Raw genomic sequence first — 71,675 nt, forward strand, 5'->3', positions numbered from 1 at the left:
TCAAGAGGCCTGAGTCTATGCCTGACCTATCTGCCTCCTCACCTGAGGGTGGGGGCCACCTTTCCCCCTTGCTCCTGTCCTGCACTGGCTGGGTCTGTGGGTCGCACACCACTATCCTGGGCACCCAGGTGGGACCTGACAAGGTACTGTTGGTAGAGTCTTCCTCACACTCTTCCAGTCCTGCCATCACGGTGGCCTTGAGACGGAGTAAGTCTGCTTGTGCAACCATGAGGCCTGCCTGGCTCACACGCAGCTCGTTCTAGGAGACACCGCGCCCCACCGCCCACCCCCACAGCCTCTGCTGAAGGGCAGCCTCTTCGCCCATGTTTTATACCATGTGACGCCTCCATCCCCGGCCCCAGCTGTTCGCTGGCCTGTGAGGGGCTTGGGTAAACCAGGAGTGCGGGGCCATGCAGCTCCCTGCGCTTGAGAAGTTGAACCAGGAAGCCAGGAAGCATCAGACCGTGAGCCCAGAAGAGAGGCTAAAGCCTGCACAGACACCAAGAGGCCCCGATGTCGATTCTGGGCCAGCTCGGGTCAGGATGGGATGGAAAAGAGAGGCCGGGAGGTAGAGAAAAGGCTGGGGAGAGGCTGGGGATGGGAGCAGGTGGCAGGGGGAGGGTAGCGAAGCCACAAAGACAGAACACCAGAGGGAAGGACAGTGGCCAGGCCAAGCACCCCTCTAAGAACTTACATTGTATTGTATTGACTCACTGAATCCTCACAACTACCCTATGGACGGGTGCTACTCTCCTATTTTACAGACGAGAAAACTGAGGCACAGGGGGGCTTAATTGTTTTCCCAAGCTCACATGGCCCATTAGTGGCAGAGCCAGGATCTGAATCCCAACCACAAAGCTCTGCGAGTCTGGGGTCTGGATGGAGGGTGGGACCGTCCCAGCCTCTGATCAGCCCTGGGGTTCTCCTATCTGGGAGGCTTGGCCCCACTGTTCAGATTTCCTTGGGATTCTGGTTTCCTTACTCATGATTTTGGTTGTCTTCTTAACCACACTCCCCCCCCCCCCCTCCCCCAGGCATCCTTGAGCTCTCGAAAGGCCATCTGTCCCTCGTGTAACTGGTTTATCTTTCAGGCTTAGTTCAGTTCAGCATAAACATGAACTATTTATTTAAAATTTTTTTCTCAAGTCACTGCTTTCAACTGTACTCTGTTGAATCTCCTTTTTCTGTCCCTTGACAATATCTTGGGCAGATTCTGTAACCTCTTTCTGGTTATTAAATAAATCAAGTTGAAGAATCCAAATCCTACACCTGATTGCAACTTACCTCTGCTCACTGCCTGTGGCCCTGGGGCCTGGAGTGGGGCCGGAGGGGTCTGCTTTTCACTCTTCCTCGTCGTCGTCCTCCTCCTCCCATGCAAGGGGGTAGGGATGGGACAACTTCCTTCTGGATGTTCCCTCTCCATGCTCATGGCCTCCTCCCCGCTGGAGGCTCCACATGCAGAGGGAGGACAGGGAGGGAGGGACTCGTGCCTTGTACCTAGCACTGACTAGTACTGACTAGTACTGACTAGTGCCTTGTACCTAGGCATGGAGGTCCTCTCTCTATTGAGTGGAGCTGCTTCTCTGGCTGATGCTGAGTCACCACCAATTAGTTCCCTCACGGGGGTCCCCTGGCCTGGCGGGCTGCCCTCTTGCAGGGGGAGCTGCCAGCAAGGTGATTTAAGCCATTACCTTCTGCAGTGTCCTTGACCCGTGGAAGATGGATCCGTCCCAGCCACATGCCGTGATGCTAGGGCCGGCCCCTCCGTGCGGGCCCTCACTCCACGCTGCCATCTCCAGGCTCCTTTCCCTGCCCGGCAGGTACGGGGTGGCTCAGCACGTCTGCTGCCTGGACAGATGACCTCCAGCCAGAGAGGGGCCAGGTGCTCCGCTGGCAGGCTCTCCCAACCTTCGAGTCTCTTGGAGCTGCAAGTCCGACCCCAAGCATGATGTCTGGCTGGAGAAGCTCTGCCCCCACCCAGGCTCCTTTTCTGACAGAAGAGGAACAGCCAGTTCCTTCCCCCAGGCCTAGGAGCTACACCCCTGACAGACGGACAGACGCAGGAGGAGTCGTGGGTGGCATTGGGTCCCCAGGGCAGCCCCTTCCCACACCCTGAGGAGTGGTCTGAGCCTAAGTGTTTTAGGATATGGGAGTCCCGATGCCCCCCTTTTTCCAGCTGTGGGTCCCAGTTTCCTCCTCTGGTGCAGCAGAAAATGTCCCACTCACTGTTCTATGGACCCGCAGCCCAAATACCCAAGACCACTGCCCTCAGACGGAGCAGGACAGTTGGGGCCTGGCTGGCTCCTAACGGTATGGGCCTGGCTCGCCCTCTGCCTGGACTCCCCTTTCCCTCTCCTGCTGACAAAGGGGGTCCCTGATTTCCCACCCTCCTTGGATGAGTGGAAGACTTAGGGAGGGTCCAGAGTTTCTGGAGAGCTAGATGCTACAGGTATTACCAATGTGCCCATCACTCATGCTGCCCTGGCCTGGGCTCCTTTTCCTCCCTGCTCCAGCCCCTATGCTTCTCTTCTAGATCCTTCTGCGACTTTTCTGCTAGGACCACCTCTGTCATTGTTCTCCCATGACCTTCCTTCCACCCTTCAATCCTCACACCCACTACCTACCAGGGCTCCCTGCTGTACCCCCTCTGGGCTGTCCATCTTCCCCCACTAGCCTGAGTTCCCTGGAAAGGTTGGGCTAGTCCCCTCCCCATTTCTGCTTTAGAGGCTCTGATCCGAGGGACCGAGAGTGGGGTGGGGAAGCCTGCCTGGCCCAGCTGTGGCTCGTGGCCACGGAGCACAATTCAACCCTGTCGGGGCGGTGGTCCTTCATCTGATGGACCAGAGGCACATGCCCAGCCTGGCTGCTGGCTGGCACTGGGCTCATGCACGCTCTTTCTCCCACACGAACACACACACACACACACACACGCACACACACGGCAATTCATAGGGATGTTGTAGACAGGGAAAAATTATAAGGTTCATTTATAAAGCAGTAAAGAGAGGATTTCAATTTCCTTTGAAAATCACAACACAATTCTTTCGTGGTGGCTTCTGCGGGAGAAGTGGATTCTGCTGTTGGACCCAGGGCACTGGAGTCAGAGGAGATCGTCAGGGAGGGTTGTGTGGGGCTTCACGCATTAGTGGGGGTGGCTGCGGGGTGGGTGGGCGGCTGTGTGTGGAGGGGACCTGGGGCAGCGCTGCGGGAGGGCTCGAGGGGCGGCAAGATGACAGGAGCACGCTCACACACTGTCCCACAGCCTGGACGAGGGTGAGGCGTGAGGCGCCTCGGGGACAGAACTTAAGGACGCGTGGCTCTCAGGTTTGTGCAAGTGGACTCTCATTTGCACGGGGTGCTGGCTGGGGCCTGTGGCAAGGGGGCACCGAGGACCCAGGCCCTAGCTCACGGTCCCCCAGCAGACCCCTGATACAGACAGAAGGTGGAGGGACACCGAGCAGAGGACAGGCAGCCGAGCCCTGCCACGGTGTTGAGGCTCACACGGTTGTGTCTGTCCAGGAAGGTGAGGTTGAGGAGCAGAGGACTCTTCTCTCTCTTTGGGGAGACTTCCTGGAGGAGGAGGCAGGGATGGTTTGGGGAGTTCTTCGAACTGCGGCAGAGGGGAGGGAGGGCTGCACGCCTCTGTGTTTGTGATGCTCTGGCCATGAGTGTATCACATGTGTCCGGAAGGACTACAGGGCCTGCAAGAGCCTGCAAGGTCGGGCTCAGCAGACAGGGGTCCGGGCTCATGGGAGCTGGTTCTAGAGGGACTCCTGGCCATGTTTTAAGGAACTTTCCCTCCCTTTGAGACAGGCTCCTACCTCAAATATCTGTTTGTCGGCTGATGGGATGGAGAGTTGAGTGTGTAGAACGGCGGAGGGGTTTTACCAGCCTGTAGTCAGGGGGCCTGGCTCTGATGCCCGCTAGACCTGTGACCTTGGGCAATCTGAGCCTCTTGGGGCTCCTCTCGCCCTGTGACAATAGCTTACATTCTGACTGCGCTTTAGGTGACAGTCTTTTACTTGCAGCTCACAAACTCCTGAGGGGTGGCTGTGAACGTGCCCATTTTATAGATGAAGACACCGAGGCACGGAAGGATTGTCAACATTACAGTTTGCTCCTGTACAAAATGAGAAAGGGAGGCTGGATGAGCTCTCGGGGTTCCTCCCAGATTTTACGACCCTGTGGAAATTTGTCACCAGAACAGATTCCTAACCGCTTGGCAATGTTCTTGTTTCACTTGCCGGGTTAGTTTCCTCTTGCTCCTGTGACCATGACCACAAGCAGAGCGGCTTTAAACAACGCAGATTTATTGCCTTAGAGTTCTGGAGGTCAGAGGTCCAAAATCAGTCCCGCGGGGCCCAAGTCAAGGCGTCAGCAGAGCTGCGTTCCTTCTGGAAGCTCTGGCAGGAAAACCCATTTCCTTGCTTCTTCTCTCTGCTCCAGGCCTGCCTCGTGTCCTGGTTTGTGGCTTCTCCCTCCAGCTTCCAAGCCAGCCATGTGGCATCTTCAAATGCCCCTCTCTGACCCCTGCTGGCACTGTTACACACCTGTTCCCTGTTGTAAGGACACTTCTGGTTACACTGGGCCCACCCAAGAAATCCAGGACAATCTTCCCATCTCAAGATCCTGAACTTGACCACACTGGTGAAGTCTGTCTCACTGGGTAAGTTAACAATTCCCGGGTTCTGAGAACGAGGCTATGGACATCTCTAAGGGGAGGGGGTCACTCTGTCTACCACGTAACCTTGTCTTCTCCTTTCCCTCCCCTCCCCTCCCCTCTCCCCTCCCCTCCCCTCCCCTCCCCTCTCCCCCCCCTCTCCTCTCCTCTCCTCTCCTCTCCTCTCCTCTCCTCTCCTCTCCTCTCCTCTCCTCTCCTCTCCCTTTTTCCTCCAAGTGAGCTCAACCATTACAAGTTTATCTGGAAAAGGAAAGGCAGAGGGTTGAGCCACCTTCTGTCCACTAGGAAATGAAGTTTATTATAAAGGTGGACTCTATAAAAGAGACAGGAGGTAGGTTTACATTATAAATAGAGGGGATTAATTTAGATATCGGAAAGCAGGGATCCCGAGGACTGTGTAACAGGATTGCAGGGGGGAAGTCTCAGTTGAAAGGCAAAGAATATAGCGCTGGTGGTTACCGGGACTGACTGTAAAGCCACACAGGCTTGAGTTTGAAACTCAGCCCCTGCATCCTTCTTCAGCTGTGTGACCTTGGATTTCTCTGGGCCAATTCTGTAAAATACCAATCAAAATATGAACCACATGGAGGTTTTTTCTGGGGATTGTGAGATCATGTTAGAAAGTGCTGAGATTCTCATGATGCAGAGAGTGTGGTCCTGCCCAGAGGTGGGGGTTGGAAGATATGACCTTGGAGTAACTTGGAGGCTCCTTGATGGTCTACACAGGTGGAGGTCCTGAGTATATGAGACCCATTCTAGCTGTTGGATGAATTCAGAGCCAGACGGCTCTCTCTTTGGCAGCCCCTCTTGTCCCTGGCTACGGAAGGGCAGCTGAGCAAGCTGTGGCCTGTGGAAGGGCCTTTACAGGGATGAGATAAATCACCGTGAACTCTGTCTACCCTGTGGGTCCAAGGAACCCGGTCTTGGGCCCTGGAGAGGGCAGGCCTCCTGGCTGAGCACAGGGCAGAAGAGCCCCCCCACTCCCCCACCCCCCCACCCCCACCCCCGTCTCAGGGGTGGAAAAACCCCCACCCTTTGCAGGCGCTGAGGCTGGCTCCTCTCCTTGTCAATATGCTTAATGATTTGTGACGTGATTGATACAGAAAGCGAACTTGCTGTCATCCATCTGGTGAGAAGGAAGCCTTGCCAGAGCTGCACATTTAGGGGGAACCAGGACTCAGTGTCCTGCTTGCCGCTGGGGACCTGGGCTGGGTGGGGGTGGAGGAGCAGAAGGGCGATTTCCAGCAAGCCACCTTGTCTCCAGCCTGGAGCGGTCTGGAGGGATGGAATGAAGGAAAGGCCACATACCGGGAAGGTACCAGGAGCACGGTGGAGTAGAGGGAAACTCCTCAGAGTCAGGAACCCGGAGGACTAGAAGCCCCCACTTCTCTGGGCCTGCTCCTGTGGGGCTCAGGGTAAGTGAGCTAACACAACATCTCTGCTTTTGCATCTGCTGTGGATGTGGCTGGGGCCCTGCCCAGGTCCCCTCATGTCCCTCTCATGCTTCTGTGCCCCTGCTTGTGTGCCCCGCTGCTCACAGCTCGCATGGGCAGCCTTCAGAGGATCGCTCTGGGGCTCCTGGAGCCCCCCTCACCTGGACGCACCTGGCGGGTGACCTCACCCCTCACCCTCACCCACCACCTCCAGGCAGGGGCACAGAAGCCTGGTACTTTTGCCTCAACTTGGGGGGAAAAAAACTCTACAGTGGCATTTACATTCCAGGCTTTCCATGGGCTCAGGCTGAGATTGGGGCTTTGCTGGAAATCCACACCCTTCCCTTCCCGGTGCTAACTAACGGCGCCGCCATCTGATCAGCTTCTCCAGGTAGCATCCCTCTAATAAATTCCTTGCACATGTTTGCTTTTCTCAGCCTCGGCTTCCAGGGAGCCCAGCTCAGGACAAACCCCGAAGCATATCTGGAAGAGGCTCGTGGATAGCAACAGTGAGTCCACACACTTCCTAGTTTGTATCAGGTTGGACAGTGTGGTGGCCCCGCCAGGATGGTCAGGTCCTGAGCCCCCATGCCAGTGGCTGGAGGCAGCAAGGCCTATAATCCCAAACCACATACGAGGTGTGTACTCACGTGCATGCATGTGCACATCTCACTACTCAGGTCTGGCTCTGGAGGATTTTTATGACCTCCCAGCGCAGCCCTATCCCCGCCTCCTCCTGCCAAAAGCGGATTTGCTTTCCTACATCTGCTTTGCTTGGACAGATATGGCGATGAGCTTACACTCCCTGGGTACACACTGTGTGGTGGCGGGCATATGGGTGTGTCTTCGTCGGCTCTGGCTCCTACAACAAAATACCATAGACAGGGTGGCTCGAACAATGGATGTTCTCTCTTATGGTTCTGGAGGTAGGGGAGTCTGAGGTGCAGGGTTCGCTTCCTGGTGAGAGTCGCCTGGTGGCCTGTAGATGGTCACCTTCTTGCTATGAGCTCATGTGGCCTTTCCTTGGTGTGTGCACATAAAGAGCTCTGGCCTCTCCTCCTCTTCTTATGAGGAGGACATGAATCCTATTGCACCAGGGCCCTATCCTTATGACTTATTTCACCTTAATTACTCCCATAAAAGTCCTACGTCCAAATGTAGTCACCCTGGGGCTGGGGCTCCTTCATGTGAATTTGGGGAGGATACAGTTCAGTCTAGAGCAATGGGGCAAGGTCTTGTTGAATGAAGGGAACTTCAAAGTCATTTAGTTTGGCCTTGTGGGTTCTGCTTGGAGCCCCACAGTGCCAGAGGACCCTGGGTGGTGGCAGGGGAGAGTTAAACACATGATCTGGATAATCCAGAGAGGATCTGCCAATTCTAATCATTGGGAATTCACTGTTAATGTAAACATGTTCTCAGGACATACTGTTCTTGCTGGCTCAGACTTCCCTGAGTAAGGAAGAAAAACCAGACGTCATTCATTTCCAGCGTACTTCCCTGCTCCTGTTCAGAGGGCGGGTCCCTTGTGTGTTCATTCAGGGAATAGGTACCTACTGAGCATCAGTTGTATGGATTCCTGCTGTTTTAGTCACCAGACCTCTGCTGGCCTTGTAGGAGGCATCTGTACCCCAGCTCCTCTGGAAAGAAATCCCCTTTATCTTCATTCCCGTGGAGAGCACGGCATCTCCAGGGCAGTGTGACCAGTTGCAAGGATGGACCTGGGACAAGTCTGGTCCAGTGAGAATGTACTCTGGGGCGAGGGGTCAGGGGATAGTTTGGTTACTGGAGAAGAAAAGCTCTAACTTTAACCTGCTGGACATTAATCGGTGAGGACATAGGTCTGGAACTATGGACCATGTGTTACCCTGAGACAAAACCTCTGAAACAGAGAGACTGTGACCCGCAGACATTGTGAGGCCTTCAATCTGGCTGCGCCTGGAGCCAGACATCGGATTTTTAGGTCGATGAGCCAACTCATCTTTTTTTCCACTTAGGATAATTTTGCTTCTTTTATTACTTTTTAAACAAAACTGGTACAGATGTTAGTTCCAGGAGTGGGACATTGTGAGTGGCACACCACTCTGCGTGGAGGTAGGTGCAGGGCAGTGAGGACGGGGCGCCCTGCGTGAAAAGACTGGTGCCTTGTCACGCAGAAGTGACCTCCAGGAAGGCCCGATTGGGAAGTGACAAAGCTGAGGTTGAAGCTGGCCTGCTTGAGAGCAGAGGGTTTTTCCATGAGGCTTGATTGACTAGGAGAGCCACTTCCTGCCTGTGGCCTGAAATCCAAAACAGCTGAGAATCCAGAAATACGGAGGCCTGCGGGGTTGGAAAGCTAAATTATCTTTCCCAACCTAAAATTAGTGTAAGGGCAGGGAAGTGGGAAACTGCAGAAATCAGAGTGGATCCTGGGAATGCACCGGTCCCCTAGGCCCTTCCCAGTCACCAGTGATGAGCCCCTGTTCCATGAAAGAGATGTGGTAGGTAGGGCTCAAGGAGCAAGATTATCCCTTCTTACCCAAGGCCATTGTTTGCAATTAGAAAGGTGGAGAGCACCTTGGGGGCTGGGAACCTCTTGGCTAGGGGGATGGGCAGAGTACTGGTCGGGTTATACCTCCAAGGACTCTGTCTCAGCCAGAGTTCTGGCTTCAGGTGCGCACCCATGGACCAGCCCAGAAGCAAACACCAACAGCCTACCAAAGACCCAAGGGAACTATCCTAGAAGAGAAACACCCAATCTATCCAATAATCTATGTAAGATGCATCATCTAGAGTGGTCCCCAGGTCCCTACTGCCTCATTAAGTAGAGAGCTACTTTCTAGAGGTTGTATCTTCCCGTGTCCACCTCAGCCATGGCCATGGAAGGCAGGGGGCAAGGGAGCTTGCCCAGAAAACACAGCGAAGGGCTAAGAACCTTGCTGTCCACCAAGTGCCAAGAGAAGTGTGTGCTATGGGTCGGTACCCTCTGCGTCGGTTGTCTCCCGTTCTCTTGCTCATCAGGACTTATTCTGTTCTATTATATACTGTTGATGCTGTAGGGGGCAGGGAGAGGATGTTAGCTGCAGCACTTAGACAAAGGCTGCCTGCCCGTAGGAGGCCACATCTGGAAGTGACCAAGAAAAAGGCATATCTTGAGGGGCCGGATTACATAGGGTGTAATGCACAGGTGCAGGGGGCGGACTGCTTCCTCTGTCCCCTTCCTCCTTCCCTTCATAGCTGTGTGATTGGAGCAAGTTACTTAATACCTTGTGCCTCCAATTCCTTATCATACAAGGCAGATAATAACGATGCGCACGTACACCTTGCATTACCCTCCCCCTTGGCCGCCATCCTCCTCCCGCATGGACGCTGAGATGGAGGTCAGTGTGCAGAGGAGAGCAGAGCTGGAGGTGGAGTGAGATCAGATAAGGCTGACACCCTATGAAGCCCTGATTCAGTCATTCCTGAGTCCGGCCTTATGCCTTCCCGGCCACTTATATGGAAGATATAATTCCTTTTTACTTAAGTAATCTGATAGATCTGTATCACTTGCAATCAGAAAGGGCTGGCTCATATACCTACTGTGTGCACTAATCACAGGATATACACCTTCTCCCTCAACCCCCACCCTCCCTGAGCTCTGAGACAGGTATGGAAGGTATTGAGATGGGGAAGTCTAGGGGCCCATGGAAGCAAACAGGAGGAATCTCCAGTCTAGGTATGGGGCTGAGGGGAAGCTCCCTGGAGTAGATGGCATCTTGGCTGCATCCTGGAGGAAGTCAGAGCCAGCTGAAGGGCATAGAGGATAAAGTGACCCATCATATGATGGAACAGTCAATCTCTCCGTCACTGGAGATTTACGAATGAGCTGGAAAACAACTTGCTGGAAATGTTGGATAGAGGATTTATGCCTTGACCGGGAGGCTAAGCACCATCTTTCAGTGGTGAATACAACCCTTGGATGTTGCCACGGTAGCCTCTAGAGCAGTATCACAACCTGGTGGCTCTTCATTGCTTTGGCCTGAGTCTGTATTTTGTTTGGCTCATACCATGTTTAAAATTTTAAAAACTTCTTGCCAATATTTAAAATTGAGACATTTCACATAAAAGCTTGAATTTTTGGCTTCTCTTGAGAAATGGGAAGGCCTAACAACACTAGTCCTACTCCCCACTTGCCAACAATGGGCTGGCCCTATGGAATGGTGCTCCTTTTACATAGGAGGTACGTATACCTGGGGAAACCCCAATCCCCATCACTCCCCCTTGTCTCATGGTAGTCCCACTTTGCCCATTCCTATATCTTACTTATGGACCCCTGTAGGACTTGGAATTTGTAAACCCTACTTTAGAGGAAAGATGTGCTGGCCATGGGTTAGGCTGTCTGTGCCAGTGGGTGATGCTCTCAGAAATGAAATAATCCTGAGTGAATGCCCATTCCTGGCTTCTTTTCCTCTGGTGCCCATGGTCGTGGCTTACATGGGCTGAGCAAAGTCAGAGACCTGGGTTTGAGTGCTGAGGGCAGGAGCAGGGTGGGGCTCATCTGGCTTTATGCCTTTCAAGGCCACCTGACCTAGCAAAAGGACATTTCCACATGGGCTGGGCTAGCTTACTAGGGTTCTACAGTGGAGTTTGAGAGCAACACTATGACTGATGAAAAACTTATTTCTTTATCTTGCTTCCCTCCTGTGTTTATATTCTCTCTCTTTAAGGAATCTGCTTAGGGGCAGCTTTCAGGTCTTCCTGGGTCCCCAGGACGGAGTCCATCAACAACAGCATCTGTGTGTATGTGTGTGTGTATTTTCTTTTATGAACATTTATTTGACATTTGTTCTTTTTTTTCTAAGTTTGGGTCAGATTTAAATAATAATTTAAAGGTTTTATTTAAATCCATTCTTAGGGTTGTTCATAATAATCTTGTACATGGCCTGTTCACAGCTTTATCGAGGTAGAATTTACAGGTCTGTTTTGAGTGTGTAGAGCTCCATGTGTTCTGACACACGCATACCCCCGTGTAAGCCCCACCATAGTCATGGCATGAACATTTCCACTACCCCAAGCTTCTCCTGTGTTGCTTCCTTTCCAATCACCTACCATTCGTGGTCCCAGGCAATCACTCATTTGCTTTCTTGTCACTATAGCTGAGATTTCTCCCTTGTAGAATTTCATATAAATGGGAGCATGTACTGTGTACTCCTTTTATCTGCCTTATTTCACTCGGTATAATTTTTTTCGAGATGCATCCATTGTGTTGCAAGTATGAGCAGTTCCTTTTTTCCTGAGCAATATTCCACTGATTGTATAGCTACATTACGGTTTGTGTATCTCTTCACTTGTTGATGGTTATTTGGGTTGTTTCTAGTTTGGGGTATTACAAATCAGTCTGCAATGAATGGACATGTGTGGGTCTTTGTGTAGACATGTTTATTTCTCTTGGGTAAATATCTAGAAGTGGAATGATCGGATCTAGCATATGTTGGGTTCAGTGTATCTTGGGTCTAGTGTATGGGTAACTGCGTGTTTACCTTTTTAAGAAACTGCCTATTTTCCCAACATGGGCATTGTACCATTTTATACTCCCACCGGGAGTGGACAAGAGCCCATTTCATGGGGCTGCGTGGTGCACGTGTGGTGTTCCATATCCTTACAACACTCAGCATTTCATTCTTTTAGATTTTAGTCATTCTAATGGGCGGGTAGTGGTATCTAATTGTGATTTTAATTTGCACTTCCCTGATGACTAAGGATGTTGAACATCTTTTCACGTACTTATCGGCCATTCATTCCTCTATTTGTACATAACAGCCCTCCAGTACCAACTCTCTCAATCTCTAGTAGAGGCAAAAGAAGATCATACAGAAAATTCATTCGCAGTACAGCGAATCAGTTCTATGAAAAGGACTGGTAAAAAGATGTCCCACCTGTGAGAGGGAGACAAGCTCACATCTAGAACTGGAATGCTGGGGTTTTGTCATTTTCCCAGAACCAAGCAGCTGGGGCAGGTGCAGGGGTCTCAGACCCATTTCTGTGATGGGGATGGTTCAGTGCTTGGCTATTGGCCACCTCTCTGTTGGGTTCCCCTGCTGGGCAGATTCCTTTTTTTTTTTTTTTTTAAGATTTTATTTATTTATTTATTCATGAAAGACTGAGAGACAGAGAGAGAGAGAGTGCCAGAGACAAAGGCAGAGGGAGAAGCAGGCTCCATGCACCGGGAGCCCGATGTGGGATTCGATCCCGAGTCTCCAGGATCGCGCCCTGGGCCAAAGGCAGGCGCTAAACCGCTGCGCCACCCAGGGATCCCTGCTGGGCAGATTCCTGTGGGGCGGAGGGTTGTTGGGAGGAGTGGCAGACCCAGAGTTTCGCCTCCATTTTTTTAGGTTCTCTTGTCCCTGGGTTTAAGTTCTGACTCTGCAAACCCATTGAAGCCAGCTTTGCCCTTGGCCACAGTCAATAAGAACAAGGTCCTGACCCTTGGTTTCCCCGTTGGGGTTGGGGATAGGGCTGAGGGACCCACATGTCCAGCTCTCCATGCTGGTCCTGGCTCCAGGCAGCTGGTCAGCAGGGGAGCCGGGCCATAGCACACCGGTGGCGGGACTCGGTCCTGTGAGGCTGTCACTGTGCGGCATGCACATCTAATCCCAACATCACTCAAGGCTTAAGCTCAGACCTGGATGAACTATAAGACCTGAACTCATCAGGTCTCTTACACTGATCAGTCTGTTCAGCCTGCAAACTGTTTTGATTGATTTTCTTTTCAATGACTGGGACTGCTGTCTGACTGTACTGATCAAAATGAAATTTGGCTTCAGGAAGACTGAGCTTAAGGATGGAATGTCTTGTTCTCTTTGTCAGTTTGGCTTATCTTCTATTCCAAGAGCTCATGGATTTGTCATATGCATTAAAGTGCTCGAGTCTTCTGCCACTAATTGGCTGTGTTATCAACATGACACGGTGAAAAAGTCATTGGTTTTGGAATATACTGGAACCTGGCTTTAGTCACAGCTCTGTCACTTAGAAGCAGTGTGACCTTGGGCAAGTTTATAAGACCTGTTTTCTCCTTACTATGGGAATAGTGAAATATACCTCATGGTGTTGTCTTGATAATTGAATTTGACAATGGACATGATGTTGAGGTATACTTGTAGTTTTTATTGGCTTGAGCTTCAAGCCTCTGCTGTGAAGAACGATGACGCTGGACTACGTGATCTCCCAGGGCTATCCTACTCCGAAATATGATCTCTGGAAATAGAGCAATGCTCTTGTCCAGATCATGAGGTAACTTCCCAGTGTGTTAATGAGTCTCAGGAGGGGAGGACACAGTATTATATATAACCAAAAAAAAAAAAAAAAAAAAAAAAAATCCGGATTTCTGGAAATAAGAGAAACTTTTAAACTTAATGTCAACCAGTGTGACACCCACAAAGTACCGCCCCTTGGTCAAACTACTTTCTTCTTCCTGCCACCTTCCATGCAGCAGCACCATCCAACAGGCCCATACGTTTGGGTAAATAATCTAACCAGACAAAGCCAAGTCTTAGAGTCAGTGGTCACCTCTATCACAGACTTGGAGGAGGTGCCTCGTGGTGACTCAGTTTCCCTTTCATCCCAGAAGTTCTACAGGCCTCGCTCATTCCCTCCTCGTGTCAAAGCTTCAAGTTATCCTCTTGAATGGCCTCTGAGGTACTCCAATAGGAGTTGGCAGGATGAGTAGCAAGAATTATTATTAATTAGTGAAAATATGCATAATCACATAATTGGAGTGTATAATTGATGCTTCGCTGCTGCAGGCAGAAATGGAGGGATGCATAGATGAAAGCCAGGGAGAAGGAGGCTGCCATACAGTATGAGCAAAGTGGAGGGTTTGGCACTCCTGGGACCTACCCTGCAAGACACGGAGTGACAAAGGTCATAGGCTGCAGAGCTAAAGAACTCAACGAGAAGGTGGGTGAAGCTTAGGACTAGTCGCCGACATGCACAGGGCTGCTTCCCCCGGGAGACTGTTTTGTGCCTCTACTTGGAGCCCACTAGTGTATGTCTGCAGCAGCACGAGCCTTCTGGAGAGAGCACTCAGCCGACGTCCAGAGGTTCGCAGTGGCTGAGGAAGAGGTGGTTTCATCTCACCTGCAGCTGGCTTCCTGGGCTGTCCCCTTGGGCCCTTGTATTTCTGAGCCCTCGATGCTTTGGCAGCGCCCCAGGTAGAGCTCCCATCCCCTCTCTGGCCCCACGGCCCTGGGTTATTATAAATGAGACGTGACCTCTGGGATTTATTGGTTTCAGGGCTCATTTGTTGAAAGAGGAGGAACAAAGTGGCAACTGAAGAGTCTCTTCTCAGAATATTGCACTCAAGGATTCCTCTGCTCCATCGAGGATGCGGGGAGGAGGGCTGCATGTGTGTGTGTGTGTGTGTGTGTGTGTGCGCGCGTGCATGCAGTGGGGATGGGGGTGGTGGTGGTGGTGGTGGTGGTTGGGCCAGCCGTGGGACAGGAAGCAGGTGGTGGCGATTCTCGGAAGGGGGGATAACAATGACGATGACCGTAATAATAATAGGCACCCGCGTTGAGTGCTTCTGGTGTGTCAGGTGCTGTGCTTGGGGCATGCCATCTGCACTAGTTCATGTCATTGTCACGCATTTCTATGACGCGGATGCTGTCATTATCCTGTCATTGGAAAGGACACAGGAGCCAAGGCGAGAGAAGTCACCTGTCCAAGGTCACCCAGCTGGGAAACGGTGGAGCCAGGACTTCAGTCCAGGTCCTGCTCCGAAGCCCACATTCTGCTGCCACCAGGCCTGCTCCTCCTGGCACACAATATTTTCCTTGCTGCTGCTGCCACCACCGCCACCTCCACCTGTGTTTCTACCCCTGCGTGAGCCCCTCCCCCCAAGGCCCTGTGGGCTTCTTGTCAGGATCAAATGAGCTGATCCTTAAGAAGTACTTGGGACAACAGCTGGGCCTTTGTAAGCGTGCGTCAATACTAGTTATTGTTATTTTTCTAATATGCCATTTCTCTCTGTAGGCTACTCTGCTGGGTGCCGCAGGGCCACAGAGGTGAGACAGACCTGTCTTCTGCCCTCTGGGGAGCTTACATTAGTGTTGGGAGATAGGACAGACACACACAGACGGTGAGAGGCAATGCACGATGCATACATACATCCATGCACGGGGAGTGTGGCTCATAGAATAAAGGCAATAGAAGTCCAGAATGGGGAGTGACATTGCCTTGGATAAAGAAGGAGGGCTTCATGGAGGAGGTGAGGTCAGATCTATAGATGAGGGAAGGCTTGGGTTTTTAAGCAATAAGATGGGATGGGCGAGGCCAAGGCATCCAGATAGAAAAAAATAACTCCAGGGGCACCTGGGTGGCTCAGCAGTTGAGTGTCTGCCTTCAGCTCAGGGCGTGATCCCGGAGTCCTGGGATCGAGTTCTACATTGGGCTCCCCGCAGGGAGCCTGCTTCTCCCTCTGCCTGTGTCTCTGCCCCTCTCTGTGTGTCTCTCATGGATAAATAAATAAAATCTGAAAAGAAAAGAAAAGAAAAGAAAAGAAAAGAAAAGAAAAGAAAAGAAAAGAAAAGAAAAGAAAAAATAATTCCAGAATGTCAGGCCTTCCCCTCAAGAATGAGAACAGGGATTTCTGTCTGTTTTGCAAGCTGCTGTATCCCCAGTGCCTAGAATAGGGCCCAGACAGAGAAGATTCTCAGAAGCTCGATGTAGACAGAATGGATGAGAAAAGGAATGTTCAGGGGGAAATTGTATGTTTGGGTGAGACCGGCAGACTGGTTTGGCGGGGTTGAGAGACGCGGACTGGAGAGGGACTTGAAGCAGAAGCTCGATTTTGACAGATGGAGGCAAAAGAAGGAGCTGCAGTAAGGCTCTGTGTGGCTTCCTGTGAATGCCCAGGAGAACAAGGGAAAAGTTCATCCTGTACGAGCCTGGCATTTCCCCCCACGTTTGGCACCTGGAAGAGAGGAGGTAAAACCAGGAGCGGGGAACCTGCCTCAGAGCAGAGTGTGGGCCCCCGGGCTGGTCTAAAGCGCTGAAGTGGCAAGTGCAGCGTGCAGGCACCTGCTTCCATCCCACCGCATCCCATCAGCACACACGTCCCCATCACAGTTTGCAGTCCACGATATTCATCTGCCTTGGTTTATGGCAGTGTCCTCACTGCGCCAACGCTGCTCTCAGTGGATTCCTCAAACCGGCTGCTTGGCATCTTTAGTCTAAGCAACTGCTCGGTGGACTCAGTGTTCCTACTTTCCAAATGCCTGCTTAGGGGTGATGCAAGAATGGTGTGTGCCTTTCCCAGTAAAGAGTAAACTGCTCCTGTGCACGGCCAGTTCCCAGATTAGACCTTTGGCTCTTGGAGAAGGCAGGAGGAGTTTGCTGTTTGCTTTCAGGTGCCTGAAGGGGGCTGAAATTAATGATACCCAGAAATTGATTGAACATTAATAATTTCTTAAAAAGTTCCTATGGTTGCAGTGGACCCAAGCTAATGCTTTCAAATTGAGTATGGGCAATCCTGGAGAGTGTGAGGTTAGGCCTGGAGCAGAGTAATCTATTACTTGATCCCAGGGACACGGACAGAGGATTAAATGTTAGGGTGGGAAGGGATACAGAACAAAACATACTAATATTCTCCCAGAGTTTTCCCGAGCGAGACTCTGCCTTAGGAGGTTGTAGGAGATAGTGGAAAGAAAAATCTTCGAAGTTGACTGAGCTGAGTTTAGTCTCTGTTACTTAGGAGTTGAGTGATCTCTGGGAAATACCCCTAACCCAGTAGTTTTCAAAAACAGGGTGATTTTTGTCACCCAAAGGACACCTGGTAACGTCTAGAGGCATTTTTGATTGTCCCAGTTGGGAGTGTGGTTTTGCTATTGGCATCAAGTGGGGGGAGGCAAGGGAGGCTGCTAAATAAACATCCTACAGGGCACAGAACCGTCCCCACGACAAAGAATGATCTGTCCCACGATGTTCTTAATGCCTAGATTGAGAAACCGCGCCAACCATAGTGAGCCTCTGTTTCCTCATCTGTAGAACGGGGCGAGGAGCTTGCTCATTAATTGCTAGGAAGATTAAATTTAGTGCGTGGGTGTGTGTGTGTGTGGGGGGGGAGGCGGGGGGGGGTAGTCCCTGGCACACAGTAGGCCCTCAATTCCATTCCTTCTGTTACCCTCTTGAATGCCATCTTCATCCCAGGTGTGGAGAAGCTGGAGTGAATTCACAAGCGTTGCCAAGCTAATTACAGGGCAGGGAGTAACATTCTGAAGGAACATGAAAAGAACTGGAATTACTTAGCCTGGAGAAGGAAAGTGGCTCAAAGGTGACTTAATAATAGTCTTAAAGCCTAAGAAGGGTTATTATTTAGGAGAAGATAATCCACCGCTTTCCATCTCCACGGAGGAATGGAAACATACTACAAGCAGGGCGGAATTAGGCTAGATGTTAGGCAGGACTTCCTGTCTACAAGGTCAGCTAAAGGAAGAGCCTCTGTTGCTGAAGGAGCTGCGGGAGAGGAAGGGGTCAGGTGGGCAGAGGGGAAGCATGACACTGGGGATGGTGTGGTCTCTGCCCTCAAGGGACCTATAGATTAGTTTGGGGGGGGAGTGCGGGGTGGAGGGCGGTTGATGCTAATGCAGTGGCAAGCATGGGGCAAAGGACTCTAGGAGGTCAAGACTTAGGGCACAGGAGAAGGGGTAGTGAGGAAGCATTGATAAGGATCTTCAAGCTAAGTCAGCTGTTGGCTGATGAACCCAGGGGAGGTGGGCACAGGGGCCTGGGGGCGCCAGGGGAAGAGGGCAGACGTTGAGGAAGTGTGGGGTGGGCTGAGGGGCCGCAGAGAATCCTCCAGGAGGCTGGGGACAGACAAGGTGGGATGGGGCCAGCCTGCGGCTTCCTGGGGATGCCAGGCCGAGGGGTAGGGGTGGGGGCAGGTGGTTGCTCTGGCCAGTGCCCCCCAATCCCGACTCAGCTCTGGCGGGAACCCTGCTGATTCCAGTGCCTGCCTGCAGATGCTGTGTCCACTGCGTTTCACAAAGCCGCCGCCCCCCCCTTCTCACCACTGTGCTCAGGAAGGTAAATATGCAAAGCTCTGAAGTTTGGGCTGGAGGTGGCCTGGGGGGGTGGGGAGGGTGCTCCCTGAGTCTTCCCTGAGGACTTCAGGCAAGTGAGAGGTCATGAGGGTGGTGGTGGCTGGGAGGGGTCAGAAAATCCTCTCCTGAGACCTATTTCCTGGGTGGGCCTCTGGTCTCTCTCCATCAGGGTAGACAGTCTGGCTCCAAGTTGGGCCACCTGCTGATCCCCTGCCCGGAATCCATCCTGAGCACTGGCTGCTTTCTCCCTGGCCCAGACAGTCACGGGCCCTGTCACTGCTGGGGTGCTGCTTGCAGGGGGCTCACGAGGCCCCTCAGGCTGTCCGGGGCACCTGTGCCCCTCCAGTGGTCGCCTCTGGGCGTCCTGTCACTCCCTGTCTGCACCCGATCTCTGTGGCCCTCCCTGGTGGGAAGGGAGCTCGGCAGCGAAGGCAGGAGCGGGAGAGGAGGGGCCGAGGGTAATACAGAACCATCCAGGCCTGGCAGTGCTGCCGACAGGTGTCCGTGCCTGTCCGTGGCTCGGCCGTCTGAGTCTGGGCAGAGTCTCCCTAGGGCCAGGGGCTGCTAGGGCCTAGGTCCCTCCAGGGGCTGCTCCTCCAAAACAGAGGCAACGGGCAAATCAGAGGCCCCCTCACCCCACCCCAGGGTCCCACCTGAGCAGCAGCAGGACCTGGCAGCCTGGAGAGCTCCCCGCAGGAAGCACCCGCACAGAGTCTGCGCAGAGGAGGAGGCCCAGGTGAGAGGGGAGGCGGGTGCCTTCCACGGTTTGCAGGTCAGGGGAGGCCCGAGCAAGGACTAGCCGCGCAGAGGCAGTGAGGGGCTGTGGGGGGGCTTCACGGAGGCAAGCGGGCCTCGCCAGCAGGTGGACAGGCACTGGAATCACCTGGGCCCCGCCGGAACTACGGAGTCCAGTCGGGACTGGGGTGCACTGGGCCAGAGCGACACTCTCTGTCATCAAGTCGGGAGTGGTAGACCTCTGTCCCCTCTAGGTTAGTTAGCAGGGACCTCTAAGGCCCCCGAGGCCGCCCTTCAGAGTAGCCCTAGCCTGACCTGGGCAGGAGCTGTGCGCGGTTGCTGCAGGCAGTGGGCTTGGTGCAAAGAGCACCGGCCTCAGCGTTCAGAGCTCGGGGAGGTCATGCTCTGCTCCTGTAATAGTTCTGGAAGCAGCAGCAGCAAAGTCCAAGGCTATACCAAGCGTCCCCTGCCTCATGTTTCCTATGAGGGGCCAGCTGCTCTGAGGGGTAAATGGGCTAAGAGATGGTCTCTATGTGGTTGGGTCCTAACAATTACTATTTGCTTCTCTTTCTGTGCCCCGGGGCCAAGAGCTGGGGGAGCCCAGCCTGGGGGTTTAAGGTGTCACAGGAAGGCATTGATTCTTAGGTGCGGACCTGGCCTTGGGGGAGCCCCAGCGTGGCCACCTGGCTTGTTCGCCCTCACCCCCACCCTGCTTTGCTCTTGAGCAATTTATAATCGTGGATGCAGACTCACTCCACTGAACAGACCCCCCCAGAGGTCTCTGGAGACCTCAGGGTCTCCTGGGTGAGGTAGGATAGCACACAGAGACAGACTGTGCTGTCCGGGTCATGAGGACACAGGGAGGAGGTGGCAACAGAGCAGAATCTGAAGGATGGCCTGCAGGACTTTTTTTTTTTTTCTTAAGATTTATTTATTTATTCGTGAGAGACACACAGAGAGAGAGGTAGAGACATAAGCAGAGGGAGAAGCAAACGTGCAGGGAGCCCAACGTGGGACTCGATCCCGGGTCTCCAGGATCACACCTTGGGCTGAAGGTGGCGCTAAACCACTGAGCCCCCCGGGCTGCCCCTGGCCTGCAGGACTTAACCAGCAGCACAGACTCCTGTCCTGTCATGCGTCCTCAGCCCCGTCAATCTCCTAGCTCTACCATCGGCAGGACAATTTGGCTCGTACCTGCTCTGAGATCCTGTGGTTGTGCCCACAGGACACCAACCGCCTGTACAGAAGAGGGGAAGGTTCACCGGATGTTTCCAAGGCTCGGAGTGGTGGCATCTCGGGGGCACTGGCCCATGTTAGCTAGCGCAAGGTACCCCCCCTTCCCCACCAGAGGAACCTGGAAAAATCCCTGGCGAGAGCCAGCCTGCAGCGAGGCCACCAGCGTCTTGCTCCTTGAGGAGTGAAGGCACTGCAGTCATGAGTCACACCACTCCCCAGTCATTCTGAAAGGAAGCTTCCATAACGAAGGAGGAGAATTCTAGAGAAGTACCAGCGCCCAACGTCCCCAGCCTCTGTCTGCAGCCGCCACTTCCCCGCTCACCTCCCTTCTCTTTGCTGGAGTTGCGAGTATGACAGGAGTTTCCAAACAGCTTCAGCTCAGGAAATTCTGTGAGTGTGTGTGTTTGTCTCCGAGCGACTTTTATCCCTCCGTGGGTTCAATCTGTCTGCAAACCCCTCCCTTGTCAGCAGCTGGCGAGGCAGCTCAACAATGGAGAGACACTTGTTTCACTGCTGCCAGCTGAGCGGAGCTCCCTCCAGCCCGAAGAGGACATCTGCACGCTGTTATCCACTCGCGGCTGATGGAGGGGCCTCGGCAAGAGCCTCCCAGCTCGGTGCCTGGCTCCAGAGCTCGCCTCCGCCTGCCACCGCAGAGCCCTCCACTACCTGCCACCACGACCCCACAGAAATTCCACCTGCACGGGCCATAAACTCACTGCTGGGCCGGGGCACCTCGGGCACAGGGGCGATGACCTCTGCAGTTCCGTGCAGACTTTATGATGCATGATTAGGGCAATTGTTTCTGGAGGCCTTGGAAGTCCCTTGCTGGTTGAAGCCATTGTCCTGTGTAGTCGTGGTCAGATTCTCCAGGACTGGAAAGACTTTGAAGGTCATCGGGCCCCTTTGCCTCTCCCTCCCCACCAACAGCCTCTCCTTCCTCCTCTTCCAAGCTTAAACCTTCTCTACAAGTTGGTCATCACTGCACTTGTAACCTTCTGACAGGAGGGAGCTCGGTGTGTCTTAGGGCTCAGGGCCACCTGGATGGTTCTATGGCTTTTCCAGCCGTTGAGCTGAAGTCTGTCCACACTGAAGTGCTACCCACAGGCTCTGGTTCTACCCTCCGCAGCACAAGGATGGAGTCTATTCTCTGCTCCATGACAGCCCTGCGCACACGGGAAGGTGCTAGCGCCTACACCTCCTCCAGGGGAACAGCGCTACCTCCTACCGCTGTTCTTCTCACACATAGTTTTAAGTCTTTTTGATTGGAAATGAACACTGGAAATCCTTCTTAGTTCAGACTCCTTCCTTCCAGGTGACTTAGCAGGTAGCACCAACAACCCCGAGGCCAATGTGTTGGTTTATAAAAGTGACATCATAACTGCTGCCCCCCGAGTAAGTTAGCCCTGCATATCTTACCCAGAGGATGACGTTCAGACCCCTGGGGTCAGTCAGCTGGTGGGGTGCTCACTCTGGCCTGAACTCCAGGCTTAGAGAGGGGGTCATGGAAGGAAGGGACTGGAGCTGGCTCCGAAGGCCTCTCAGATTAAGGCAGGCTCGAAGCCACAGGGGAGACTGAGTGAGAGTCACAAGGGACCCAGAGCAGCACAGTGAAGGAAGCAGCCAGTGACCCCCTGCCAAGGCTTTTGGAGGAAGCAGAGTCAGCACGCAGGAGAGAAGACCTTCCCAACGGCAGGAGGCAGGAGCCAGAGACTTCGATGCAGATGGAGCTGGAAGGCCATATGGGGGATGACAGGAGATTAGAGGGGAAGATGGGCAATCCATAGGTGGCTCCCAGACCCTGGGAGGAGGCTTTGAGAGGGGAGCTCTGTGCCTATGAAAGCCTTCTAGAAATGATGCTCAAGCCCCAGGGGACCCGCAAAGGACAGGGGATCATTTGGATGTGGAACTTGGTGGAGCCCACGCTGGCGCCCTGGCTTCTTTATGCACCTGCCCAGATGTGTCTGGCTCCCAGCACTCTCACGGAAGTGAAGTCAAGATCAGGAATCTTCTCAAGGGTACCCAGAGGCCTTCCCAGAAGATCCCCGTTGGCACTAGACTCACCCAGCTTCGCAAGGTGACTGCTAAGTTGACTTCCCCACGGAACAGCAGGAGGACCGCCAGGCCCGGAGGTGCCTCAGCCATGGCCAGCTCTTCCTGGTGGGCGGCAGCAGCAGCAGGCACTGGGCTCCCCTTGACTCCAGGGAAGTGGCAATTCCGACCTGCAGGGTCTTGGGTCCTCTCCAGAAAGCCCAGCCCTTTGGGGAGCTGTCTCCCTGCTTGACAGCCTCCACACTCCCTCCCACCACCCTTGTGCCTGATTTCCAATTTGTTGCTGTTTTCCATTTCATTTCCCTCCAGCTCACCTTTCCTCCCTGTGGGATCATTGGGGCTTTCATTTCCTTTTGTCAGAATGAGCATTTCCTTGTAGCGCCACCGTCCCTCCCTCCTCCCCCCAGCCCCATGACATTGTTTAATTCAGCTGCTTCCTGCACCTGCTCTGCCTCGCACCCTCCGGGAGGGGAGGAAGGATCACAGCCAGTAGCAGCACCTCCCCCCTGACCTCCCTCCATGGAAGACTGGGCCTCTCTGGTTACACTCGCTTCTGCTCGGGTCAGGAAGGACCGTGCTCTAATAACTGACACTGCTGGGCCTGGGATGGGGGGCTTGGAGCAGCCCCCCACGCCGTCCTGGTGGCCTGTCCAGCACGCTGGCGACAGAATGCCAGGCTGTTTCCACATCCCTCTCTCTGCTGGTGGCAAGGCCAGTCTCTTTCCCCTTGTCCGCAGGAGGACTGTGCCCTGGCCTCTCTGCCTGGGTTGGGGAGGGTGGGGTGTGGGAGAAGTCGTAGCCTTTTTTAAGAACAGCAGAAAAGGAAACTCTGTTCTCCGTCTTCCCCACTTCCCCACCTCTGGGGCCTTGCTGTGAGAGGGAATTGGTATAACCTAAATCCTGCCCTCTGCCGTTTAAGGAGTTACCCTTAGAAGGGACCAGTGTGGAGTTTCTGTTGTCTCACTCCCCTGGTCTCCAGGGTCAGGAGTCTGGCAGGTTCAGGTGTCCCTGTCTCCTTTGTGGCTTCCATCCACATCACTCCATCTCACCTGTGTCTTTGGTTCAGGGCCCAGAAATGGCTGTTTTCCTGTTAGCATCTCTGTTGCAAGGTGCGAAATCCCCAGGGGTGGTGGGAATTGAGACAGCTTCTCAGAGGAAGCACAGGTGACTTGCGGGGTGACTGGTCATGGGATGCTGAGACCGTCATACCAGTTGCACTAGGCTGAGATTCTGATCAATGTTCTCCAACGCGTGACCCGTGGCCACAGAGATTTCAAAGCGAGGAAAGGCCCTCATCTGCTCAAGTAATTCATTCATCCATTCATCGAATTCTTCATTGAACAAAGACTTCCTGACTTTCCAGCCCTGTCATTCATAGGGCAAAGCACAATGTGTGTGTGTGTGTGGCGGGGAGGTGGGGGTGGAGGGGTGAGGGGGTGGGGACGGGGGGGAAGGGGTGTCCAAGTTGCAAAGATTGGGAAATTATGAAATACATTGTGAATTCTTTTAATTGAGTAGGTACCTTGCATGTGACATTTGCTGCTGTTCATAGAGACGCGGGACACCAGGCCACACAGAGCCCCAGAATCAGGACAAGCCCCTCACCGAGGCTGATGCAGAAATGTTCCAGGAAAAGGGTAAAGGGCTCTGCTTACTGTCTGAGTCCTGAGTTCCTAGGGGTGCCAGGTGGTACAAGCTCAAGATTTAGAGGCAGGGAGAACATAAATCTGTTCAGCCAGGGGCCAGGGGAGTTCGGATTTTGGTGTCTGTTCTCTAATCAATAGCATTAGGCCTTCCCGATTGAAAGGTCTTAATTTGATGGTCTCCCAGAGGAGTCATTGGTTCTGACTCAGACGTAGGACATGGCTTCCTACAACCGTGGAGGCAGGTGCCAGCCTCCCAAAGGAATGGCCGTGCCGTTCTCCTTCTGTTCCCTTCGGATTAAGAGCCAGAAACGAGCTGGGTTTCCATCATAGCTTCAAAGGCTGGACCTGGAACAGACCCTCGTTAGTTCAACGCCTCTGCCCCTGGAAAGACCACACGAGGTCCTTGGGGGACCACCCTCGCCAGGTGAAAATAGATCCTCCTGCCAAACAGAATCCAGGCTTTCCTTCTCTGAGGAGTCTGACAGAGTGCCCTTCATTGCATTTCCATCATTCAAGCTGCAGTTTGGGTGTTACCCACTGGTTCTGGTTTCCTTCACATTTCAGACCTGGTAAGCTCATCACTGAGGGGTTAGAGAGGGGTCCCTCCAGGTCAAGGAAGGTGGCCTGGGTGGGCTGGTGGTCGGCCCCCCACGTCAGTGCAGAGGAGTCAGGGAATCAATATGCCCCAGCTGCAGCTGAATTTTCTAGTCGAACCAAACCTCACCAAACCTCATTCCCTTATCTGTGAAATGCAATCCTACTTCCCAGAATCACTGGGAAGATTACGTGAAATGATATATGGGGAAGCCCCTTAAAACATAGACATGAAGTGTAGTGTGTATCTGATGTTTATCTGTTTGCCATCTCTCCCTTTGGGGGCCTACCAGTCTCCCATGTTCTCACTGGTGTGTCAATCATAACAGCAGGCCACGGGGATAGGCAAGTGACCCAGGCCTGGACAATCACCTCCTCCCTTGGGACCAGTGATCAGACCAAGAACTGAGCACGTGACCCAAACAGGGCCAATTAGAGTTCTTGCCTCCAATTTATATATTTGTGCTAAGAGATTGAAAAAGCAAAAGAAAAGATTGTGATGCAGGGCATTTGAAGGCTGTCTTCCCTGTCACAAGGGGACAGAAAGCCTTTCTGCCGATGGAATAGACAAATGGAAATGAGGTCTGGATGCAGGGAGGCAGATTTCTGACAGCCCCAGTTCCTGATTCTGGCTCCTGGTGGTTGGATACCTGCAGCCCTTCATTCTTTGAACACTCACAGTTATTTTCCACTTTGCAAGCCAACACTTTGCTTAATTCGTTTGAGACGGTTTTCATTTGTATGCAACTAAAAAGGGTTATTCCTGGTCATTCATTTTCTGTAGGTTTTCATTTATAATTTAGTCATTAATATATTTAACAAAGATTTATTGGCTACAGACACCATTGTTGTACACAAAGAATTTGACTGATCTCTCTTCTTGGTTCCTGGGAGGGAGTTTCTAAACCCTTGAAAGGAATACATTTGCTATTCATGGCAGGCTCTGGGACCACACCTGGGTGGAGGCTAAAAAGATGACTCAGGATGGGGGCGGTCCTTGTCACACTAGAGGGTAAGGTTTTGAGCTGTGTGACTTGGCCTGAATGTTCCTCAGAGAGAGATGGACGTTTGGAGAGAGAGTTCAGTCACATGGCCAAGGATTCAATCATCCCTTTCCACATAATAAAACCCCAATAAAAATTATGGGCACCGATGCTCAGTCAATCCTCTGATTGGTGAACATACCCAAGAGGGCAACATGTTTGGATTCCAGGAAGAAAGGGCCTGCGAGTTCTGTATTCAGGACCTTCCCAGACCTCCCCTATATGTCTCTTCATTTGGCTGGTTGTGATTTGCATCCTTTATCATAAACTGTAATTGTAAATATTATGCTTTCTAGAGTCCTGGGAGTTCATCTAGTGACTTATCAAAGTTGAGGAAGTTGCAAGAATGTCTGAATTTTCTGTCCGTTGGTCAGAAGTGCAGGTGGCCTGGCATCTGAAGCGAGGGCAGTCTTATGGAAGACTATGCCTTTAATCTGAGGAGCCTGCATGAACTCAGATGGTTTGTGCCAGGACTGCACTGCGGGATTATAGCCATACAGATGAGCTAAGCATTTCACTCTTTGTATTTACTCAAGAGAAAGAGAAATATATAGGGACGCCTGGGTGGCTCAGTGGTTGAGCATGATGCCTTTGGCTCAGGGTGTGATCCTGGGATCCGGGATTGAGTCCCACATCGGGCTCCTTGCATGGAGTTTGCTTCTCCCTCTGCCTGTGTCTCTGCCTCTCTCTCTGTGTCTCTCATGAATAAATATATAAAATCTTAAAAAAAAAAAAAAGAAAGAATATATAGTTTTTCATCAGGTGAAAAATTTGTATATGAATGTTTATGGCAGCTCTATTTGTAATAGTTCAAAACTGGAAACAGTCCAAATGTCCATCATTAAGTGAATGGATAAACAAATTGTGATTTATCCAATCAATGGAATACTAGTCATTGATAAAAAGGGAGAAATTAATGAAAAATGGAACAACACAAAGAGTCTCAAAATAATTATGCTGAAAACAAGAAGCCACACAAAGAGAGAGTATGTACTGTATGCTTTCATTTATAAAAAACTTGAGAAAACTCAAACTAATCTATAGTGGCAGAAAACAGATCAGTAGTTGCCTGGGAGGAGAGGAAGGAGAGGTTACAGTGGGCAGGAGGGAACTCTAAGAGTGGTGGGTATGTTTACCATTTGAGGTGGTGATGGTTTCACAGGTATAAACATGTGTCAAAACTTAACCAAACTCCATTTTGAATTTGTGCGGTTTATTATATGTCAGTTATACTTCAGTAAACTGGTTTCAAATAACACCATGGCAGGTCCTAAGAAAGTGCCAGAAGTTTCCTAACATCTACAGAACCTCAGACTCAGTATATCCAAAATGATGCTCCTTTTCTGACTTCCAATGTGCTCTTGCTCCTGACATAGCCCCTCCCGGTTGGGGACACCGCCATCCACTCAGAATCCAGAAACCTGAGAGCCATCCTGGACTTGTTCCTCTTCTTCCCCCAATAGCCATTTGGAAATTAAGTTCTGGTGATTCTTTTTCCTTGGTATCTCTTAAATTTGACCCCTCCTCTCCAGCCTAGTTTAATTTAAGTCATTATTACCTCACATCTGAGCTCCTATGTTAGCCTCTCAAGTGGGTTTCTGGGGCAGCCCAGGTGGCTCAGAGGTTTAAGAGTCTGCCTTCGGCCCAGGGCGTGATCCTGGTGTCCCGGGATCGAGTCTCACGTTGGGCTCCCTGCATGGAGCCTGCTTCTCCCTGTGTCTCTGTCTCTCTCTCTATCATGAATAAATGAAATATACTTTTAAAAACTGGGTTTCTGGTCCTCTATGATGCCTCCAAGGGGAGCTTTCTAGATCCTGTGTGTGACCTCTGAAAAGCCTTGATACAACCTGTTTCTTCCAGATAGAAAATAGAAACAAAAAGTTCTTCTCCTCTCTTTGCCTAGATAGTCCTTACCTTAAATGATGCCTCTTCTTGGAGATATCCCCCAACCTCACTAGGACACCCCTGATTCGGACCCAGAGCTCCTCCTCAGTGGTGGTGCGTGACACCAATGGGTGGTTTACTGTCTGTCCTCCCACACTGTACTCTTCATAAAAGAATCAAATCTGTTCCATTTACTGCTATTTCCCGGTGCCATGCCCAGTGTCTGGTACAGAACAGTGGTTCTGTAAATATTAGTCACCAACTCAAGAAGGGTTCGGTCTACTAGGGGTAGAAACGTGTATATTAGGCAAACCATAGGTGCTGTAAAGCACAGCCCAAATAAAACAGGACAGTGACACAGAGGAGAGGGAGGGAGATCTGGCTGTGGGATTACAGAAGAGCTTGGAGAAGGAAGGAGTGTAGAGAGCAAGGGCAGGCCTTCCAGACAGTAAGAACGAACTTGACAAAAGGGAAGACACAAGAACATCTGTAGTGAATCTGGAGACTGGAACAGTCCATCTCATATTATATATTCACAGAAGGAAAAGAGTAGGAAGAAGGAGAGCTGGAAATGCCTTGAGGCCAGAGCTTGGAGGGTGTTAAATATCCAATTATTTGGTGGCCCAGGGGGGCCATGAGGGTTTTTGAACAGGTGAATGACTTAATTAGCTATGTTACTACCAATTTTCTGCTTCTCTCCTCCTCCTCTTCTTCCTCCTCTGCTCTTCTCCCCTTCCCCTCTCCTCCTTCCGTCATCTCCCTCTTCCCCCTCCTCCCTCTCTCTCTTTCTTTCCTTCTCCCGCTTCTCGCCCCATCCTCCTCTCCTCCTCCTTGTCCTCTCCCTCCTCCTCTCCCTTCTCTCCCTCCTCTTCTCCATCCTCCCCTCCTCCCCCCTATCCTCCTTTGCTTCCTCTCTGTCCTCCCCCCACCCTCTTCTCCATCTTCTTCTCCTCTCCATCCACCCTGTCCTCTCTTTCCTACCCTTCCTCCTGCTTCTCTTCCCCATCTTCCTTCTCCTCCCCCTTGTCATCTTCCTCCTCCTCTCACTTCTCTCCTCTCCCTCCTCTTCTCCATCCTCCTCCTCCTCTACTGCCTCCTCCCCTTCATCCTCCCCATCTTTCTTTGACCTCCTCCTCTTCTTCTCCATCTTCTCCCCCCTCTCCCCCTCTTCTCCCTCTTCCCGCTCTCCCGTCACTGTCCTCTGACTCAGGTAGCAATGGAGTCTAACATAGATCAGAGGGAGATAGAGACAGGAGTTGGGCACCTATGACTCGGAATACTGTCCAAGAACTTGGGTGTTACTTGAAAATAAAGGAGCAGGGTCAGATGTGAGCGAAGTGGTAGAAACAGACTTTGTGGGGCTTGGCACCCGATTATTCCAGAGGAGGAAAGATACACACTCAAAGATCAATCTGCAGTTTCAACCCTGATTTACCCGGAATATGATGGTTATCTTTATTAACTCTCACTAAAGACTCAGTTCACTGGAGAGTCCAACTGGGGTGGAGAAGCAACGGGACGAGAGTTTGGAATGGATTTGGCCTTTATAGCTGGATGAATGCAATTCCAGGCAGTCTTTGATCAAGAAATTCCTCGGGCTTCTTCCTTACTGGGCTCGGTCCTCTGGGAACCTCTGCCAGTCAAGTGGATGGGGGATCCGTCTTCACTAAGAGATTTTTTTCCCCTTAATAAATAACAATGCTAAATTGCAAGTGTGTGTGGGAGTATCAGGACATCGCTCCTCAATCCTGCTATTGTGTTTGAGCTCTGGGTAATTAGTGTCTGATAGTTTTAAACAGATGGGTCTCTCTGGCAGCAGGGATTACAGCTTGAAATCAATCCTGAACAAATATTATATTAATTTCTCAACTCCCTCTCTCTGTGGACAAAACCTGTTCTTTTCCTCTGAACACTGTAATGACGAGAACATTAATATTAGATCATTTAGAGATGAAACGGAAGTGGTGGAGGAGAAGAAGGACGGAACAGGAGCCGAGGAGGAGGCAGGTGCTAAAAGTTTCATGTGGCTGGTTGCAGACGGAAGCCAGAGAAGGAAATCCTGAGCACACCGCGGAGGGGGGTGGGTGGGAGTGGGGCCCGGCCAGGCTTCCAGTGCTCCCCAAATGTTCAGCTTTGGTTTGAAGTTGGCACCTGCTTTGACAATAGGCTGGGCAGTCTCTGATGTTTATTCAGCCTCAAAGAGGAGACCAGTTCTACATAAATAGGTCTGCAGGGGGCCTGGCTACACTTCTGACTTTCCAATCACACCAGGCAATCTACAATTCAAAAACAAGCCATAAGGCCTGCAGTGAGCCTGCAGCCTGCCCCCCTCCGAACCCCACCACCACCTGGGAAGCACAGTCCCTCTCCTGGACTGTTAAAAAGGAACCCCCCCCTCCTTACCTACAACCACATCCTTGTGTAAGGGCATGTGATGGGGCCCGTGCTCTTGTTCCCAGTCTTGAGTAAAAGCTAGGTCTGGAAATGTTTAAATGTACAGGCAGTCAGCTCTTGATTATTAATGCTAATGTAATTCCTGAACCATCTCTCTTTGGCTTTGTAGAATTTTTTTTTTTTTTTAACTGCCATCAGACCTTACCTACCTAATCATGCCTGGCTCAGGTTGACATTAAAACAAGAAAACACCAACAACTGTGGGGTTGTGAAAAAGAGCAGGGGATTTGGAGCTGGTCCTGTCCTGCTAATAATGATGAGTCTCAATGTCTGGGCATCTGCTTCCCTATCCATAGAATGGGGCCTGAATCAGCACCCCCCCCCTCCACACGTCAGGTTTGTTGGCAAAGTCAGATACAGTGATGGATGCACAAATACCTAGGATCTGTAAAAGCCTAGCACATGTGGGACTGTGAAAATGCCATTAACTGGGGCACCAGGGTGGCTCAGTCAGTTAAGCATCTGCCTTCAGCTCAGGCAGTGATCTCAGGGTCCTGGGATTGAGGCCCACGTCAGGTTCTCCACTCAGCGTGGAGCCTGCTTCTCCCTCCCCCTCTGCACCTCCCACTTGCTCATGCTCTCGCACTCTCTCTCTCTCTCTCTGTCTCTCTCTCAAATAAATCAATAAAATCTTTAAAAAAATAAATAAAAAGAAAAGAAAATGTCATTGCTGCTCCGAAGTGCTAGATTCCTGGAGGATGGAAGTCTTCAAGAGGAAACCCACCTGCACGTGGAGGGTCAGTGCAGAAAACACTGCTACCAAGTCCTGGAGAGGAGTCTGTGACTCGTGGATATACCAGAATGTGAATTGGAGGCTGGGCTAGTACAGTTTTATGTGGGAGTGTGGGGGTGAGGAAGGCTGCCAGGAGAGACCACTCTCCTGAGGCAGAGGGGTGCCATGGGGTGGGGGAGTGTTGAGAGCTGGGCAGGGTCTGGGATTTTACCATACTCACAAGCTGTTGAGTTAGCCCGCCACAGCTCCCTGGATGCTGGCAGAAGACAGGAGACTTCCTGGTGAGGGACAGAGGTTGTTAGCCATAGTGGTAGCCAGAGCGTCAGCAGGCACGGCTCCCCAGTTCCTACAGGGGGACTGGAAGAGGACCAGGTGATGCCTGCATGGGCAGTGGGCTGCTCTACCAGAAGGAAGCCTGAGCTCAGGGAACCTGAATCTTTTATAACGGGACATAAGCCGTTCTGACCTTTGCCCCAGAAGGACACATAATCTCTATCATCCTGGACATGAAGCTAACCTTTCCTTTGCTCCAGAGACACACTGTCTCCATCTCCCAAAGCTCACTGAACAAACATTCTCAAAAAGACAATCAGAGCAAAGCCAGTTAATCGTTGAGACCTGCCGAAGCACAAGGGGTCTATGGAAATTTGTCTTTGAGCAGAGTGCTCCCTCTCTGGCTCGAGCTGAAAGCTGTCGGAGCTGAGTGTACTCCTGGTTGCAGTGGGGAGAGGCAGGGGATGCTGGGGTCCCCTGCCCGCAGGCACCCACTCACTCCACAGCCTTCAGTCTGTGCACTGCAGCCAGGCGGGATCTCTGGAGGCCACTTCTGACTACTGCTTGTTCTCCTTCCTCTTGAGGTCCTCCCTACTTCACACGGCCTAGCACAGCAGGGCTGGCACCAGCCAATGGGGGTCACCCGGGAACTTGGGAGAAAGGCAAATTCACAGGCCCCTCCCCAGAACTACTGAATCAGAAATCCCCGGTTGGAGGCAGGGCAGTAATCTGGGCTTACCCAGCCTCCTCGGTGACTAACACGTATTCAGGTTGGAGGATCACTGCACTGAAAGGTCTGGGGTTAGCTGGCTTTTGCATGCTTGTCTCTCAACAATCTACCAGATCTTCAAAGGCATAGGGTTCTCTCTAGAACCTATGATCTTCACCCCTCCTTCACCCCCCCTCATGTTCTTCACCTTTCCTAGAACAGGATTCATCCCCCTAGAAGTTCTCATGGATATTTCCTACTTATCCTTTAGTTCTTAGCATGGTGGCCACCTCCTCCAGGAAGTTTTCCTGGCCTCCTCTGAGCCTGGGTGAGTTCTCCTCATTAGTGTTCCCAAAGCTCCATGTCTTTCCCCCATCATAGCATGTACCCCTCAAAGTGAAATTAGTTGTCTAATGTATTATCTACCTGGAAGCTCCATGAGAGCCCATAATTATGCCTATCTTGTCACTCCTTTATCCCTGACCCCCAGTGAGCACTCAACAATTGGCACTTGTTGACAAATCAGTTAATTATCTCATTTAGTTCTAGGTCACTTAGGTCGATGGCTGTAAAGGATGCCCCGTCTGGGGCTGGAGGAGCCAACCAGAAACTCTGAAAACTTCTGGTCAGAGGCTTGACCTCCTGGGAACACTCCTATGAAGCTTGAAGAAAGCTGACCTACCCTTTCTGTATATGCAAGGGGTTCCCTTGGCCAAAGAGGGAACCCTTCTACGGGTGTTTGAGACGTACATCCCACACTGGCCTAGGTCAGCACAGCCTCCAGGGGCTGAGAGCAGCGATCCTGCCTGGAGGACTCATCATCTTGATTCTAGGAAAGGACCAGGAGGAGGGAAGGGAAGGGTAGAAAGTAGCTTTTGCTAAACTCTTAGAGTAGCTTAGATACTTTAGATGTATTATCTCATTTAACCTTTACCTAACAGCTCTGTGATAGTTATAGGTTCCTCATCTTATAGATGAGTAGAACAGAAGCTCAGAGGCTAAGAGTGGCTTCAAGGTCACGCAGCCTCTAAACGGTGGGGCCAAGTTTCAAGAATACGTCTGCTGAACGTGGTGCTATGACGACTCTTCTTTTCCTCTTTGTCTTGGGGACTGTATTCACAGAGAGGTTACCAGAAGCCGAAAGGTTTTGCTGTCCCAGGCCCCCACCATTCAGTGGCAGAGCTGGAAGCTGCATGGAACCAGAAGTCCCAAGATCGGTGTCATCACCCAAAGGATAGAGCCCAGGACTCACGCAAGTGCTCAGGGACCCTAGTAGGCCACATCCCCACTCTCCTCCGTGCCTTTGCCTCTAAAACTGGAGGGATGGTTGACCTATATGATTTCCAACATTCCTTCCATCTCTAACATGATACTGTTTCCACATTCTGCAAATCCTAATGCAGACCATACCGAGGTCAGGTTCACTGTGCCTGAGGGAAAGAAATAGTGGCATTTTTAACCTCCATCACTTGGCATCTCTCCAGCCCTTCTCCCTCCACTTCAGGTCTGAATTAAACGGTGAGGGTGAAGGCAGGAGTGGAAAGAGCCTGAGAAATACAGAAGCCACTGACCCCAGGCTCCACACGGTCATTAATAGGTCTAGCCAATTAGAACAGTGGTTTCCCACTTTGGTTGTGACTTGAAATCATCCGGAACCTTTGAAACTGTTGATGCTTGAGTCTTACCCCAGATGTTCTGATTTCAAGGGTCTGGGGTATGGCCCCGATATTGCGATTTTAAAATGCATCCTGGGGAGCATTCTAATATGTAGGTTGAGAACCACTGAGTTAAAGATTAGCACTGTCCCTCTTCCCTCCATGGCAATATTTCACAAAAGTGATGGCCTGCACTTTTGACTGGAAGAGCTACACTTCCATTACCCCAAAGAAGGGCTGCAGGATTACATGAGCCCTGGTCACTCCAGCTTGTACTGTGTGCTGTGTGGTGGGCCAAAACCCACTGGGAATTTTCATTTTGGCCTTTCCTCCTTCCCACATTCCAGGTTCGTTGGCTGCAGGCAGCCAAGAAAGACAGAAGTGTGTGAGAAGGTGATGTCCAGGCAGGCTGCAACATCTTGTTACTTGACATGCCTGTCCTCTGACTGGGTCTAGGGAAGCCAGGGCCCCAGGTTGCAGAAGTGGCAGGTGTGGACTTGACTGGTTCACCCTAAGGAAATGCTGCATACCTGGACCTGGGTCAACCCTGGGCAGCTCTTGGGCTGGGGCAGGGTCGGGAGTCATGCATTCATTTGTTCAAGGGCTGAGCCCTGAGCTTGGCCATCCCAGCAGGGGTACGGGCAGCAGTGGTGGAGAGAGGCGAGGGGAGCAGGCCCTTGAAGCTGTCTTAGCTTCAGGACTCCACGCCAGCGTCAGCTCATTGGCCACTCAGATCCATGCAACAGGGACATGGAGGATTTAAAAGTCTCAGGCCACACCTGCCTGAAGTGTGTTGGTAAGCGAGGACAAACTAAATCCCTGTTTTCATTCCTTCCCCCAAATGGAGCTCACACAAAGCCTTTAAACCATTGGCTTTTATCTGTTTTTAGTGTCCAATTTAGGGCTTTGCAAGGGGCTCCCTCCAGGGCTTTCTCAATGGATTTATATCACAGCCAGATAGCATCTTCGAAAGCTCATCTGAGCTGGAAAATAGAGAAACATCCTTCTCCATTGTCAAGTGACAAGTGACAGCACCCAGGCAGCCTGCTGGAGTGCACGGGGGACTCACTGGATGCCATGGTTGGAGCGAGCCATGTCTGGGGAGGGAGGGTGCGGTCCCCTCCGGGTTCTTCTGGGTGCTGAGACTTTCCAACTCCCAGAGCCTTTCAACAAAGCACTGGCTGTCCTCTAGGCCTGCACCTGCAGGCACGAAGATGTCAGCTCATGGGCCAACCACCAGGTGCCATGCACAGAGGTGTGTGCGTAGGGGATAGAGGGGAGAGCACAGAAGAGGCCTGCTCTGGCTTGCCTGGTAGGAAACAATAGCTCCCTTCTTTACTGCTAAGCTGACTTCTTCCAGCTTCCAGCAGGAGCTGCGTTAACCCCCTACTCTCCGGCTGGTTACTCTCTCCTCACTGGGGCATTCATGCGTTTTTTCCTTACCATCCACATTTATTGAGCACATACTATACGCCAGGCCGTGTCAGGGACAGGATTCCCATGGCTAAGCTGCTGTGGTTAGTGTGAGAGGCAAGTGGCTGATGATAGGGCAGCAGGTAATTGTGAAGAGAGAAGAAAGACAGACGTGTCGACACGGTCGGGAGACCTTCTTCGAGCAGAGACCCAGAGTCACGAGCATCTCAGGCAGGGGCGCAGGGTAGGCTCTTTGACCCCGAGGGTTGAGGCTCTGATGGGTATTTCTAGGATTCTCAGGGCATCCCTGGTTTATACCTGTTGTCCTGGCAACACTTTCATTCTAAAAATGTCACAGTTTGGATGACGAACGGGTATAAATCAGAACTGTTCTTGAAAACCTATGAATGCTATATTCATGGGGCACGTGTAAACCAGGATTGAAATTCCATTTTGTGACAGAGTCAGAGCGCCTGGTGTGTCTTTGTGTGTGCAATACGGCAGAGGGCTGGGCTGCAGAACGTGCACGCCAGCTCCAGCGAGTCACTAGAAGATTTTAAAAATGACTTGGGGCTTGGAGATGGCAGTCATAGATACTATAGAAACCATTTTAATTCCCTTCTACCTTTCACAGCTCAGGAAACCAAGTCCACAGAGGGAAAGGGGGGGGGGGGTGTAAGGAGAAACAGCCAGCACGGTTGGGTGCCTACTGTGGACCACGCACTTTGCTGCACATTCTGAATGTGGGTGCGTTTCTACCCTCTCAATGCATCCGTGAAGGAGGTGGAGCGCGCCCATTTTCCGGATGAGCACAGAGGCTTGGAGAGATTCCATTACTTGTGACTACGAAGTCACAAAGCTGCAAGTAGCAGATTCGGTCTCCTGACTCACGGCCAGTGCTTCCTCTGTGTCATGACAACTCACGGGAGAATCCATCACTTGGGTGGCCTCGGTCAGAGCTGTGGTGGTTCCAGCTGGCTTCTCTTCTGGTCTTGCCACTGTCACCTGTCCCCACGGGGCTCCTCCACTCCTTTGAGAGGCACGTTTCCAGGAAGCATCGGATGGAGCCCCTCTTAGGCTCTGGCCACCCGGCCTTTGAGAGCCCATCTCGGGACTCTGAGGGACGGGCGGGAAGAGTCACCCCACGTGGTAAGGAGACTGGAGGCAGGTTGGACCTCCTCTGGGATGGGCTCTGTCCCTACCAGCTGTGCATTCTTGGGCATATGTGCCCCTCTGGTCCATGAAATCAGGGATGCGCAATGCGTGATCTAAAGATCCTTCCAGCTCTCGTGTGGCTCTGATTCCAGGGTCAACATCCTCACTTTCACCACGGACCCATCCTGATTCCTGTGGTTAAAAAATAGGAAAACAACATCTTCAGAAACCTTACTGCCATCTCACTGCTGAGTGGCAAAGCAGATTCTGTGGCTGTGGGCACGGTCATGGAGCTCAGAAGCCCAGAGATGAGGCAGGGTGGAGGCCATGGAGGCCACCTTGGCCACGGAGGGCACGTCTGATGTGAGTGTGCCATGGAGAGCTGCTGCTCCCTCACCATTGCTTGGCCCTGGACCCAGGTCCCTAGAAGGCGTGGCAGGCCTTGGCTAGGAACCCCAGGGGAGGTTTATGCCGGGTCAGAGCTGGGGGTGAGGCTGAGGCTGTTTTTCTACCCTACTGAGCAAAAAGCCCTGCCGAGACTTGCCTCTGGTAAGTCCCATTGGCATGAACCCCCTGGCTGGCGTCCTTCCCCGACAACAACCAACAATGCCAGACCCCTGCCCTGCCCCCTCTGAGAACAGCTCACTGGCTGCAAGCTTCAGAACACCTGCCTCCTCCCCTGCTCTCACAGGGGGGCAGTGGTTCCTGCTGTTAGCAAGCTCCCCCCTCCCCTGAGCTGCCCTGTAATGGGAGGAAACAACACAGGATGGCATCTCTCCCACACCCAGACTGGTTCCCTGGGCACTGAGTGCTCATGCCCCTCCCAGGTGTGAGAGCTGGCCAGTCTGCAAAGCGCCAGGTGGGGCTCTACCAAGGTGCTCTCCTCTGGGATGCTGGGGGTGGAGGTAGGGGGAGGGCATCCGCCGAGCCTAAGGAAGTCAGCCCTCTTGTCTGAGGGGTCTGAGGACCAGGTGAGGGGCAGAGGGACCCTGTTCCCCGTCTAGCACAGGAGATCTTTCCTTGCAACCTGCTGCCTTGCTGAACTGACAGGGCCGGGACACCAAGCACACCTCCTACCAACCTCCAACCAAGGCCCTGGGTGCCTGTAGTCCTGGGGGCTCACTCGGGAAGAGCACCCCTTTTTCTAAGTTGGGATCACGAAACTCCATCCTTAGGGACCGGTGGGGAGGGGGGCACAGAGCAGTTTCATACATTTCTGTGTCTGTTTGTGACGTTTCCTCTCATAACTTCACTCTGACCCTGTCCTGCCACCTACCCTGGCCCATAAACTCCATCAGGGTCAGACAGAGCATCTCACAGAGTGTTCAGAGTCATCCTTGTCCCTGGGAAGGAGCTCCTGTGTCGTGTGATTGGATACGAAGTGTGTACACACGGCATTAGTAATTGCATATACCCAGCACTTTATGCAGTATTTGCACACCTGTTTCCCCTCTTGTGGGTTCGACGGAGTCCTGTGAGGAGGTAGCAGGGCAGGCCCTCAGGATCTGGAGGAGCAGTGACGTGTACAAAGTTAGGGCCCAGACAGGTGCAGGGCCAGGCCGGGCCTCCTGTGCAGGCCCTTGGTGTCTCTTCACCAACGACAGGCTCCCTCCCGGACGTGCGCTCTGGGTCTGACCTGGGACCCAGGAGACACATGGGGGGTGCTGGAGTGCTGAGAAGCCTGTGTTGTGCTGGCCCCCCTGGGAGCCCGGAGCTGTGGGGGACCCCGGAACCCACGGGGCCCCTGCCAGATGGCCAGGTGGGAAGGAGGCTGGCTTAGGCGACAGGCTGCCGCTAGGTGTAAAGAGGGAAGGCAGAGCAATTTGCAGGCCTCGTCACCATCACCCCAGGACCGGGCGCCGGGGTAGAGGGAGCAGGACGCGGAACACGGTGCCGGCAAAACAGAGCCAGTTGGTGCGGATGCAAACACTGACTGAGTCTGTGCTCTGGGCCTTTCCCGTGGGCGGGGGCCTTCCACAGGGACAGCACGACGACAGCGCTCACAGCGGGCATGGGGAGCGGCCCGCAGGCCCGGCGGGGGAGCCACACGGGGCCGCGTGGTGGGTCCTGCTGGGGGGCGGCCAGCCTGGCGGTGCTCAGGTGATCCCATCACACCTGCCACTGCGACTCCGGGTTCAGGCTTCCCACCCGCTGCTCAGTACCGGGGAGTCCACGGGAGCCACGTCCCACCGGCACCCGGCGCTCCTGTGCCTGGGCCCCGACCAAGGCCAGCGTGCCCTGGGCAGCCCTTCCTGGGCCTCCCGCCGCCCGCCAGCCCCCCACCTGCCCCAGCACACCTGGAGCTGCCCCGCCTCGGCGTCGCCCCCCAGCATCTCTGTGCCTTCTGGGCCGTCGCTGCACCTCCCGACCCGGCTCTCCGGGAGCCTCCGCCCCCGCTCTCCCAGCTTCCCCGAGGGGCTCCAGCCGCAGCAGGTGGGCACTCTCGGGGCCACCGGGCCAATCCCCAATCTCCGCATCACGACCCAGATTTTCTCCATTAACGGGATCGATTTCCTGTGCGCAACCGCTGGGAACAAAGGCAGCCTCAGCAGCTCGGCAGTCCATCAAGCCCTGGCAGCCCCCGGGGACTGGCCACGGGCGGACACGTGAGTGGAGGCCAGGCCGGGGCGCGAGGGCCGCCTGCTGCGGGGGGCAGGGCCAGGCCTCCGGCCAGGAGCTGAGGCAGGTAGAGGGGCAGGAAGGGGAGGCCCCAGACGGCCCACGCCTCCAGGACCGTGCCCCCCACCCCATTTCCCTGCCTGCCCTCCCACCAGAGACCTGCCAGGCCTTGTGCGGGTACCCAGGACTGGGGCTTCCCAAGTCTATCCCTCCCCCAAGGAGCTCCCATTCCAGGAGGAGCACAGGCCCCCAGAGCGGGGGATCCTATCAGCACAGAGGAGACAGCCTGAGACAGGGCAGGCGGGCTTGTGTTCATTTCTGAGTGACTCCAAGCCAGGGATTTAGACAGACCTGGGGTCGGGGCTGGGCTGGGGCAGCCCCCAGATGGGAGCGTTTGGGGAAGTTCCTACAAAGTACTCGAAGAGTCATTTGCCTTGTTCCAAAGTTTTGTTGTTGGTTATGTTCAGAGTCTGCTCTCCTCCTCTTCTGGAATCTCTCACTACCTCATCTCAGCCCGTGCTTACCGAGTGCCCGCTGTGTACCAGGCCCTGTGCTTGGCCCTGGGGTACAGCAGTGAGCAAAGCACACGTGGCCCCTTCCCTCTAGTGGATCTCGGATCTGGAAGTGAGCGTCCGTACGTCAGTCAGCCTGACCGCACCCCAGAGCTCCCGGGAGGGGGTACGCTGGCTCCAGAAGAGGCCCTGAAGACCCAAATGGAAGCTCTCCTCTTCTACCAGGCAAAGTTCTATCGTGTCCCCCTACACGCCCTTCCCTAAGGTGGATTCCGGGATTGGAATCCTGGATTAGATCAGATGGCTTCAGCCACAGTTTTTTCTCACAGTTCTGGAAGCTGGGAAATGCAAAATCAAGGTGCTGGCAGATTCCATGTCTGGTGAGAGCCCACTTCCTAGTTCATAGACGCCAGGAAGCCTTCTCAGTGTGTCCTTATGTGGTGGGAGGGGCTAGGGAGCTCTCTGGGGTCTCTGATAAAAACACTAATCCTATTCCCAAGGGCCCCACCCCCAAGACCTAACTGCCTCCCAAAGGCCCTGCCTCCTAACATCATCACCTTGGGAGTTAGGTCAACATATGAGTTTTGGGGAGACGTAGATACCCATTCCTTATCTTAAGCCTTGTCAAAATCCTAAAAGATAAACTTCATAATCCCAATTTACAGACCAGGAAGCTGAAGCTCAAGGGTGCATGGGTAGGATGTAAGCAGGTCTGGCTCCAGAGCCGTGCCTTCTCTAGCACCGTGCTGTGTCTGGGGAACACGCAAAACCTCCTCCTGCATTGCTCCTGTCTGAGCATTACAGACACACGGACACCTTGACCTCCTGGCAGAGGTCCAAAAAAATCTATAGGGAAAGTGCCAGCGTGAATTCTCACTTTCCTTCCTTAACTTCTGCCTCCCTCCTCCCTGCCGCTTCCTGGTCTCGGCAATCCCAGTCTCCTTTCCTTACCCCCACTCGTCCCAGAAAAATCCCAAAAAGGCTTCACGTGACTCTATTTAAATCCCCACTTTCAGCACTAGAACCGGTTCTGCTTTCCTGGTGCGCTCTGGGTCTCCATCTGGTTTGGAGGCTATTTTGATCTGCCGGATGCAGATTAGCTGCCGTGATCTGGGCTGAGCTGCTGGAGAGATGCCTTTATCTACAGAAGGACAATTTAAAAACGAACTCAAAGCACAGAGAACAAATAAATAAATTCCTCTTCCTGTCCCCAACACTCTCCACCCTGTTTCTACAGGTAATTGCTGGAGGATTTTTGCCACACACAGGCTCTTGTTTGTACGGAGTGTGGGATGCCACAGGGTAAACTGAGGACTTGTGGCTTCTGGCCAGACATGTCAGGTGAGAGAGATGTGGGCTCCAGTGGGGTCAGTAGAGGGCATCTCCTGGCTCAGGAGCACTGGGCAGCGCAGTGTGCCCTTCTGAGGTATCCTGTCTTCGTTCATGCCCTCTGGTGGAAGTGTTCATGGGGCAGGGATCTTCTCCAGTTGTTGAGAAAGGGGCCTCCACTGTCCATGTCCTAATGTTTCAGGAGGTCATGACACCTGAAAATACGGCTTCTGGATCACCACGTGGGTGGTGGTGAGGGTGTCCTGGCTTGGGAGACAGAGAGGGGCTCAGAGGTGGGAAGGAAGAGGAAGTGAAGATCTTGTGGCTTCTGAAAAGCTGTGGCTTCTAAGGAGGAGAAAGGGGGGAAGAACAGAAGCCGCGTCTCTGAAAATGTCTGGTTTACTGCTCACAGTAACTGTTGGAGGAGAGCTCTTCCCTCCCCGACTCTGAGGAGGGACATCCAAGTTCACCTGGCAAAGACAGAAACAGAATTGAAACACATGTCTTCTACAAGGAGTTCCGGGCCCTCCTCTGCCACCGCTTCGCCTTGAAGGGTTTCGAGGAACTTCTGAGGGTTGAAATGAGTGGGGAGGGAATGGGGGATTGAGAGAGGGAGAAGAGGGGGGAATATTTTTCTCTTTCCTTCCCCTTCTCTCTCCTTCCTACAGCCCTGCCCCTTGACCTGACCCAGGGCAGCTGCCCCGTCCTCTCTGGACTGCGTACAGTCCTTGTCGTGGCCGGTGGCCGCAGTGTTGTCCACACTGGGTGGCCGGCCTTGATCTGGCAGTGGAAGCTGGGTCTGTCCTTTCGGTGACATGGAGCCCAACAGCACCTCTGAAGGGCCACTTTGGGCTGGGTTGGGGCAGAGTCGATGGGAGTGGGGGGGCATACAGGTGAACCTTGAGCCTTTCATCTAGACTTGCCCTGTGCTGGCTGGACACGTGGCCTCTTCTTGGCTCAAGGCAGGGGAAGGAGGTGGGCAGCACTAGGGACCTTGCATTTGTAACCTTGCCTGAGAAGCCACCATCACTGCTCCTCTTTATGGATGAGAACTCAAGGCTCAAAGCTATATGGACAGCAAGCAATGGATCCAGCCTTTGAATCCAGTTCTGTCCCCTTCCAAAGCTGGAATTTCTATTAGAAGCTACAATAATAACTACAGGTAATGTTTCTGGAAGGCTGTGTCGAGCTCTCTGCTGAGCAATTCGCTGACATCATATCACATAATCTTTATAGCGTCCCTGTTTTGCAGATAAAGAAGCTGAAGCTGAAAAGGTTAATACTTTGCCATGAGTGACACAAATCCTAAATTGAGCCAGCCCCAAAGCCTGTGCTCTTAACCTCTAGGCAAGCTACCACTCACAAGTGGACCCCAAATACACAAGACCAAGGGCTCGCATTCTGGGCAGGGCAGGTGGAGTGCAGGGCTGCGAGGCAAGAGCTTGTGGAGGGAACGTGCTGAACGACTCCTGTCCTTCCCTGAGATCACCCCCCCTGGGGGTGGCACCTAGTACAGTGCGGTGTGCACCTTTGTTCACGTATCTGCCCCGTGAATGGAGCTCTAGGTCAGCAGGGCTGGGTCACAGTCCTTCCAGTGAGTGCAGATCTGTAACAAGTGTGCAGTGAGAAAAGGGGCCCCAGATGGGTCTAAGTGGTCTCTACAGCCACCCAATTTTGGCTGCTAAGGTGTCTCATGTGAGTTTGGAAGGTTGCTACTTTGAAGTTCAAGGACTTTTCAAAAGTGCCTCCACTCACCACACAATCATCTGTCTTCTTTTTCTCTCCATTAGTCCGTCCTGCCTCTGCCCCTGAGACCATCAGAGCTGAGAGAGGAGGAGCAAGCAAGCTCCCACCACCACGAAGCCCACGAGTTGCACCTTGTGTCTCCTGACACCTATTTTGCAGGTGTCAAACCTGAGGTTCAGAAAAGGGCAAGGCTGCAGATTTAGAACTGAGTCTCACTGGAAGGACAAGACTCCCTAACAGTAGGACAAAAACCCGATTACCTCCTTCAAGACTTAGACCCTCCCGCAGGGTTCTTTTCTGTAGGAGTGAAAGGAGTGGGTCTGCAGTCCGCCCAGAGGTGGTTAGCCATCAGGATCAGGATCACGCTTGCAGAACGGAGTTAGACGGAGTATTGCGCACACCCTTGGTGATGCAGATTAATTAAATGGTAAAATTTTTATGGTTACCTTCGATTTGTGGCAGGGGACATGGCTTTCCATATATAATAATGATGTAAAATTTAGTTTTAAAAACACTTAAGTAAAAGTGAATCAATTTAAGGGCAAGTCTGAAAATAATGAGGCTTGACTGTAGAGAAACAATGACTTAAGGGGTGTTGGAAAGGTACTCCTGGCCCTGAATTATCTCCTCTCCAAGCCCATGGCAATTCGTGAACTTCAGATAAGGCGTTGCCTATTCTAGGAAACCTCTGCAGGCTGCCAGAGCTAGCAAGCATTTTAGGGACCGCCCGGTCCAACCCGTCCTGTCGGGGAGGAGGAAATGGAAGCAAGAGTCAAAGTCATAGAAGGGGAGTCATCACACGCCTTCTCAGAAGGAGCCTTGTTCTGACTCACCTTCCCTCTCAGATCCATGGGATACAGGGCTGGGCCAGCAGCCCAGATGCTTGTCCCCACCAGCCAGGTGGAGAAGTTCTGAGTGAGGTTTTAAGAACAGTGGACTGTAGGATGACCTAAGGAGCTTTGGAAAAATATGGATGTGTGGGCGCCATGGCCAGAGATTCTGATTGGGTGGTTTGACATAGGCAGCATTCACGGAAACCACTCTTTAAAAATCTCCCCAGCTGCCCACCCTAGACTGGAGACCCAGGACCCCACAAGAGATGGTTGGGCAGTACAGTACTTGGGTTACCCCATCCTTCTTCTGAATTTTCTAGTCTCTCCAATACCTAATGGAGTGAGAGAGAGAAAAGAAATGAACAGGGATATGGTGGGCTTTGGACCTGTGCAGATCTGGCTTGGACTTCTGGCCACACCACTAATATTTACAAGATGTGCTACCCAGAAAGTGTTTCTTAAGTTTGAGACTCAGTGACCTCATAGGTAAAATGGTGACAATATCAATCAGTACCTCTCAATACGCTGTAGTGAGTTTTAAATGAGATAATCCACGTAAAGGGTTTAGCATGACGCCGGGCATATGTCGAGCACTCAATGAGTGCTAATTCCTAGCATCATCATCTTTATCGCTACAGCCAGAAGCCAGAATGATCCTGTCGTTAAGAGAAGCTAGGGACAGAAGTTGGAACATTCTTCGGGGCAGAGAAGGAGTTCATTAAATGGCTCAGAATGAAGATGGGCAGGAGCTAAGGAAGAGTGAGACTTAATTCCCTAGCAGACCCAGGGGAAGGGGTCTCTTTTGGAGATTTGCATTGGCTTTAGTTGATTGCAATTACGCTGTCCTTCGTCGTGCTGAAAATAAAATGAAACCCTAACAAAGTTCCAGGTTTAATTGAAATTTCCTGGGATCTGTTATTACATCGCTGTGATTGTTCTGTGCCACTAATGAGCCTGTGCTAGCTGATTATCCAAGTGTCTCTCCAGTCACTGTTCCATTATTGCATTATTAATGATCAGATATGATTGTCACAGCTGACGGCTTGAACATCAAACAGGCAGAGACAAGTCAGCAAGCCCAACAGATGGACAGATGGCCAGGGTGGGTGGAGTGGGGCCAGTGGGCAGGGTATGCAGGCCAATAACCTGGTACCCAGAGCAGGAGGGGGAAAGGATGCGGATGCTAGTGTGGTGCAGAACCCAACTGAGGCTGCACTGAGATGGTCGGGGTGGGGGGGAGGGGGGGCTGGGCACGGTGGCAGCTGAGAGGTCAGGACCTAAGGAGTTGATGAGGGGAGCTGCTTCCTGTAGGTTGGTGACTTCTAGGAGTCCTAGCTTTCCACTGTCGGCTTACCTGGAGAAATAGCCAATGAGTCATGATAAACAAAATTTAACGTTGCTTGACTAACGAAGTTAATGGGAAAATGAGAAAACCCTGGTGTAAAGGGCAGGGATGGGGAGAAGCAGGAAGGGTCCCTGTTCCCATACAGGCCTGGGTGCTCATTTTGAGGAGATGCTGGGCACCTCTCTCCATCTCTGGTGAGCCCAGACCCCCAGATGGGGGCTTGCATTGTAGTGAGAGAGGGCCGGTGGCCCTAAAAGGGGCAGCCATGTGTCCTGGACACCGCTGGGGAGACCAGGGCTGGATGGGGTGACCTCAACAGAGCCCTCCTAGCCCAGTTTTTAACCAGAAAGCCTGGAAGGGATCCCATGTGCTGTTGCTATAAGAGAAGTTCTCTGGAAACTGCCAGAGTTGGCCCAAGCTCATGGTCTTCTTTAGAGATGGAAAAACGCTGGGCTCCAGGGATCTGACTGAGGAAAAAAGCCCCAGGCCCCCAACCCCTGTGTGGGCAGGCTGCCCATTCAAATCTAGAGGGCCCACAGGCTCCCCGCGTGGTTCCCCAGCCTGTCACCCTGTGCACCCCAGCCCCCACGCCGCCCCCGCCTTTCAGGAGGCATCCTTCCCCGAAAACACCAGACAGGATGAGGTCATATTAGGCACTCGATTGCTGCCAAATTTCATTCTTCTAAGATCAGCGTCGTGCTGACATGAAACGCAAGCCAGGAACGGGAGAGAGCACAGGGATAAACCGACGAGATGGAGAGGGAGGAAGCCCACGAGCAGGAGAGAAAGAATTGACATTTGAACATGGTTTTGTCATCGGAAAATTGATCCCAAGGCCACCCCCTCCCCTGGCGATAGGTGTGGGAGCTGCTGTGGTTTCTCAGAGCCCATGGCAGGGGCCACCTGTTCCGTTACCCTTGCTGCCTCCGGCTCGCTGTCTCCATGGCGAGGAGGCAGTGGAGGCAGTGGCTGGGGGCTCCTGCAGCCATGGTTTCCCTGGCAACCCTCAGGCGGCCGCCCACCCCGGCCGCACGTACTGGTGTGTCCTGGCCACCGCTGTGCCGCAGAGCTATTTTGGAGACATGGAGGCCCCTCTGCCCACATAGTCACCCATGGTCCCGCCAACACGCACACCGGTGTCCCTCTGTGCGCACCTGCCTCCGAGTGCAGGCTCTTGGCTGAACCCGTCCAGCCTACAGGAGCCTGGGCTGACCAGCCTATCACGGGGACGTGCCCGCAGAAGGCACGCAGCAGGAGGAGACCCTTGGGGTAAGCATCGGCTGGACACCTCCTCCTCCAGTCCTCAGGGAGGACCGAGGGGCCCCAATCAGGAGGATGGCCTCATGGCCTCTTCCTCCTCAGCTTCCCCCATGACCCTGGGCCAGTCAGTAGTAAGGTGCGTGATGAAGGCAATCGGATGAACACCACCTCGCCTATCCTCTGTCCTTCCTGTGTAAGCAGAACAGCTGTTACTATCATCTCCAATTTAGACAGAGGTTAAGGGACCTACTCAGGGCCCCTCGGCTAGAAATGGTGCTCAGACCCAGGACGCCAGGGAACGTCTGGTCTGAGGATGTCCGGGAAGATCTTTGTTCCTGGTGGGTTGATCTTGCCATGTGTAGGCAGAGTGCGGGTTAGGGATGGGGAGTATAGAGAAACCGTGGTCCTGCCCTCAGGGGGCTTCTGGAGGCTACAGGGCAGGTGCAGGTGTGTGCCCACCTGTGCTCACATGCATGCCTGCATGCTGCCTGCCCATGTTCTGTAGGCTCACCGAGGCCTGGGGGTGGGGGTCCCACCTCGCAAGGGGATTGTCTGTGTCAAGGCCTGGAGATGTGAAGGCAAGCATCCCCTGGGGCTGGGGCTGGGGTTCACCTGCCCAGGACCTGCCAGGACCAAGACCACCTGTTATGGGATGAATGTCTGTCCTCCTCCAGATTTCTATGTGGAGGCCCTGATCCCCCATTTGATGGTGTTGTGTGGTGGGGCCTAGAGGAGGTGATTCAGTTTACGTGAGGCCATGAGGGTGGAGCCCCCATCATGAGATCAGTGCCCTTATTAGAAGAGGAAGAGAGACCAGAGCTCTGTCTCTACATCCACAATGTGCGGACACAGCAAGAAGGTGGTTCTCTGTCAGCCAGAGAGAGAGCCCTCGCCAAGAAACCAAAGTTGCTGGCATCGTAATCTTAGACTTCTCAGCCTCCGGGACTGTGAGAAATGAATGTCTGTGGTCTTTTGCTGTAGTGGCCTGAGGACTAAGACACCACCTGTATTCTTTCCAGTTCCTGCCCTGATGCAGGAGCCTGGAACTCGTCCCCAGGAGGGTTCCTCAGAGCCAGGAGGGAGCAAGGAGTACTTCAGATCCCTAAGGCCTGAGGCTGGAGGTGAGGGGGTGAAGTCTGGGAAACAAGGGGGGATCCTAGGCTGTCGTGAACCTCACCGCAGAGGCTGGGCTGGGGGGGCAGAGGCACCGAGCTGAGGAAGGAGGCAGGGCGCTGAGGGCCAGGACAGGGAGCTGCCCTGGCTTTTCTTGCCCCTCTTCCAGGTGTGTTTCCTTGGCTGCCTTCCAGGAGAGCAGAGATGGGCCTGTGGCTTTCCCCCGCCACCAGCACCTCTAGGGGAGGTCCCAGAGAGGCCCTGGAAGAGGGGTAAACAATCCCAGGGGCAGCAGGCAAAGTGAGGAAGCCCCCAGCACCATCAACACACCGGAGCCCAGGACTGGTTCCGGAGCAGTGACCCTGCAGCCACCACATTGGGTGGTTCCCGGTGGGACCAGACTTCCCTCCCCCGTACCTTGGAGAAGGACCACCTGGGACTCCCCACACCTAGCCTGGGAGAGAAGTGCCTGCCTTGTTCTTAACATTCTCTCCGGAAAGAAATTACATTCTGGCAGCTTCTTTCCGTATCTCAGTCTTGGTCAGAAAATTTAGATGGGACGGACTTTGCAGGGTGTGTTCTATGCCAGGTGAAGCCATCAGCCCTGCGACACCGGGGGCAGGACTCTGCCCATTTCAGTCACTGGGAAACGGAGGCTGGGGGACTTCGAGTGAATCGATCCCCCCAGGTTCTGGCTCCCAAGGGTCAGAGCCGGGATGCAAACACTTTGATTTCAAATCCCGCATCCTGTTTCCTGATAACTGGCCACAGGTCCCACAACGTCGCAGTCCCTCTCTACCCTGGATGAAGCAAGTAGCTCCACAGCCCCTTGCAAACGCCGCAGCTACCTCCCTGGGCCAGGGGCTGGCCGGGAGTCTGAGGGGGGAGGCCTGGCGCCACTCTGTGCCCCTCTGGCCCCCTGCAGCCCACCCCTTGGCCGGCTGCTCGACTCAGAAAAGAGATCGAGACCCCTCGGTCCTTGTCATCTTGCCTGTCCCCACCCTTTCTGCTCTGGTCTCAAAATGTTGAGCTGATTATATTCCATGCTCAATCACCAGAAATAATCAATCTGTAATTAAAAGCATCCCCCAGCCCTTCCAAGCCTTCCTTGGCCTTCTCCTGCTCCTTCAGCCCCCTCCGCCTGCTGCAGCCGCCGCCTCTCTCCTCCCCTCCCACCTGCCTTTCCAGCACAGAATCATTTTAATGAGATTTCTCTGTTACAAATGACCAGTTTGTAATAATTATATTTTGCGCGGCAATCGTGGTTTCAAAATGATTTAAAGCAGGGAAGGCTCCAATTTATTAGGCATCAAATTTTCTGTGGTGAACTTTTAACTGGAAGCCACGCTCAGACGCGGAGGGGGCCATCTCTGCCGCCCTGGGATGAGCAATAGTCCTGAAATATTGATGGCTTGCGGATGGAAATGCAGTGGGGGAGATTTAACTTTTATTAAAATAAATGGATCTCAAAACAACAGCTCTGCTGTCCTGGGGGTCCCACACACCCCGCCGCCCTCCTCCATAGCAGAGGGAAAGGAACTGGGCACAGGGGAACAAGGGAGGGGGGCCCCCCAGCCAGAATGAGGCTGGCGAGGAAGAGCATGAGCTTGGGGACTCTGTTGTCGCGCAGGACTCTGCGTGCCGAGGGGAGGCGTCACCATACGCACCTGTAGACCCTCTTTACAAAATTCCGTAAAGAGCTGTAGTGAAAGCCAGCAACCAGGTAGTGTCTGGGACTTCTGAGGTTGAGATGAACCTGGGTTCAAATCCAAGGTGTGAAAAAAAAAAAAAAAGAAAAAAAAAAAAAACAAAAAAAAAACAAATCCAAGGTGTGCTTTTTCTACCTGTGTAGAGCATTTATGGCCTGTGCCCACCGCCCCCCATCATAACCTTTTCCGTCCTCACCTTGACGCATGTCTAACCATTTGGTGACCCCAGGGAGAGTTTTCCCAGCACAGTTTGCTCCTTGGCGGGGGGGGGGGGGGGGGGGGGGGGGGGGGGGGGGGGGGCCTTTCCTCCAGGGTGGTGGAACACCATAGTGAAAGCCTTGCCATGTTTATCAGCAAAACACAGAGTTTCCGGGTGCTTCTTTGCCCCAAACGCTGTCACGGGACAGGCCACAAGCTCCGAGACTCTTCTGTAGCCCGGATAAGAACTGGGATGCTGCTCTATCAACATTCCTGCCCTGGGAGGGCCTGGTGAACCAGGACCGAGACGTTTCCTCTTCACTTGCCCCGTCCCTGCCCAGAGCCTGGCCCAGGGTAAATGCTCGACGCGTGAAGGATTGTCAGGAAAGGCAGGGACTTTCTCTGGGACGCCGCAGAGCCAGACACAAGGGCATCTGGTTTTCATCTTCTTCAGTGGTCCTTCTCTTCTGGACATTCTGGGTGAACAAATCTGTCTTTCCCACTTGCCTACTCCTCACCCCCACACATCCCCCTCTCCTCCCATCCCCTTCTCTTCCCCCAGACACATAGCTATTGGCTTTCTCTTCTCTACCGAGTTATTGTCCTTCTGTGTCTCCACGACTGTGTTCTAGAGCTGTCTTGTCTGACCCCATCCATCCCACCAGGCCATTCCTCTGTACAGGATCCTCCCACCCCGTGTGCCCATCACCCAGGGCGGCACCCTGCTCCCAACGCATCTGTACCCACCCTGTCAGCTCCGTCCTGGTCTTAGGCGTGGGTCTCCTCCCAGCCAGCCTCTCTCCCTGCCACCCAGAGAGAGCTTTCTGAATTGATAACTTCCCATGTGACTCCCTGGCTTAAAATCCTTCAGAGGCTTAGCATTATTTTTTCTTTGGCGACAGTAAATATTTGTCAGGTACCTACTGTGCACCAGGCACTCTGGATAAAGTCCTAACTCCTGGGCCTGAGTGCCAGGTCCCTCACGGCCTGGCTCTGCTCTGGGCCCCCACCCCATCCTGGGCTGGGGTGCCAAGTCCTCTAACCCTCCCGTGCCTCGGTGTGTGCTCTCTACCTCCTCCCTGGGACACTTCTCCCCCTTGTCCCATCGCTCCTTCCTAGTTTTATTACCTTATCTTCTGAGACAGTTCTGGTATCCCTTCCCCCAGGAGCCCTTTTCCAGTCACCAGGCTAGGCCAAATGCCCACCAGGGCACCACTTATCACCCTGTACTCTAAACTTGTAAACCACCAGATCAGTCCCCTCTGTGAGCTCCCGAGGCAGTGGGGCCACATCCTGTGCTATGTCATCTTTCCAATGCCCCGAGCACAGTAGGGTCTCACAACAGGCATTCTGAAAAAAACGACTATGTTCGTTGGCTGCTGTTTATAAGCTTTTTCTTCATTTTTGAGTTTCTTTTTTATGTATGTTCTGCAGCAGGGACAAGCCCACTCACTGACTAATAGACAGTCCAACTTATTAAGGTCTTACCATTTGTCAAGCATCTGCTAAATTCTTAACATTCATGATCTCACGAAATCCTCATTAGGTGAGGCAGGTATATTATTAAGCGTTATTATTTCCAATTTACAGATAGAGGAACAGGCTCGGAGAGGTTAACTGCTGAACACTTGCACACGAACCCTCGTGTCCAATTCCAGTGCTTGGCCACTTGAGCACTGGGCTACACGGTCTCCACTCACCGCCTGGATTAACCTACCTGGCCTAGCTCCTTGGGGAGGAGGCTCAGGTGCCCCAACCTCCTAGGTGAGGCTTGGCGTCTCTGGTGCTCTGGCTGTTGTCCCTCTGTGCTGCCCGTGCAACCTGCACCAAGCAGCAGAGGGATGGCTTGTCACCCCAGGCCAGGCTGGATTCTTTCTGGGAGAAGCCCAGCCCTGGCCTGGAAGACAGTGTGAGAGGGGAGGATGAGCCAGGGTCTGCTCCCCGCTGGCTGGCTGTTGAATACCAATGTGTCTGAGTGTTTGAGTGGGTGCAGAGCTTTGAGGGCCCCTGGGAGACTCCGTTAATTTTGGCTGGGAGTCTGTGGCAGAGGTAAATGACTGGAAAGCTCCCATGAGAGGGGCACAGGAGGCCAGGACAGCTGCAGCTGGGACTGCTTCTCCGAGTGCCAGCGCTGAGATCAAGTCACTTAGCAGGGCTCCGGCAACATGGGCCATGCAGCCAATCACCACCCGGTGGGAGGCCTGTAGCGTTAAATTGGGAGGAAAAATGCTTCAAAGGCTGCCTTCCCAGCTAGAAATTCCTCCGGGAAGCAAGTTCCAGAACCATTGAAGCAGCATTTTTTCTGCCTCGCTTCCAGGAAGGAGAAGTGGCCCCAGGCTCAGGGTGGGGCTGGAAATGACTGTCCAGGTTGCTCCAGCAACCTGGTTGGGCCTGTGGCTTCTGACTTCCTGACAAATTGCCATGGAAAGTAAGATCTGATTCCAAGAAACGAGAGTCAAGCTTTTTCAGAAACCCCTTCTGGAGGGAGAGTTTGCCCCAAAGGTCATTATGCTATTATTACACTACTGTAGCATCTTCTTTGGGGCTTGCATTTGAAAACTTGAAAAAAAAAAACCCAACACAGTAGAAAGCAGGTAGCTGGGGACCTTGTTAAAACTCAGACCTTGATCCATAGATCTGCCCTGGTGCCTGAGATTCTGCATTCCTCACCAGCTCCCAGGTGCTGTGGATGCTGAGGACACTGTAGTGTCACCATTTCCTGGCTCTGAGACCTGGAGCCCATTATATAATCTCCCCAAGGCTCAGTCCCTCATCTATAAAGTGGAGACGAGAACAGCTACCTATCAGGCTGCCGAGGGGACCGAAGAGATGACATATGTCAAAGTGATCAGTAAGTAGGGGAGACGCAGGTAAAGTACCTGGCACGGAGCAGGTGTTCAACGCATAAATCTTTTCTTCCCTCGTTCAAAGTGCTTTTGCATTCTGTTTCATTTGAGCCCACAGAGCAAGCGCAGCAGGTGCTATTCATCCCACTGTACAGATGAGGAATCACTCACAGTGAATTAGTGGCCGGGGTGCACTAGGTCCTGGGATTCCCGCTCCAAGACCCGTGTTCTTCCCACTACAGCACATTCCTTCCCGGGCAGACCGGAGATTTATGTGTCCACCAGATGAGGAGCAAGTTGGTACCTATGGTGAAAATCCTGACAATACTGCAGAAATCTGTGTAGGGCTCTCACTGGGCAGCCAGCCACGGTTGGCCTTCTGGAATCCCGGGGGAGAGCTTGGAACTTGGAAGACAATGTTCCCATTACATGGCTCCCCTCTGGGCCTGCTTGCTCATTGATCCCAATAAGCATTTAGGAAAGAACAAATGCTTGGACCATCTTCCCTCAAGAGCAAGAAAGCAAGTGGGTGAGAGATGAGACGTAACATTCCTGCTGTCTCCTGTTGACTTGAGAGTCTTCTCCCCTTGGCCCCAGCTATCAGAGGCATCGTAGAGGCAGGGCCGGGAGAAGAGAGCAAGAGGCAGCTCTGGCCAGGCCACACATCTGGCTACCACAGCTCTGGGAAGGTTGGAACAATTCAGTACATTCTTCCCTTCCTCCCAGCCCACCCGGCCACATGTTGGCTATAGCCTCTGTACTGGCCTCCTCCTCTGCTCGGGACAAGGCTCAGGAAAACCCAGCTCTGAGGTCCTGGGGAACCAAGTGGAAACCTTGCCTCGTGTCTGTCTGGTGAGGCCTTTCTTGATGAATTTTCACAACTTCCCTAAGAGGTCAATGCTGTCTTTGTGTTACCGATGAGGGAATGGAAGAACTGCATGGCCTTGTACATTTGGACATTCAGAGACACAAGAGGCATTAGGATTTACACTCCTCAAGAATGTCCAGAGTCTTCTGGACCTTATTTGTAGGGAATCCTCAGGCATACAGGAAAGGAAGGAAAGATGAAGACTGGATTTGTTGCAAAGTCCATGGCATTGGTAACATTTCTAGAAGAAACATCCAACCTGCTTCCTTTCTGGTCATGAGGTCCAGAAAAGGGTTGTTATAGCCTTCCTGAGGTCCTTCCAGGAGGTCAGGAGCTTCTAGAATATTCCACTGGAAGGGCATGGCTTTCATTGGGCAGCAGGCACCCCTATAATCTTAGATGGTGAGTACCCTGGCTATTGGCCCATGACTGAGTTAGTTCCGACCCCGCCCAGGCAAAGGCCAGGTGTTCCAGGTCCCATAACCAGCTTAACAGTCGAGTTTGGCTCGCATGTACTGTTATAAAGCACTTTTACATGTGTAATCTCATTGGATCCTCATGACACCAGGGTAGAGTAGGGTGAGTGTCAAGAAAACCGAGGGAAAGAGCTAAAAGCATTCTGTTTAAGTCATAAGAAAGAGGAGGACTCCAACCAGGGTCTTCCACATTTGCACAACAACATGTAGCTTCTCTTAACAGCCAGTCTGTGTGTTCCCCAGGATACCTGACTAAATGCAAAACACCTCTATGGACATAATCTCATCTTAATTTCATAACAGCCCTGAGAGGCAGACAAAAGTCAGTAATATGATCCCCGTTTTACAGATGGAGAATCCGATGTGCTCAACCTGTGCCTAGATGGTTCTGTTGGGGGAAGCAGGGAGGATGGGCTAGAAGTCAGGAAATGCGGGTGAGGGCAGAAGCTGTGTGTCCATTCAGACCTACATACCCTGTTTAGAAGCCTCCTTGCTACAGCATTTTTACCACTTTCACAGGAGGGTGTTAATTAAATTAATTGTCCTTGTTAAGAGGCTTTGGTGGGGTTCCCTAGGGCAGCACAAAGATCCAGAGAAAATGCAGGAGGGAGCAGCTAATTTCTGGAAAATTGCAATGCCACTGTCTCCCTTCCCCAACAATTAAGGTGCCTCCTCCTGGTTGGGCATCTTCTCTTGCCTACCTGGAAAGAGCACCCTAACCACCAATGAACGCCTTTTGCGACTGTCCTTGACCTGGGGGGGAGGGCCTCACGGGTAGCACGTGGAGTACGGCGTGGACTTACATGTGTATTTTACGTGTGCCTGTGCTTGAGAACGAGCGTGGCTATCGCCTTCCCTGTGCATATAGACATTTGTGTATGTGTGTGTGCACGCAGCACTGCACGTGGGGTCAAGTGTGCACCTGTGACCGATGGACATGACCCCCCCGCCCGAGGGCCTACTCAGCACACGGCTTCCTCCTACGGCCCTGTGCCGTCTTGTCCCTGTGGCCTGCTGTTTCGGTGAGTTGTCAAATGCAAACATCAACTCCACAGCATCTCCTTTCTGGGGAAGCCAGGACAGGCAGGTAATTTATCAAACATTACTTAAAATAGTCCTCCAGCCTCTCGCTCCTCTCTCAATGCAGTCTGATTCTCGATTGTTTCTTCTTTCTGTCTCTTGTTTTTCTGCCCAGAGATTGACAGCCCCCTGCTAACACAGCCTTAGAAACGCCAGGTGCTGGTGGAACCGACACCTCACTCTGCCTCAGCCTCCGTCCCACAACTAACTGCTCCCCGGCTGACTCAGGCGTCACTGCGGTGGCTCCTGTCTGCGTTTCTGCTCGGCGGGCTGATGGATGAGGCCGCATCCCCCGCACTGCAGAACACTCCGGAACCAGGGGCATATCTGCTATGATCTGCTGAGTTATGGACTAGCTAATGAGACTCCTCCTGACACTAGCAAGCCCGTTACTGCCCTCATTTTGCACTGTTCCCAATTCTCTAGCCTTTTAAGCAGACCCGTGTCTTGTGACCCTGTGAACCAGTCTGCTGTCCTCTTCAGAGATTTAAGAGAATGAGACGAATTTGCATTCTCTGTCATCTCCACTTCCAAGATGAAGGAGCCAAGGGCAGCCAAGGGGGAGAGAGTTCTACTATAGGGAAATACTGGTGTTGGAGTAGCTACTGGTTGCCAAGTGCTGTGCTAGGTGCTGGAAGTTATTGTCTCATTGCATTTTGTGTGATAGATAATATCTCGGTGTAGAGAGAACTGAGAACAAGAGCCTGTGTGAGACCCAGAGGAGGTAAGCAGCCTGCCCTAGGTCAACGCGTCGGAGTTCATGGCAAGCAATAAAAACGGACTCTGGCTAACTTAGAGAAGAAAATTGGAGAGGAAAATGCTGATAGCCTACAGATTGTGTGGGAAGCTTAGAATACATGCATGAACCAACATGGCGGAGTCAGGGTCAAGACCACACCAGGAGGAGTCCGTTGGGGGCCACTGCACTTTGGCTACTGCCAAAATGCATTTCAAATCAGTTCCATGCCTTTATATACTTATCTTAAAATCCCAAGTGCCAAGTGGTATCATGTGAAGGTTAGTAGGTCATGCTGCCAGGGGTCAGGGCCCCTTTAGTGGATCCCAACTCCTACCAAGAATCACCTGATGGGCTCCCAAATACAGAATGGGGGTTCTAGAACAGAGCTGCCAACACCTAATGAACGAGCAACCCAGACCAGTGGTCCCAGCCACCACAGAGCAGGTAAGAGGTCGAGCAAGCACAAAACCATGTCCTCCTGGTTCCAAATCATGCGCTTTCTCTACTGCCACCAGGGTGGTAAAATTCAAAATATCTAACAACTGGTGGGACACTGACTCTGGCCAATCTGAATAGATGCCGCCAGAAATAAGGGTTCCTCCATGGCAATGCCCAAAGCTGATGATCCATTCTACACACAAAGCAAAATTAAAACTCAGGGCTCCTGGATGCCTAGGAGCCCATGCTGTTGGGAACATGCTTTCCAAGCCTTTCCATAGAAAATGAAAATACTTGATGGCACGCTGGGGTGAACTTGAGGCAATTGAGAAAGCCAGGGTGGTGAGGAGGGAGGGAGAGAGGGAGTGAGGGAGGGAGAGAGGTGGCGGAGATGCATGGCTTGGTAGGGGAAAGCTCATTATATTTTCCTTACATTATATTATGATGATATAAATAAAATAAAATCTCCCTGAACTCCAAGCTTTGATAGCCAACAACCTGCTGGACGTCTCCACTTCGAAGTATAATAGACATCTCAAAAATGGCGTATCTCCATCTGAACACCTGGCCTCCCCACCGTCACCACCAGCTTGCTGTATCTGCTGTCTCCCCCAACTCCGTTAATGGTCTTGTTTATTCTTCTAGCTGCTCAGGCTAAACCCTGTGGAGTCACCTGCGACCTGTTCTTTCATATTCTACAGGCTCAACACCTTGTGTCTGTATTATGTGTGCACACGCGCCACGCCGGAACATCCTCTGGCCTCTACCTTTAGAGTGTGTTCATAAACTAGCCACTTTCCCTGCTCCCATTTTGTTCTAAACCATTGTCACTTCTCCTCTGATTTCTTACAATAGCCTCCTAACTAGTCCGCCTCCTCTGATCTCCACGCCTGCAGCCTTTTCTCAAATACAATGGCCAGAGTGATCCTTGGAAAGTGTCACTTCACTGCTACAAGCCCCAGATGTCTCCCCAGTTCACTCGGAGTGAAGAGTGACATTCTTAAAATGTCCCACAAGGCCCCTTATAATCTCTCCTCCGTCACCTCTCCAATCTCATCTTCAACTGCTCTCTTAAGCTCACTGCTCTCCAGCCGCAGAAGCCTCCTTGCTGTTGTTTGAACATGCCAAACTTGCTCTGCCTCAGGGCCTTTGCACCTGGTCTTTCCTCTGCCCCAATCCTTGTCCTCAGATGTCTACGTGGCTTAGTTCCCCACGTCTTGCAAATCTTTGCTCCAATGTCACCTTCTCTGCCCCAATCCTTGCCCTCAGATGTCTCCGTGGCTTACTTCCCCACGTCTTGCAAATCTTTGCTCCAATGTCACCTTCTCAATAAGGCCTGCCCTGACCGCCTTATCTTCTCTATCTCTTGTATGCAGCTCGATTTTTTCCTTAGTACTCATCACCTCACTTGCTATATTATATTATTACTTATTCTTTGCCTCTCTCCACTAAAATACAAACTCCAAAGGACAGAGGTCTTTGTCTGTTTGTTCAGGGATATGTTCCCCAGAGTTAGAATATTACTTGGCTCTCCAATCATATTTGTAGAAGGAGTGAATAAAAATAAAAAATATCAAGGGTGATATTAAAAATTTAAATTTGCCAAGATTTTAGACTTTGGAAATTTAAAAAACGTTTTCCAATTTTTAGATGGTAACTTAATATTGTTTCTACGAACATAACCGTTATATCGGGTTTTCTGTTTGAAATGCCTCCAGGTAATTCCTGTTCCAGGTTTTCAATACAGATCTCTTCAAATTCTTGATAATCTTCATTGACAAGAAACTTCACGTGCAAAAGTCAGCAGCACATTCAAAATTTTACGGCCGTTGGAATTATATTTAAAGCCTCTCGGAGAGCTCTTCCTTTTCTTTCATTGACAAATGTAACGTTAAACTATCTTGTGATGATGCTAATGGATTTGAATGCTACGGGGTGTTTTCGTATCAGGTATTTAAAATAATGCTGAAGCTCTGATTTTGAGGAGATGTGTGTGCATTGTCAGGGGGGGTCGCCCTGCAGCTTTGCTTGGGTGCCACTAAAGGGACACAGGAGCTGTAAACGTTTAGAAGCATTTGATATTTGTGAAGATACAGAGTTGAAGAGTATCGTGAAGATACACTACGTGGACATGCATCTACCAGCAGCCCCGCTCACCCTCCCTGTCCCCAGCCCTGACAGCACCTTAGGGTCTCTGCTACGCACCTGGGTGCTCCAACCCAAAATACTGCCGGCAACTATACAGCAGTGGCCTGTCCTGAGCTGGCAATTCGAGTACACATCCAGGTAGAGCAGCATCTCCTGGGCCAGGCTTAGTACATCATGGTATAGCAGACTGTGAAGGATTGCTCAGGGTCACTGCTGAGGAGGACCCTAGGACACCTGCCCCACTCCTGCTATTTTCCAGAGCACCTTAGCAAGGGCACTCCAACAGCCCCTGTCGGTCTCAGAGCTTTGAGACCTACTAGCAGCTCATCAGTGCAGTGTGGCCCACCATTTGGGAAGCTCTACCTTGGAACCCTTGGGCTGGCGTCCCACTTGTACACTAACCAGCCCGGGCAGGTCACCTCACTTCCCTGGATTTAGGATTCATCATCTATGAATGGGGAGTTTGGATAAAATTAATGCTTCTCAAATGCTTGTCATGGACCTCTAGGATTCTGGGAAGAGCCTCAGGGATGATTTGTGATGAAGGAGAACCTGAAAGGGTCCAAATGGGAAAGAATTTTCCTCGTGTCCCTCTTCAACCCGAACACTTCCTCTTTGATCAGTTTCCGATACTGACATCCCACAGAAGATTTTGGTAAGAGGAGAGGTTCCCGTTGCTAACATAAAAGCTTGAAAACCAGTGTATCTACCGGGAGTGATCGCGTACTCCTGGGCCCCCTGCCTGCCCTTGTCCCTTTACTCAAGGGGAAAATCCTTCTAAATAAACGTTTAACCAGTGTGTTAAACAGATGCTAAACAAATGCCATCTTTCTTTAATAAAAATATGATCAAGAATTTCCAAGGTGGTAGGATGCCTGAGTGGCTCAGTGGTTGAGCATCTGCCTTCAGGTCAGGTCATGGTCCCAGGGTCCTGGGATCGAGTCCTGCATCGGGTTCCTTGCAGGGAGCCTGCTTCTCCCACTGCCTGTGTCTCTGCTTCTCTCTGTGTGTCTCTCATGAATAAATAAATAAGAATTTCCAAAGTGGCTACTGGAGGGATTTTCCTGATGCAGTGGGGTACATGACCCATGTGTCTTGTCTCTGTGTCTCAAAGGCTTCTTTCTTTGGGATCTTCCGTTCTGGCTCCAGCTAACCCTAGCCTCTTTTCTAGTCACATTCAGCCTCCGGGGAGGGATGGAATCCTCTCCTTTCTTCCCCCCCTGGCATGGGGGAGACCAAGTTGGAACTTGGTTCAAAACATACTTTACAAGAAGCTAGGGAATCACTAAGGGGGAGACTGGGATACATCTAGGCCATCTGGTTCCAGCTCTGACTGGCCCTCCAGGGCTTAAATGTTGCATCCTCTCCCCACTGGTTTCTTTTTTTCCCCCTTTTATAAATATATATATATATAATTTATTTACTTATTTATTTATATATAAAAATATTTTTTATTTTTTTATTGGAGTTCAATTTGCCAACATATACTGTAACACCCAGTGCTCATCCCATCAACTGTCCCCTCAGTGTCTGTCACCCAGTCACCCCATCTCCCCCCACCTCCCCTTCCAGTACCCCTTGTTCATTTCCCAGAGTTAGGAGTCTCTCATGTTTTGTCACCTTCTCTACTTTTTCTGGAAAACTGTATGGAGTTTCCTCAAAGAGTTAAAAATAGTTGTGTATCTCTGGATTTTCCTCCACAGGACAGGCACCATTTTAGTGACCATCAACTAGCAAAGCTCAGATAAAACATTTACTATCCTCAATATCCAGGGCCGTGGATGCATCCATGTGTCCCTCACAAATGCAGGTTTCTTGGGGTGGGGAGGAGATCCTCTCTTTCTCTGATAGCACTTTTTTTGTGGCAAGATGCCACCTTCTTAGAGGCATTCCCCACAGCTAAACCCTATGACAACACACAAATATTACCCCTAAAAGATGGATCCAATAATTGACCAGGGATTGTTTTCTTTACAAATGCTGAAGCATGGGGTGGGGTTGGAATAACTTTTTAATACCCCACAACTTGATGAGGGCAAAGAGGGCATTCAGATGTGAGGCCCTGGATGGGACACCAGGGCTTTTGGTCTATCCCGGTGCCCTCTCCAAGGCACCTGTGTGGAAGGGAGAGAGACCCAATGGGCCCCAGACCTCGTATTTCTGTCCATTGAGACAATCAGAGCAGAGAGTTTGGGCAGAGGTACCTCTGTTCAGAATTCAGACCCCAAAGGGATGGCTTTGTAATGGACAAAGACAATCTGGCCCTTCTGGTAGGTTCAGCCCAAGTCTCCTCAATGATAGTCGTAGCTTTGAAAGAGCTTAGGGACAGGAATGTAGAGAATGTCAGAGCCCAGGGCTTCTCCTTCCCTAAGATTTGGAGACTTGCATGAATACTTTTGTTTGCTTATTTATCCTGTTGCCTCAAATTAGAAGGGAAAGGAGAGAAAATGAGTGGGAAATATCAGAGAGGGAGACAGAACATGAGAGACTCCTAACTCTGGGAAACGAACAAGGGGTAGTGGAAGAGGATGTGGGTGGGGGGATGGGGTGACTGGGTGACGGGCACTGAGGGGGGCATTTGATGGGGTGAGCACTGGGCATTATACTATATGTTGGCAATCGAACTCCAATAAAAAAAAATACAAAAAGAAAAGTGAACAAGAGACATTCCTCAGGATGGAATTACCTACATAGCCTTAGCCTTGGGGTCTGATCTTGCTAAGACAGTTTGGAGTCCGTCATGCTTTTGCAACACACCAACTATCCCAAGGTCCCCCTTTCATCTGCTGGCTTCTAGGGCTGTGCAAAGTCCAATTGTGAAGGAAGGAGGGAGCTGGCTCTTCTGGGTGTCTGGGGTCACTGCAAGCCTTCCCGGGCTTCCATGGGCAGATTTTCATACTTAGGATATCAATTCTGATCCCTCGTCCCACGGGGGAGTGGCCAGAGAAATGGGAGAAGGGGGGTGCTGGGAGAAGGTTGCTGACTGGGGCTAAGGTTCACCTCCCTTCATCCCTTTATCTCAGCTGGAGGCCACCTCTTTTGAGTCTTGCCTGCTCAGATGTGGCCTGGTGGGGTGCAAAGAAAAGTCCGGGGCACCCCATCAGAAGACTGACTTCTGCTTATTTTTACCGTCTGCATTTTGGGCAAAGTATCTCAATTCTTGGAGCCTGAAGGAAAGGAAAAGCCTCAAGTAGGATCCCTCCTGTCAGGAGAGTCCATCTCAAATGGAGCCGGGAAGCCATGAGGGGAGTAGGGCTTGCTTATTCATGTCCACTCCTGCTCAGAACATGAACTTCAAATATAGCTCGTTGCCAAACCACAATATCTTTCCTCTTGCAGCCCAAGACAGCAGGCTGCAAATTCAACAGATAATAGACTCTTTCAGCTCATCGTCATTCTGCAAAACGATCTAGGTAAGCCTTCCTGGCATTCCTCTTTTTGCCTTTCAAGACCCTCTGCTTCCCCCACCCCTCAGCAGAGCACGATTTGGGGTTTTCTCCCAAACCTGTGTCTCCCCAGATTGCAATTTCAAAGGCCCCAAATAACTTTTGTTTGCCTTGCAGCCTCCTTGCAAATTTTGTTTGACAGCTTCCTCCTATGTGAAATTGGGATAATAGCCCATTATTTTGTTCTTGCAGTGTTGGTAAGAATCAAATGAGATAATGCTTACAAATGGCCCTATGAAGTGATAAATACTTTTCAGAAAGTTTTCATGGTGTATGTGTGTGCACGTGTGTGCATGAATGTATGTATTATATATGATCCATTGGGACAGAGAGAAAACTGGCTCCCCTGAGATGTCATTCCAAGCTTCCCATGTAAATTGCTACACAGTGGGGACTAGAGAAAACCAGAAGAGCTCAAATACCTTCCGGTGAGAATTAACTGGGGTAGAAAGGGTTTGGGAGGAAGGCCAGCCTTTGAAATAACCATGCTCTCAGTCTATACCCTGGTGCCAGAAGGAAAGCAAGAGACCACGGGTGGAGTTGGGCTCTGACACCTGGAAGAGGAGATTTGGGGCAGGGACTGTTTGGTCTGGAAAGCAGCTCCTCTGACTCACTGCCTCACGTTGACTGCGCTTCCTCTAACTTCCCATCACTGTTGTAAAGGTGACCAGGAGGAGCAGACACTGCCACCTGCACCCTGTCCTCTCCCCCTCACCACCCCCACTGGCAGCCAGGTTTCTGAGAGAGAATTGAATTCAACTCCACGAGGATTTATCCAGCCTTCCTACAGCGCTTCACATTTTTTATGGTGCTTTCTAGTTGACAAAACTCATATTGATTACCTTCCTTTGATTCTCGCCCTAACGTTGGAAGCAGGTAGCAGATAAATCAGTATCCTTAATTTCCAGAAAAAGAAAATGAGACTCAGGAAATACATGATTCACCTAAGGGCGCTCGGCTTGCAGGAGCAGAGCTAGAAGTCACATTTAGGGCTTCTGACCATGTGTGAAGTCCTTCAGCAGCTTGTTTGGGTTTGCATCTCAACTCCTTGCCAGGGCACAAGAAGCTGGGAAGCGTCTGCACGCAACTCCCTCTACTAGGAAGGCTCCCCCAGCTTGTCCACAGGGAGGGTTTAGGCCCACCGCACCCCCCATCCTCTTCACATGCCCTGTTTCCATGGTCATTCCATGTTTACTCGCTGGGGCCTGCTCATCTCTGCATCTCCGGCATCTCACAGAGTGCCTGACACATAATCCACATTTATTAATAATGAATACATAAAAGAATGGGCATTTTAAGTAGGAAAATGATAGAAACAGCCTCAGTGGTCAGTAGCAGCAGTGGCTTGATTAAATAAACCACGGCACATCCCCTAGATGGAATATTATGCAGGTATTAAAAGTTATGCTGATTAAAAATTAATATCGACTTGAAAAATTCAGAAGATATAGTGTTCTGTGAAAACTCAAAATACAAAGTCGTCCATACATTATGGTCACAGCTATATAAAATGACACAAAAGCAAACTCTCAAGAATTACCCAAGGGAAAAGAAGTTGAGATCGTGGGTGATTTTCCTTCCTCCCAACTTTCCATAGCATCCAGGTTGTCTATAAGAGACATGCATTATTTTTATAATGAATACAACAGTGACACAAATGGTAAATGATAGATACAAAGGTAGTAAGGGAATTGACTGTTTTCAGTGTTCATATTTGTAGGTGCAAGTGACTTACTTCTCTAGTCCTGCAAACGTACTAATAGGATGCCAGAGCCATTGTTTAAAAATCTGGAGAATTCCCAGGGGCTGGGAAAATAATCCGGGAGACAGGCCATCTGAAGATGTTGCACCCAATTTTAGAAAATAGAGTGGTGATCATTAGTAACTCTGCCTCGGGTTCACCAAGAATGAAGCCTCCCCGACTCCCCTCATTTTCCTCTTGGATGAAGTTACTGGATGGGTAGATAAGGAGAATGTTACAGACATAATGTGCATCGATTCTGCAGTGTTATTGACAAAGCCTCTCCTGTCCTTATGAACAAGGCGGAGAAATGTGGGCTGGGAGACAACACTTCGTAAAGGTGGACTTCAGGGAGATTGAACAACAAATGCAAATCACACACTTTAGTGGATGCGACGCTGTTCTGGAGCAGGGATGGTGATCTGTGACACGTGCACCACCATGCTCTCCCCAAGGCCGGCATCACTAAGCAGCTACATCACTCTTTTCCCGTGAATCCAGATGGAGCTCTGGAATCCTTCTTGGTGTAGGGCTCCAAGCAGCCAGCAGCCAGCAGAACAGACACGCCATCTATTAGCCATCCTCAACTGACAGGTCAGTCTTAGGCACATGCCCCAGGACTCTTCTGGACTCAATCCTGTTCAACATGTTTATTAATGATTTGGAGTGAAGAAAGCAGGTGTATCTGATTTAGAGGTGACCTAAAGTTGGGGGTGTGGAGGCTAGAGTCAAATTTTAAACCATCTGGGCACATTATAATATGGGACAGAAACCAAGGAATAATTTTTACAGCAGCATGTATAATCCCGTACTTGAGTTAAAAAAGGAATTCCAAAAAAAAAAAAAAAAAAAAAAGGAATGGTGATACTATGACTTGATAGCAGTTCATGGAAGGGGGGAAAGGAGGGGACAAACGTGAGGTTTTAGCTGATTCGAAGCTCAACTTGAGCCATAGAATAGGTGTGGCTGTGGATAAGATCAATACAATCTCAGGCTTTGTTGATGGAATATAGGGGCCAGGCTGCAGAGGTAAAGATGGTCTAAACTCATCCAGACCCAGGCTTGAACTGCAACGTTAGGGCCTTGAAGCATTAAAAAGTGGAACGGTGTACCCACGACCCACTATCTCAGAAGGAATCAATAGCAGACCACAAAAAAAAAAAAAAAAAAAAAAAAAAAAAAAAAAGAAGAAGAAGAAGAAGAGTAGGCAAAGTCCAGAAAATTTTACATTTTCTCCTGAATATGGTTTTGATTACATTTGAAGGATGAAAGATCAGATTTTTAAAAAAAAGTCAGTGCTGTTGCTTTGCTATAGCCCCGAGGATCTGGTAGGTTTGTACGCTGTCTATGCTGATGCTGGGAGCGGTGTGTTCAGCCCTGGAAGTCCCATTTCGAGAGGGACTTTGCTGTACCAAGGTCTAGATGTGATCCTTCCCTCCTACCTCCCCAAACCTCCCATGGCTGCCCTGTGTGTACAGAATTGAATGTAGTCTCTTGGTCTGGAATAATTCAGAGCTGGCCAGGGCCTGAAAGAAGCTGTTTTTCTATCTATCTATCTATCTATCTATCTATCTATCTATCTATCTATTTATCTATCTATTTAAAAGATTTTATTTATTTATTCATGAGAGACACACAGAGAGAGGCAGAGACACAGGCAGAGGGAGAAGCAGGGTCCCTGCCAGGAATGCAATGTGGAACTTGATCCCGGGACCCCAGGATCATGACCTGAGTCAAAGGCAGATGCTCAACCACTGAGCTACTCAGGTGCCCCGGAGAAGTTGAAAAACAGCTTTAAAAATCAACACAGGCATGAATACATAAATAAAATCTTTAAAAAAATAAAATAAATAAAAATCAACACAGGGACAAACGAGGGGCTTGTTTGACTGGCTCAGTTGGTGGAGCAGGTGACTCTTGGTCTCTGGGTTGCGAGTTTGAGGCCCATTGGGTGTAGAGATGACTTAAAAATAAAATCTTAAAGACAAAACAAAACAAAAAACCCAGGACAAATGATCTAAAAGCCAAAGTACTAAACAGCTTATTATGAACTACAACGGTCCCTGCTTCCAACTTTGTCAACGATTTCAGTCCTGTTCCCCAGGGACTACCATTTTTTATCTTTTCAATTGATTTATTCTGGTAATTACTTTTGTATTTCTAAATATTATGTTTTTACTGAAGTGTCTTGATTTATGTACTTTACATGCTATTTATTGATTCCCTGTGATGATGGTTGAGTGTTTAATTATTTTACCCCTTCCTTCCTTCATCCTTCCACTATTACTATTTTTGGTAAAAATCAATAAACAATTATTACTTTGCTTACGGAAATACCGTTTACTGCCTCATCAAATTAGTTGCACAACCTTTTTGTATAACTTTTTATTTGCCCTAGAGTTTCCAATTCCTTTCTTTTTGTCTTGCATGATTTGTGTTTATAGAATTCCTCATGTATTTAATTAATTTATTTATTTTCTCCAGTGTTTCCTCACATCAGATATTCCATAAGCCTCTCTTGTTTTTCTTGAAAACCTGTTCCTGGACACCTCGGTCCTCCTGTTGTAATCTGGACTGGTTGCTCTTTGGATGACCAGGACAGCCAACAGTCTTGAGATTGCCTCCTACTCATTTTGTGGGTTAGATCCAGTGTTTTCCTCAATCTGGATCTTCCTCTCTCTTGATTTATTCCATTTTTTCAGCACACTCCCAACTAAATCCCTAAGAAAGGGCACATGAAAGATAAATTATCTGAGTCCCATGTGCCAAATTATATGTGCTTTGCTGTTATGCTCGATTAGGTATAGAATTCTAGATTTCTGAGGTTAAAAGTTATTCCTGTTCAGATTATTGAGGACTTGCTTGAGTGCCTTCTTCAGCCTGATGTAACAGATGAAAATTGTGATGCCAGTCTGATGCTAGTTCTCTGCAAATGACCCATCACCATCTCCTCCCCCTGTACAACTGAGCTAACACTCCATCTTTTTGTAATCTTAGCGTTCTCAATTTTCATTCTTGAGTGCCCCATAGAACCACTGAATCCAAATTATCTTCTCCAATTCTGGGAAATTCTTATATTGCATTGTTGTGAAATTTTCCTTCCCTCTATTTTTTTTTGTTTGTTTATTTCCTGTCTCGGATCCTCTTAATCAGATGATGGACTGTCTCAATTGCTCTTCTATGTCTTTTTACCCCCTCCTGTTTTCTATTTCTTTTGGTTCTTCTTCAGGAAGATTTCCTTGACCTTATCTTCTTAACTTTCTTTCTTTCTTTTTTTTTTTTTAAACTGAGGAACAGGAAAGTTTTTTTAAAAAAAATATTTTATTTATTTATTCATGAGACACACACACACACACACACACACACACACACACAGGCAGAGACACAGGCAGAGGGAGAAGCAGGCTCCATGCAAGGAGCCTGATGTGGGACTCGATCCTGGGTTTTCAGGATCACACCCTGGGCTGCAGGCGGCGCTAAACCGCTGCACTACTGGGGCTGCCCTCTTCTTAGCTTTCTATGAAATTTCTAAAATTTATGAAATCTTAAATATATGTAAAAATAAATTTTCAAGAGGTCTTTTGTGTTTTAATTACTCATGTTTCATAGCATCCTGTTCTTGTTACATGTATACAATATCTTTTTAATTTCCCTAAGGATCTAATCAGTCTTTTTAGTGTTTTTAAAAATTATCTACTGTTGCCTGAATTATCTTCTGCTGGGGTTTGTTTTTTTGTTGTTATTTATTTCTCTATTTAAGTCTCAAGTCTTTGGGATTCTTGGATATCTTTTCAGCTATAAGAATAAGAAAATCAAAAGCCACTTAGGAGCTTTGTGTTCATGAGCAGGCCCAGCTGACTAATGGACTTCATCTTGGGATGATTGGGCAATGAGCCAGTCATTTTACTGGGAGACACCAAAGTATCACAATAAAGCAGGACTTTCATTTTAGGGTTATTCAATTTATTTTTAAAAGAAACTTTTTTTGGTCTAGAGGGTAGAAATATGATTTCCAGAAACTTATACAGTGCAGGTATGGGCAGCTACTATTTGGTATGTGGATTTTCAATCAGCTTCCTTGATTTAGTTCCAAATATCATTCTCATTCTCTGTTGTCCCTTACATCTGAGATCAAAATCTGTTTCTCTGGGCAGGTTGGCTACATTATCTGTAGCAGATCCCTCTTTTTCTAGCTTTATCAGTGACCATTTCACCACCTGTTGCCTTTAAGACATTTAAAGATATCTCTCATTTGCTATGCTCTCTCTCATTCTCTTTGTTATGTATTATTACTATTATTATAAATTATTATAAACATACAGGCAAGTATGAGGGTAATGTGAAAATAGTCACGTACCTACCCCTTCAGTTTTGTTAAATCATTCATAACATTATGTATATTTGCTTCCTAGCTTTTTTTAAAATAAAATATGATAAATTCAGTTGGCATTATACCCTTACCCCATCCTACTTCCCTGCCTCCCTAGTTGCAACCATTGCTGACTTTGATATTTTTCATTCCCATGCATATTTTTATAATTTGCTACATATGTGTGATATACAATACATGCTATTATAGTAAATGTGTTGTATTTATATAAAGGTATCAAAGTATACCTAAGAATCTTCAAATTACTTCTTTCAACATTTTTTGAGGTCCAACATGCAGCTTTTCTGCTGTATAGTTTTTAGTTATTCAATTATTCTCCTGCTAATGGAAATTTAAACTGTTTCCAATCTCTCACTCTTATATACAGTGCTAGTCTGAACATTCTCCTGCTTTTCTTCCTGAGCATATATGCAAAAATTTCTCTGGACACATATGCTGTGTCATAGCATATACAGTTCTTCAACTGCACACATGTTGGCAAATTGTTCTCCAAAGTAAATATACCAATTTATCCTCCCACCCATCAGCAGCAATGGAGGGTTTTCTTATTCCACATATTTCCTAGTAGTTCATATTTTTAGCAAACCAGATCTGCTAATCTGGTTAGTGTGAAACAGTATCTTACACTTAGTTTGCATTTGCTTATAACAATCAAATTGGGCATCTTTTTATTGGCATTCAAGCTTCCTCTTCTGTGGACTCAATGCACAGGCATACCTCATTTTATTATGCTTTGCAGATATTGCACTTTTCACAAATTGAAGGTTTGTGGCAATCTTGTGCTGAGCAAGGCTATTGCACTGCTTTTCCAAGAGTATTTGCTTGCTTAGTGTCTCGGTGCCACATTTTGGCAATTCTCACAGTATTTCAAACTTTTTCATCATTATTGTATTGGTGATGATGGTCTATGATCAGTGATCTTTGATATTACGATTGTAATTGTTTGGGGATGCTATGAACCACACCAACATAAGACAACAACCTTAATTGATAAATGTGTGTGTCCTCTGATTACACCATTAACCCAGGCATCATCTCTCTCCCTGACCTCTGGCCTCCCCATTCCCTGAGATATAGCAATATTGAAATTAGGCCAATTAATGACCCTACAGTGACCCCTAAATGTTCAAGGAAAAGGAAGAGTTGCACATCTGTCACTTTAAATCAAAAGCTAGAAATGAGTAAGCTTCGCTGGGAAGGCATGTCCAAAGCCAAGATAGACTGAAAGCTACATCTCTTGAACCAGTTAGCCAAGTTGTGAGTGCAAAGGAGAAGTTCTTGAAGGAAATTAAAAGCGCTATTGCAGTGAACACACGAATGATAAAACAACAACAACAAACCAGCTTTATTGCTGATGTAGAGAAAGTTTGAGTGATTTGGATAGAAGAGCAAACTAGCCCCAACATTCCTTTAAGCCAAAGTCTAATCCAGAGCAAAGCCCTGACTCTCTTCAATTCTGTGAAGGCTGAGAGAGGTGGGAAAGCTGCAGAAGAAAAGCACGAAGGGGCTCCTGGGTGGCTCAGCAGTTGAGCGTCTGCCTTCGGCCCAGGGTATGATCCTGGAGTCCTGGGATTGAGTTCCATTTCGGGCTCCCTGCATGGAGCCTGTTTCTCCCTCTTCCTGTGTCTATGCTTCTCTCTCTGTGTGTCTCTCATGAATAAATAAATAAAAGAAAGAAAGAAAGAAAGAAAGAAAGAAAGAAAGAAAGAAAGAAAGAAAGAAAAGCATGGAGCTAACAGAAGTGGGTTCATGGATTTAAGGAAAAAAGCCATCTCCATAAGAAGCTGCAGCAAGTTATAGAAGATCTAGCTAAGATAGTCAGTGAACAACAGATATTTCGGTGTTGACCAAACAGCCTGGACAAAGATGCCATCTAGGGCTTTCACAGCTAGAGAGAAATCAGTGCCTGGCTTCAAAGCTTCAAAGCTCAGTCTGACTCTTTGTTTGGGGCTCATGCAGCTGGTGACTTTAACTTGAAGCCAGTGCTCACTTACCATTCCACAATCCTAGGGCCCTTAAGAATTATGCTAAATCCACTCTGCTTGAGCTCTGTAAATGGAACAACAAAACCTGGATGGCAGCACAGTTGTCTACAACGTGGTTTACTGAATATTTTAAGCCCATTGTTGGGCTCAGAAAATTTACTTAAAAATATTACTGTGCATTGACATTGCACAGGAGGTCTGATGAGGAGGTATGAGATGAATGTTGTTTCCGTGCCTGCCAACACAGCAGCTGCTCTGCTGCCCATGACCAAGGAGTCATTTTGCCTTTAAGTCTTATTATTCAAGAAATACATTTCATAAGGTTATTACCACCATAGATAGTGATTCCTCTATGGATCTGGGGAACATCAATTGGAAACCTCTGGAGAGGATTCACCATTCTAAATGTCATTAAGAACATTCATGATTCACAGGAGAAGGTCAATATACCAACACTAACAGGAGTTGGGAAAAATTTGATTGCAACCCTCGTATAGACATTACGGAGTCCAAGACTTCAGTGGAAGAAGTACCTGCAGATGCAGTAGAAACAGCAAGAGAACTGGAATCAGAAGACACGCCTGAAAGATGGGACTGTATTGTTGCCATCTCATGATAAAAACTTGAACAAATGAGGGGTTGCTTCTTCCAGATGAACAAAGAAAGTGGTTTCTTGAGATGCAATCTACTCCTACAGAAGATGGTGTGAAGATAGTTGAAGTGACAACAAAGATTTAGAATATTACATTAACTTAGTTGATAAGGCAGTGGCAGTTTTGAGAGGATTGACTCCAATTTTGAAGGAAGTCCTACTGTGGGTAAAATGCTAGCATTTTACATCTTCACATGCCACAGAGAAATGGTTTGTGAAAGGAAGAGTCAATCAAAGTAGTAGACTTCGTTGTTGTCTTATTTTAAGAAATTGCCACAGCCACCCCAGTCGTAAGCAACCGCCACCCTGAGGAGTTGGCAGCCATTAACACCAAGGGAGGACCCTCCACCAGCACAAAAAATTATGACTCGCTAAAAGCTCAGATGATGGTTTGTGTTTTTTAGCAATAAAGTATTTTTAAATTAATGTATTATGTTGCTTTTTTAGGCATAATGGTATTGTACACTTAACACGGCATAGTGTAAACATAACTTTTATAGGCCCTGGGAAACCAAAAAATTCATTGCCCCATGTTATCATCATATGTGCTTGGTTGCGGTGGTCTGGAACTGAACCTGCAATATCTCTGAGGTATGTCTGTACATAGCTTTTGCCCAATTTTCCATTGGCTTATCTTTATCTCAGTGATTTCTAGAAGCCTTTATACCTGCGTAACCTGGGAGCTTTTTACAAATTTGGAATCTTAGGTCCCGCCCTCGGCCCACTAGCTAGGAATCTTCATTTGAACAATACTCAGGTGATTTGATTGCACATTTAAGTTTGAGAAGCACTGATTTAGAACATTTTGTATAGGACTGGGATTCCCTGTCTCTTGAATCCATGGTAGACGCTCCCTGTGAAATCACTTGAGAATGATGTTTTGTTAGTCATGGCTAAGGTTGTTGATATAGGTAAATGTTTAGTTACTTATCAAATGTCTTCAATGACTATAGGCTTATTCTACTTTTTAATTTTCTTCTGAGTAAGTTTTAGCAAGTGTTTTTTTTTTTTTTTAGCAAGTTTTTTTTCCCTAAAAAATACATTTTATCCAGGGTTCTTAGAGTACTTAATTATTTGAAACAAGATATTCATATGAAACTTATGATTTTTAAATTCTCTGCTATATTTGGAGTTACATCTGCTTTTCCACCTTTGTTTGTATGCATTCCCTCTGTCCCACCATCAATCCTGCCAGAAGTTGGTCTGTTTTGTTGGTCTTTTCAAAGGACCGGGTTCTGGTTTTATTGACTTCTCTTATAACATTTTCTATTTCATTATTTTCTGCCTTTATCTTCTTTGTACTTTTTTTGGGTTTACTCTGTCTTCCTTTTCCAACATTTTGAGTTGAACTCTTAGCTCATTAACTGCTTAATCTTTCCTTTATGACCAAAGCATTTGAGGCTATTTACTCCCCATGCATCCCTCATATTTTGATGTTTTGTATTTTTTTCCTCTTTTAGGTCTAAATGCCTTCTCGTTTCCCTTTTTATGTTGTCTTTGGCCCACAAGTTATTTAAAAATGTGTTTTAAAATGTATAACTGGGGGCACCTGGGTGGATCAGTCAGTTAGGCATCCAACATCTTGATTGCAGCTCAGGTCTTGATCTCAGGGTCATGAATTAATTAATTAATTAATTAATTTATTTATTTATTTAAGATTTTATTTATTTATTCATGAGAGACACAGGCAGAGGGAGAAGCAGGCTCCATGCAGGGAGCCTGACGTGGGACTTGATCCTGGGACTCCAGGATCATGCCCTGGGCCGAAAGCAGGCGCTAAACCGCTAAGCCACCCAGGGATCCCCAAGGGTCATGAATTTAAGTCCCACATTTAAGCCCAGCATGGAGCCTACTAAAAAAAATTTTTTATAACTGTATGGAATATTCTAAAAAGATTTAAAAATATATTGATAGCTTAATTACACTCTGGATCAAGCACACAGCCTTTATGATATTAGTTCCTTAGCGTTGTGACTTGTTATAGGACCCCATACATGGTCTATTTTTGTAGATGTGTTAGTGCACTTGGAAAGGAGGTACACCCTCCAATTGTTAAGTACAGCTCAGTCTTGGTTATATTTTTTCAAACCTTTAATCCTTACTCATTTTTATCTACTTAGTTTATCAATTGCTGTGAGCTGTGTTACAATGGTCATTATGATTTTAGATACGTAAATTTCTCCTTAGAATTGTGTCAATCTTGGCTTTATATACTTTAAAGCTATATTAGTAGCTTCACACAAATTTAGAATTTCTATATATTCATAGCAAATGGATCCTAGTAATGTTATATAGTGTCCATTTCTATTCTTTTGTGTGTGTCCATCTTTATTCTTTTTTTGGTCCATCCTTATTCTTAATAATAAAAGCTACATTAATGTACAGTGAAATACTCCCATGCCTTGGGATTGGTCTATGACCGGTACATCTTTTCCAAGTTTTTTGTTTGTTTG

This window comes from Canis lupus, chromosome 5 (genome assembly GCF_011100685.1).
Source record: "Canis lupus familiaris isolate Mischka breed German Shepherd chromosome 5, alternate assembly UU_Cfam_GSD_1.0, whole genome shotgun sequence".
In the NCBI taxonomy this organism is placed as follows: domain Eukaryota; kingdom Metazoa; phylum Chordata; class Mammalia; order Carnivora; family Canidae; genus Canis; species Canis lupus.